The 71,538-nt window shown below is 37.0% G+C and overlaps 8 protein-coding genes and 1 long non-coding RNA gene across 13 annotated transcripts; 3 read left to right on the top strand and 6 right to left on the bottom strand.

The window, feature by feature from the left end:
• Nucleotides 1-623: 623 nt before the first annotated feature.
• On the bottom strand, nt 624-3,062 carry Fis1 (Mitochondrial fission 1 protein). The gene is made up of 4 exons (XM_011633175.2): nt 2,876-3,062; nt 2,181-2,387; nt 1,994-2,099; nt 624-1,298 (listed from the first exon to the last, which is right to left on the bottom strand). The coding sequence occupies exons 1-4, from the start codon at nt 2,918-2,920 to the stop codon at nt 1,207-1,209; spliced, it is 450 nt and encodes a 149-aa protein (XP_011631477.2). The 5' UTR covers nt 2,921-3,062; the 3' UTR covers nt 624-1,206.
• A 1,715-nt stretch (nt 3,063-4,777) lies between these two features.
• On the bottom strand, nt 4,778-6,119 carry LOC105423427 (uncharacterized). Its single transcript, XM_011633174.3, has 4 exons — nt 5,667-6,119; nt 5,293-5,534; nt 5,073-5,219; nt 4,778-5,002 (listed from the first exon to the last, which is right to left on the bottom strand). The coding sequence occupies exons 1-4, from the start codon at nt 5,754-5,756 to the stop codon at nt 4,864-4,866; spliced, it is 618 nt and encodes a 205-aa protein (XP_011631476.2). The 5' UTR covers nt 5,757-6,119; the 3' UTR covers nt 4,778-4,863.
• Nucleotides 6,120-18,933: 12,814 nt separating this feature from the next.
• On the top strand, nt 18,934-28,502 carry CPR14 (cuticular protein 14). 2 transcript variants are annotated; one of them, XM_011633173.3, is made up of 4 exons: nt 18,934-19,093; nt 24,736-24,869; nt 26,097-26,371; nt 28,089-28,502. In XM_011633173.3, the coding sequence occupies exons 1-4, from the start codon at nt 19,079-19,081 to the stop codon at nt 28,091-28,093; spliced, it is 429 nt and encodes a 142-aa protein (XP_011631475.1). In that variant the 5' UTR covers nt 18,934-19,078; the 3' UTR covers nt 28,094-28,502. The 2 variants fall into 2 exon arrangements, with proteins under 2 accessions (XP_011631475.1, XP_088930019.1); XM_089073893.1 differs by lacking the exon at nt 18,934-19,093 and adding an exon at nt 24,514-24,649.
• A 2,295-nt stretch (nt 28,503-30,797) lies between these two features.
• On the top strand, nt 30,798-33,068 carry LOC105423425 (endocuticle structural glycoprotein SgAbd-8). 2 transcript variants are annotated; one of them, XM_011633171.3, is made up of 2 exons: nt 30,798-30,942; nt 31,323-33,068. In XM_011633171.3, the coding sequence occupies exon 2, from the start codon at nt 31,324-31,326 to the stop codon at nt 31,723-31,725; it is 402 nt and encodes a 133-aa protein (XP_011631473.1). In that variant the 5' UTR covers nt 30,798-30,942; nt 31,323; the 3' UTR covers nt 31,726-33,068. The 2 variants fall into 2 exon arrangements, with proteins under 2 accessions (XP_011631473.1, XP_011631474.1); XM_011633172.2 differs by lacking the exon at nt 30,798-30,942 and adding an exon at nt 30,982-31,141.
• A 920-nt stretch (nt 33,069-33,988) lies between these two features.
• On the bottom strand, nt 33,989-35,681 carry LOC105423424 (uncharacterized). 2 transcript variants are annotated; one of them, XR_016138611.1, is made up of 3 exons: nt 34,909-35,681; nt 34,571-34,754; nt 33,989-34,508 (listed from the first exon to the last, which is right to left on the bottom strand). It is a non-coding gene; the product is annotated as an uncharacterized LOC105423424 (long non-coding RNA). The 2 variants fall into 2 exon arrangements; XR_016138610.1 differs by having other exon boundaries at nt 34,571-35,681.
• Nucleotides 35,682-35,958: 277 nt separating this feature from the next.
• On the bottom strand, nt 35,959-39,303 carry LOC105423423 (larval cuticle protein 65Ag1-like). 2 transcript variants are annotated; one of them, XM_011633170.2, is made up of 2 exons: nt 39,130-39,303; nt 35,959-36,752 (listed from the first exon to the last, which is right to left on the bottom strand). In XM_011633170.2, exons 1-2 carry the CDS (start codon nt 39,286-39,288, stop codon nt 36,372-36,374), a joined length of 540 nt encoding a protein of 179 aa, XP_011631472.2. In that variant the 5' UTR covers nt 39,289-39,303; the 3' UTR covers nt 35,959-36,371. The 2 variants fall into 2 exon arrangements, with proteins under 2 accessions (XP_011631472.2, XP_088930017.1); XM_089073891.1 differs by lacking the exon at nt 39,130-39,303 and adding an exon at nt 37,520-37,769.
• Nucleotides 39,304-51,533: 12,230 nt separating this feature from the next.
• On the bottom strand, nt 51,534-52,918 carry CPR21 (cuticular protein 21). Its single transcript, XM_011633169.2, has 2 exons — nt 52,871-52,918; nt 51,534-52,547 (listed from the first exon to the last, which is right to left on the bottom strand). Exons 1-2 carry the CDS (start codon nt 52,880-52,882, stop codon nt 52,146-52,148), a joined length of 414 nt encoding a protein of 137 aa, XP_011631471.2. The 5' UTR covers nt 52,883-52,918; the 3' UTR covers nt 51,534-52,145.
• An 8,745-nt stretch (nt 52,919-61,663) lies between these two features.
• Nucleotides 61,664-63,142, top strand: CPR18 (cuticular protein 18). The gene is made up of 2 exons (XM_011633168.3): nt 61,664-61,808; nt 62,483-63,142. Exons 1-2 carry the CDS (start codon nt 61,728-61,730, stop codon nt 62,864-62,866), a joined length of 465 nt encoding a protein of 154 aa, XP_011631470.2. The 5' UTR covers nt 61,664-61,727; the 3' UTR covers nt 62,867-63,142.
• A 366-nt stretch (nt 63,143-63,508) lies between these two features.
• CPR17 (cuticular protein 17) lies at nt 63,509-68,256 on the bottom strand. The gene is made up of 2 exons (XM_011633167.3): nt 67,772-68,256; nt 63,509-64,652 (listed from the first exon to the last, which is right to left on the bottom strand). Exons 1-2 carry the CDS (start codon nt 67,781-67,783, stop codon nt 64,206-64,208), a joined length of 459 nt encoding a protein of 152 aa, XP_011631469.1. The 5' UTR covers nt 67,784-68,256; the 3' UTR covers nt 63,509-64,205.
• Between the last annotated feature and the right edge of the window lie 3,282 nt (nt 68,257-71,538).

The raw sequence follows: 71,538 nt of genomic DNA, 5'->3' as shown, positions 1-71,538 counted from the left end.
GTCTGGAACTCTGCGGGAAATGCGGTTTTAGATTAACAGAACACGCATCATGCTCATTGATAAGCAGCGAATATTTGTTGCTAGAGTTGCCAGAATCAATGTTCGCGTCTGTGTTTGGCGATGCATTTAACGCTAGATATGATCGTCTATATAATTCTGAGTCTCATATATCTAATATGGAAATCGCATTCAAACGTAAACACGGAGGGACTAAGAGACAGTTACATCTGGCATAATGCGGTTGCATTTGCGTGGTACATAGATCACGATGGATCGTAAACATACAATGCAAATCGGACAGTCAGATCTAACATTAAATACGCTCGTTTAACATACGTAATGATGCTCCATTTCCTCAAGGAAATAAAACGTCTGTTCTCATTAACATTGTACCTCGATAATCAAAATTTCAAGATTTCACGTATAAAATTCATTTAAATGACACGATTTATCACAGATAAAATAATGCTAAATTTTCCGCGCGAATAAATCCGCGTGCAATATAAAAAAGAAACGAGATCCTGCCCCCCACGTTTTGCATAATTTTATTATAGGATCGTCAGGTTCTGGCGCATAGTTGTGTGCGCACGTAGTAATAATTCGCATGGATGAAGCATCCGACATATCTTCAAATACTGACTTTTATTGAAAGAATCCAGTAACATAAGCATATTACATATAATCCTATTATATACAAAAATTATAATTCATCCTGTAACACTTTGGTGTAGTAATTAAAAATCGCATATTCGCGTATAAATAAAATTATAAATATAAAAAAAAATGATGCAACATATATCTATACCCATGTAACATTTGTGACATACATCCCATATATGTAAAAAGTAACCGCACGTATCTCCGGAATGTATAGAAAATTAAATTGATTTGATATTTCGGATGCACAAAAAAAATTACATTTTACACGTGATATATTTGAAACGAACTGAATCATACTATTAGTAACATATATAAATAAAAATCATATTTATTATAAGCCCGTTTTCCTCTGTTCTCCTTTTTGCTATTAATAGAAAAATAATGTTACAAATTATATTTATTGGATTTGGTCAACGTTCTAGTACATTAGAGACTTGTCGATGTCTCAAACGGCGATTACGTGGCAAATTACACACCATTTCGTAAACATGTTACACCACAATTGTAATTGTATAGTCACAGTTCTAATAGTTCTTTTATGGGTAACTAATGTTTTTTTGCCATCGCAATGCCCAGACCCAGAATACTTGCGACACCGATAATAACACCTCCCGCGATAGCCATACCCACAAGGCCCTCTGTAAAAAAATGAAACAAACGAGATTCAATGCCAATTCCAATCACGAAAATTAAGCGGTCTTAATTATCAATTTTAAGGTTAGTCAACGCGGTTAATATCGCGAATGAAATATTATCAATTAGTCTCGATTAATAATAAAAGGAGAATACATGTAACAAACAACATGATGGTATTAAACAGGAATTTTTCATGTCGTCGATATAAATTTTTATTACTTATTGTAGAATATACAGGCGAAATACTAGAGAAATATTAGATGCATTGCAGATTATTAACAAAGCTACAGAATCTATGCTAAAGCTTTTAATCTGTATTAAAGTATGAGAAACTAAATACTCTACCACCACAAAGAATGAAATTAACGAAAGAAAGTTAATTACAAAAGGAAAAAGTTGAAGATTTTTTAGAGGTCATGGAAGAGATTATATTACAGAGATTGCACTGTGGAAAGGTGCATAAGGTTGTCTTTTTCGAAACTGATGAGTTTTGGATTAGCATGAAACGTAAATATGCAAAATCATTAAATGGAATCAATATAAAATTTAGCAATCCAAAATAGCAGAAGTACTACTAGAAGCAACCAGAAATAGTATGAATGTGTAAGGAAATCACAGAAATCCCTTAACGATATTGCTCCTAGACAAATTACAAGCTTTATTCTCTTAAGCCGACAATAAATGATAAAAGGGAAACCTTTTTCCATCTTCTTCCTTATCAACATTTCCACTTCTTGCACTTGCACATTTGCTGGTTCAATTTGAAGAAATGCCCTAATATATGACAGTGCCTTGGAATATTCCTGGAAAAAAAGATCAACGATCAAGAGAATCAAGATCACTCTACAGCAAAAATCTGATACATTATGCTGTACATGTCTTACCTTTAATCTAGCATTTCCAATGGCTAAATAATACAGGCAATCACGCTTTTCTGTATCGAAATTGCTGTAGAGATCCTCCAGCAGCAATATGCCTTTCCTAATATCAGCCGAATATTTACTTCTCACAAGGCACCAGGCATATTCGAATTGTGCTTTTTGTGTAACGTATGATGTATGCAACTGCTCATGGTATATTTTTTCGAATTTCTAAAATAAATTGTTACAACATGATGCAACATTCATTTAGATTACATTTTTCGATTAATGCGTCACTTTGATCAATCCGTCTTTCTTGTTGCAAACATTAAATTGAGATGTTTATGCGCGAAATAAAAACGTACAATGTATATAAAAACATATATTCTTTTATAGAGGAAGTGTCACGTCGTACTACGTCATTATCCACTCCGGTGATTCTCAAACATTCTCGAAAATACACCGCAGAAATTCTGTGAAAAATAAATCACCTTCATAGGTTTTGAATAATATTTGGAAATTAGGAAAACGATCCAATTTGAACAAGATATATCGCGTAAATATTAGTTTTGTGGACGTGACCTAACCTCACTTTTTCCCAATACGCGTCATTATCGGGGCTCCTCGAACAAGGCAAGAAACGAGTTAAAAATACGTCGTCAAGACAAACATAATATCGATAACGCATAGAAAAAATCATCCATCATGAGCGTGTTTACCTTCAAATCTTCAGATGAGACGATATCGGTCAAAACGTCTTCCATTTTTTTCTCTTCCGGATACTTGACACACGTAAGCCAACACTGTGACTTGGGATCCCGCACCACGTTTGTACTTACGAATGACGGTTCCTGACGCGCGACCGCAGGTGTAAGTTCGTTAGACGACTTGACGCATCGCCGAGAGGCGGGATACGCGGGGCTTGCTGACGCGATAGATGGCGCGGTTTATGAATCTTCTGAAAGCGAAAATCTACGGAAACGGTGCTTTCCATTTAGTGACACAAGTAAACACAAATATCTATCTTTCTCGACATTCAATAAATAACAAGGACAAAACGATACTTGTCGATTTCCCCATAAAAATTTTTTCATATAAAAATATATATAAATATATATAATTCTATGTGGAAAATGTCTATATGTGTTCATATCAGTTTCTTTTTTTTTTTGTAAAATTTCTATTTGGTATAAGAAAAAGAATAATAATGATGAGAAGACAAAAAATAATTTTCGTATCTTTTCTTTTACACAAAGTTAAGTTTGAAGATATGAGAAAATAATTGCCTATATGTAATTATATATATTTCTGATTAAAAGCATATAAAAGAAACAATGTGAAAATTATCCTTTTAATTATTTTTTATGTTTTTTTCATTATTGTTATTTTTCCTATATCAAACAGAAATTTTACAAAAGAAACCATGAACATATATGGACAAGTGTAATATATAATAATATATATCTATATTATAATATATAATAATATTTATCTATATTTATATATATTTATATATATATATCCTTACAAGATTTTTTATCGGGTTGCATTTGTGTTGCTAAATGGAAAGCACCCAAAAATAAAATATTTCCAAACGCAATCTTTCGATGTCAAACACGCACTTGTTAGAAAATAAAATCGCTTTAATTATAGACTAATTTTAGTTGCACATATTTAACAAAGCTATGACTAGTTATAACGATGATTGTCAGACAGGAAGTCAGAATATTATAACAGAAAATGCCGACTTGTGCCGAGGAGACTTCATCAGAAATATTCGGAGAAACAAAAGGAGTCAGTAATAATAATGATTAATAAGTACGGGTTGTAGTCATTTTTAATAAAAGTCGTGACAAGATAAATTTATTATCTATCCTTTCTGAGTCCATTGAATTAAATCTCTTAAGACAGAAACCTGAACCTAACTTATTTCATTTTGTTATAAATATAACATTTAATTCTATGGTTTCATTAATTTTTTATATCAGGTTATATCAGTTACTTCAATTTTAAGTCATTTTCGTCACACAAAGATTTTTATTCAAAACTGTTCTCGGCATTTCTTTTATGTTTTCATCTTGCTTAAACAAATTTATCTTCCATACCATCGAGATATAAATTATCGGGAATGTTTGTTACGGCGACTGTTGCAAAATTGAATGTTTCTTATTTGATACAGACAAGATATCTGAGTACTAATATTTTAGATGCAATACTGTCATTCTTTGATCGAATAAATGAAGACTCTCAACGGAATAAAACTTTTTTTTTTAGAACAATGAAGATATAGATTTTTTAAAAATGAAACGTCAAAATGCGACGCCTGCGTACTTCGAGTATCATTTCCCTCACCCCCCTCCCAAGTTTACATGGAAAATCTTGCATTACACATTGTGAATAAAATGGAGAAAGTTATCGCGAATGAATATACGGCCTACGCCAGTTAATTTAATTACGATCCCGACGAGTGATTCGCTTTGTGTCTTTGACAGCGCGCGATACGATCATGAATGTTAATGAGCGCGATATCAATATTAACGCGCGCTTAAATATATGCCCATTACGCCGCAACGTCGGGACTATTAAATACACAAATAGGGGGATTCATAAATTTATGAGACTTTTAGCGTAATAAAATTTATTCACGTAAGCACGACGATACAATGGTTGTGTTTCAGGTACTGACAGGCACAATAGGATATTCCCGCTAAACGTTGGAGAACATTCGGTTCAGTTGTTTAGCCAACGAGTACAGTGGCAGGCCTGTTACGGTATAATAATCCCCATCTATTTTCTCAATTAGGCAAGCCCCTAAGCCCTGTATACCATAGCCTCCTGCTTTATCCCTAAAATAATATTCTGTTTTAGCTAAGAATCAGTTGCAACGATTGTGCAATGCATAATAGCTACACTCACATGGGATCTCCAGTTTTAATGTACTCCCTTATTTGTCTCTCCGATATGTCTCCGAACTTTACTTTGACAGATTCATAAAACTGGATATCAGTTTTTGGTGTTTTCAGACACACACCAGTGTAGACGACATGCTGCTTATTCGCTAGACTAAGAAAGCATTGGATATTACATCTGAGTGTTACGTACAGACTTAATGCTGATCTCAGTGAAAGTTATTTACCTAGACAACATTTGGAATGCTTCCACTTCATTCTTTGGCTTCCCAAAAATGACATCACCCATCGTCACCATGGTGTCCGCGCCTATTATCAAGGATGGCGGTACCGGGTCCGCTTTCAGACGCTCGTATACCTCGAGCACCTTGTACCTGGCGATATCCTGAACGTATTCCCCGTGACCGTCATACTTGGATCTGTCGAGGTTCTCGTCGTAGAGGGACGGCACCACTTCCGCATTAATGCGCTGACGAATGTTATTCGCGTTAAACGATTGTCTACCTGAGAGCGGTCATCGCGCGAGACGTCCGGGTTCTCCGGTCTATATCTATAGGATACTTAAAAAGAAAAAAAGAAAATTCTTCGTACGATTGTTTACCAAGTGCCTGATTATGTCGTGCCGCCTCGGGGAACCGCTGGCCAGGATCGTCCTGCCGTTCGCCAGCGCCTGGATGGTCGACTCCAACATCCTGGAGTGGTTATTGTTGACTCAATGCAAAATTCACGAATCGCAAACACACGCGTCTTGTTACACGTGGTGCGAAAAAACGCGGGAACGTAAACATGTTCATGGCATGGCCGACGCCCGTCGGTAAACCTGAACCATTACATGTGCGTTTTTACATCTTGATGATGTCAGCTGTAATCGCAGAGGACGCTGCAGGCGAGAGAGGCGCGCTTGCTCTTTGATGGTTTGGTCTCTTTCACTTCGTCAATATCACGCAGAATTTTCCTTGCCGGAACTTTGATTAATTTCAAGAGATTTAGATTGTTATTCGTATATTTAAACTTGAGGTATATTTAAGTAATATCTTTATGAAATTGTGTTACAGAAATTTATTGGAGCATTTAAATAAAATTATATATGTATATAAATATATGGAAATTATAAATTTGTTAGGTACATACTGGTACGTAGTACCTATTTAGGCATTCAATGTCATTGTTTCGAAATTAATTATATTATATAATTAATTAGAAACTAATTTTATATTATTTAATATTAAAAATTCAATTATGTTTATAATTTGTATTAATTATAAATAACATTAATTAAAATTTTTTTTACGTTGACGAAATTATTTCTCATTATAATAAAAATGTTAATGCTAATTTCTTGGTAGTTTTAAATAAAAAAAAAGAAAACAACACTAAATTAAAAAATTTATAAATAATATCTACAAGTGATTGTGTATCTATGATTGTGTGTTTTTGATATATTACTGCCAGTATTAAAAATATGTAAAACATTAAGAATGTTTAAAAATAAGTTAAAAAATCTTAGACAAGATATTTTTGATTTTTTGATATTTGTACCTTAATTTAACCTTAATACTTTTTTAAAGCATTGTTCAATAATAAAGATATTATAAAAGATAAATTAATATTTAATTATCAAAAAAGTATGTGTAAACGGTAAATAAGTTTCAATTTAATTTAGTTCTTTAATCACAATGATTATAAGCAAATATAAAAGTTACGGATATAAAAACACGTTATATTTTAGACGTTGTCAAATTAAGTAATTATGAAAGCCGTTAACAATATAAATAATAAACGAAAAGTCAGATAAAATATCGAGAAAGAATATTAAATGTCATTATGGATATAAAAGTAAATGTGTATAAAGAGTGTTATGTATGTTCATGTGTCATATATTACACAACATTCAGTATCCATGTCCATTTCTAAAAAAGGCACATGTTAAGTTAATACTTGAATATATTGAAGTTATTATTGTCGTTTTTCCGCGATGCCAATTGGTTTCTCTTATTGTGCTTACTTCATGAGCGGCTGTCATCGCGATCGTTTTGACAGTTGTGTTAACAAAAGGTTACTAATGTAACAGTATTATATAATGTTTGTTCCTTCTGTTTTAAAAGATAAATAACACGCACAGCGCGCTTAAAGGAATGAAAAAAATTATTAAATAGAAAAATTATTAAATAAAACAGCAGTACCAAGAAATATAAACAAGAATAAACAGAAAGAGAAAATTGAGAAGAACCATAATTGTAAACACTAAACAACTATTTAAAAAATAGAAGAATAATTATTTAAAGTTTTAGTAATATAATTGTAATCAATTATTATGGATGTAATACAATTGTAAAGTATATAAATAAGTTATATAATATAATTATATAAGTGGCGTCATTTTATTACATTTCTTATGTATATTTTCTTGTATAGATTTTGATATTTTTTTATTAATAATTTTTCTTTATATTACAATTTATTATAGACTTTTTTCTTATTTTTTATTATAGATATATGTGCAGGATATCCCATTTTAAATAATGCATTTTAATGTCTCTTGAACGATGCATTAAAAAAGTATTAAGATACAAATGTCAAAAAATCAGTAATTTACGAGATATTTTATATTTTATTCTGGCATATTCAGACATTCTATATATATACATATTATGTTTCATGATAAGAATATATGTATTTAACATAAACATTTGCGAAACGTAAAATGAAAAAGATTCGTCTTTGTCCCATGTCTCTACGTTTATTTTTGAAGAAGTTACAGCCTTTTAAATATTCGCAGGTGCGCCCTATTAAAAAAACCTATAAAAAAACTCCCCTCATATTTGTTTTCTAAATGTTCACACTTTTTTGTTCCCCTAAAAAGGTAGGAAAACACGTGTGCTACAAGCCCTTTGAAATACGCCGACGTGCCGCCGCCGTGAAAACGTATGCGTCGCCATCTATCGGATAGATCTTCGGTCGATATTGCGGTCGATATTATCGATATCTTCTTAGTATAGTGACAGTATATATATTTATATAATTTTTGCTTCTTTTGTTTAAAAAAATAAATATTGTGCACGTAATGCGCGTCTGTGATGTCTACTCTTTAAAGTCTTTAAAAAAAAAAAAAAAAAGAAATGTTCCATGGGACTGAAAATATGCTTAAAGACAAAAAATTTCCACTGAAGAAATTTCTTTTCTTTGTCCACATGAATTTGATAAGAATAATATATAAATAATTTGACTAGTGGAACCAAAAAAACATCAGACGAAAAACGGAAAGAAATTGAATGACAAATCTGATTAGAGCAAATTGCCTTTTAATATTCTCATTATTTTATTAAAATAACGAGCTGAACTTTTTTTTGATAGAAAATATATCGTTTATATCATATATATATTTTACATATAGATTTTCAATACTAGCACTGTACTGGAATACATATGAAGCTTATACAAATAGCAATGTAACATCAGTCCGCTTATTTACTCCATTGTTATCATTGGCGTCTATCTCCCATTCTTTATTCCTTTCTCCAAAGGAAGATTAAAAAGATCGCTTCGTTCGGTCGTCCAAAAATCGCACAAAGAATAATTGCGTCGATTTTTCGTGGGTTTTGATATGCCTCCAATTTATTTATTTATTTATAGACACACTATATACACGCACACACACACACACACACACACACACACACACACACACACACACACACATATATATATATATATATTTATATTTATATAATATATTTAATTCGCTTATTTAACAATTTCGTGAACGCGTGCTGTATGTAATTTGATATACGTTTGGCGTACATTCAAAAAAATATATCGACGTTAGAGGGAGAACTGTTCTCCAGGCGCAACTCAAACAGACTCTAATACATCGTAATTGGTAAATTACGTAAATGCCGCATGCCATGAACGAACCTAAAGGTCAGTCAGTCCGAGGTCTTACATAATCGCAAGGCGAAAGGTTGATCCATCTTTGCGCTGCGCAGGCTTCCAGCTGTACAAAGATTTAGCGGCATTCTTTTTTTTTTCGCTTGTCACTCGAAATCGTGTCTAGCTCCGCCTTTAATCAATTATTCGGTAAGCAATCTAATTGCTTAATTCGCAAAGGGAAAAGTTTCTAAATGATGCCGCGACACTGAACTTTGTTTCAACAGATGCTCTTTTGAGATGAATAGACAAACGGCTATATGTGAGATTTTACTATTTTTATCAGATCGATAATTTGCGATAATATCCGTGGAATACGAACGGCATTCTTCAACGAACGAACAATCGTTTCCTTTCCCATTGCGTCTTTGTTCGGCAATCGTACTACTATGTTAAAAGAGGGAGAAAGAAACGGGAGATTTCGTTGTAATTTTGCTGAAATAGCATCGCATCGAATCCCAACAGATTAATTGCATTTGTTTTCCAAAATTTGGCTTACGCCACTGTGCTAAAATAAATATTTAGCGATTGTATGTCCGCAATTATTCGTTTGGTTGAAAATCAACAAACGCACGCGTCTGTCTGCGGTAAACAATTCGCGTAAACAATTAATCGCTTTAATTTAATGCGGATACGAACGGGTAATAACGGCAGGGTCAAGTTTATTAATGAATACACGTGGCGAATGCCGTGGTGTTATTTATTAGATAATTGCCGCTTAGAGCCGCGAGCATGAAATATCGCCTTGTTATCCCTTTGTAATCGCCGAGTCTTCCAACTTGATCTATAATAATTGACAAACGCGCTTACGTAATCGGCTGCAACGGAGCATATCTGAAAATCTTGAAAATAATAATCGACACGATGATTATAAGCTCGCATAATCGCGCAATGAGTTATAAGCTCGAGCTGGCTGCTAATTATTATTATTGCTATTATTAATTTTTCAAGTCGGCGTATTGTCATATGCAAATCAGGTATACTTACGATTGGTAGATAAAAGAATAAATTATATATCTGAAAATTATGCCGGGTTTAAAGGATGGAAAGAATAATATAAACGAAATCACGCGATGTTTTTAATCTTTTTTCCGTAGATATTGCCTAATTCTTATGAAAATATTATTTTGTGCAAAACAGCGTTTGAGTCTGTCTCTTTACAGTCTCGTGGAGGATTAGAAAGGAGTATGTATCAAAATTATTACTTCGAGATGCAATAATCTTGAAAAGATAAATATTATATTCCTCTTTTATATGCTATCAGTAAAAACGTGTATATAAAAAATAAGATGAATTATAAAATTATGTTCAAGACGTTTATCTATGCGATTGGAAAATCGTGCTTAGTTACCGATGGCCATTTATTCTGCAGCTTTTCAACGTAAATCCGTTTTCCAGATGGACGCTAAACGCTTCATTAATTAAAGTTCGGATAAAAATTTCACCGACTGTGTGAGGAACAGAATGAACGAAAGGAGCAGCGAGTCCAATCGCAGGCGTTAGAAAGGAGAAACACAAAATGCATAATTCGCTTGCATGCAAAGTGCATCGGATATTTATGCCGTGACTGTAAGCCGTGAGCAGGATATCGCAAACCAGTTATTAAAAGCACGTTACACGAAGCACGGTCATATCTCTTTTCGTTTTTCGATCAAGTCGCCTCGCGCGAATAAAGCGATGGCCCCGGCACATGTTTGTTTATTATATCTCGGCAGACATTCGTACGCCTCGTGAAATCCGACCCGGTTCAACCCCCTCGCAGCAGGTGTACGCGACGTACACCGAATATCACCGGGGATTGCATCACCCCGGGGTAACAGACGAAGGATATTTAACGAGTATCCAAGAGCAGTCAAATAAATCGAATAATGTGGGACGAAGTGGTTTATGAAAGCTCGGCGAAACGTTCGCCAATTTTTTACGAATGTAATTCTCTCTTCTGAACCGTCGCGTAACTGATGTACACCTATTTCGATTTGGTTTGCACGAAGAGCTTTTTTCTTAATAATATAAAATGCAAGTAATATAAATTAATATTTTTTAACATTTAATATTCTTTCACAATCTATAAGTTTCAAGATAGGTTTCCAAGAAGAAAGTTTTAAGGATAATAAGTGGCATTACTCGATTGACAGGAGTCTTAGGTGTCTAATAATTTTTTTTATTTATATCTATAAATTCAGGATAACTGCTTATATTCTAAACCACGTACCCTTTTTCTCAGGGACTAACATTTTTATTTAATATTTTTACTCCGTGCCACGTAAGAAGAAATATTTTAATATCTAATTTGAATCGTTTCGTAGCATACATAGCATATTCATAGCATACATAATAATTTTGTCGTTAAATGACATATGTTTGTCGCGTTATTCCCTTCTATGTCTTCAGAAAAGGTACTCAAATAGCACGCAACCAACTATAAATTACCATATGAATTGGTGCATAAATAACTATGGGAGGATGCGCGTGTCTGTCTAAGGTGAAATTAACGAGTTAGCCAACAGGCAAAATTACTGGCGCAGACTTCCACTTTTACGCGCCGACTAAGAAGTGATTTTTGCGTCGTAAAATGTTTTTAGCGATCGAAACTGATGCTGAGTGGTAATTGCGAGGGTATTACACTGAGCCTGAGAATTATGTAACGATATTAGGCGCTTCTCGAAGACGCAGGATATCGACGATTGCAAGATATCGTTTTGATTATTGCGATTATTCTTACACGACTATCAGAGAAAAAAAATATAGAAGACAAATAATCGTAAATGGCGAAAGGAGTAAAAAATCCAAGCGAAAGAAGTAAAAAAAGAAAATGAGAAAGAAATAAAGAAAAAATCTCAGCCTGATTGAGCGCGACGCGGCTTAATTCGAAAAGTTTTGCATGCTCGCGCTCGTGTTTTCGTGTGAATACGTCGGCTGAAATTTATTTGATGTGTTCCGCCGTGAAAATCCGTTAAAGTATCATAAGTGTCCGTGCGAGCATGGCAATCGCGTCGGGACTGACTGTTATTAAATGCGATTGCGCAAGAAGCCGCGCGTAAGAAGCCGCTCCAAAGGACGCGCGCATTATGACACCACGGCATGTAACGCGGGGCCTCTATGGGGTCCCGGCTACGTCACGCCTGCGGAGTGCCTGCGGTTTTGTATTACATGTAATACGCCTGCACACTGATCATCAGGAGCGTACCTCAACAGGGGAACCCGGATTGTTCTCCTCTCGTTGATCCTCTCCGCGCCTCCTTTGATGAGACGTCTCTTCGATTCATGACAATGTAGAATTAGCGGATATGTCGGAAAGTTCCGCGTGTGTCATCCCGTATTGCATTTTCTCGTATCGCAGGCGGGAATTAAATGTGAAATAATTGGGTTCATGGTTTTCGTAAAAATTTTTCGCGTGACAGCAAGCCGAAATTGACACTACGAGCTTAAGCTTTCGCTTCGAAGATCGCAACATTTATTTTTTTTTTTATTTTATTATACTTATTTTATTGTACTTTGTTATATCGTCAAATTTACTTTGGTAAGGATAAAGTGTTTAAATTAACGAAAACACACATCCGCATTATGATGTTGTAGCATTGCTATATGATGAGGCGGCCTATTCGCGCGATTATTAATAACGCAATCCGGTATCGACATCTTTCCATCGACGGAGCAGGAAGCGAGTGTTCATGGCATTCATCTCATAGGCACCTTTGTTTAATTAATTCGATTTTTTTTTTGTCATTACTGTTTTATCGCCTGACATTGCAGGTGGTAATTTAGAAGACGGACTTCCTGCATTCTCGCACGAACGTCTTCTCGCCTGCCGCGTGGAGAACATCTTTACCTCGAATTTTTCTTTATTCATTCGCAATAGGTGTTCGCCTGTCATGATAAAATTAACTGACACGATATTACGTAGTACGTATTACTATTTGTAGCCTATAGCGAAATGCCGACGGTGGCCGTTTATAACATCCTACTTAAGCCAGGCTCGATTGCAAATCAATCGGGAAATCTAACTTTTAAAATAAAGCGAAGACATATCCTTGGCAATATGAATTATCGCCAGGAAGGAACAAGCGGAGAATTTTTATTATATTGCGTATATGTATGTATGTATGTATGTATGTATGTATGTATGTATGTATGAATGACCTACATGTGATAGAAAGAAAGGGACATACACCAGAAAGAGAAAGAGAAAGAAAGATATATCGCTGACATATCACGCGCCTGTTCTTACATCAAATATTGACACGCTACGATCGACGAGCTTAAAGTAAAGAGTTACTCCGCGTAACGATCGGATTCTCATCCGGAGGATCCTCCTCGTGTCGCTCGTTTCTCCGTTCGCCTCTCAATTTTCCGAGATTCAGGCCGCGATGCGCACCGAGATCCGCACGAGTCGAGGCTGTCGCTTCGTTAGCCCGATCCTGCGTACACAGACACGCGTGCACGTGCGTGCGTACCCACACGACATCCCTCGTAAGTAGGTGCACGCGCGTCTTACGTGACCGTCTCATCCTCACAGCTGACTCCTCTCCGATGCGGCACGATGATTTGCTCGCGTGTGCGCGTTACAGTCCCAACCGAGCAATTCCACGGGGGAGACGACGAGGCTACCACCCATCGGAATGCAAATTGTGACTTTAACGTCGCTCGCCGATGGTGCAGAGTCGGCCTGAAATGTTTCAACGGTCGCGCCACGGCTGCACGTTTTTTCACGTTGGATTATGCATCTCGTCTCCTACGAGGCGCATCTCGTCTCCTACGAGGAACGCCTTTCATTTTCCCTCCACTCGACATTCCTTGCCAAAGTTCCCCGACGATCTCGTACTATCTGAAGTTGGATTTTTATGCTGCTGATATCGCGAGCGATAAAGTTAACGTGCGAACTTGTATATATATGTATTAGCGATGTTTTGCATTTTAATCGATGGGTATTATTTATATATTAAATAGTTTTTGTACTTTCTACAAAAGTTGCCTATCTAAAGTCTTAAGAAGAAGAATCATATTTTAATTTTCATAAATTTATAAAACGTGGGATTAAAGAAGAATGTATACGTAGATTTATGAGAGGAATAAAATATTTAAAAATCAAAAATTTAAAAAAAAAAGATATGAGATAAAGATTTGAGTTATAAATAGAAGAGAATATTATTTTGTTTAGCAATAAAAAATTGAAATATTCCATTTTAATTAAATTAATTATTATTTGACTATACATTGATTGAGTTTATAAAATACAATATTATATTTTTACAACTTTATATTTTTAGAAGCATATAAGTATTGAAATATTCTTGGATAAATAAATAGGTTACTCGGCTAACAATGTTTCCGATTTCGGCATGCAAAAACGATTCATCCGACATTTATTGTTGCATAAGAGATTGCTTATGAATTCATGCTGCGTTTTAGACTTTTGGCTGCCAACATTAATATATCTATATATATATATATATATATATATATATATATATATATCTATATATAAGTGTGTATATAAAAAACGAGATTCATGCGAATATCCATTTTGGTGGACTCGATTTGATGGAACTTGATTTATATTCATTTATTAAATAGCAAATAGTCAAGAATGATTCATATATATATATATATATATATATATATATATATATATATATATATATTCTTTCTTTGTTCTTATAGAAATTCAATATTGGAAAATAATTTTATATTATATTATAAAGAATATTATAAAGAACAGTGCTTTTAATATTTTATAATAAAGTGAATATTTATAAAATAAGTGATTTCCAGTATTGTATTGGCCAATAAATTAGATTTCTGTAAGGATGCGAAGTAGGATCTCGATTTATTTCCCGTTTTTTTTATCAACATTATTTCCGAAGGAAGAGGAATGCTTAATTTAAATACTGGGTACAATCTTAATTAGAATTTTTCAACGGGAGGATTTATGTCTCAATCGTCTACATTCCTAGCGTTCCTGCACGATTAAAGTTATTGGTATGGTGAAACCGATTGAGGCCACAGGATAACTGTTTTATTTGTTGGCTCATCGCTATTGGCATCGAATAGATATTCAATGAAACTTCTCTTCACGAAAGCGATATGACATCGATGAAATCCACTTGCTAATCTCGAAGAGTTACGTCATGCACGACTCTTCTTCGAGGGGCGGATAAACCGCAGATCTATTAATCTTCCAATTTTGAGAACCCCGCTCTTCCGACGTGAGCCACTCGTTTTCTCGCTCGTGACATTCTATCCCCCTCGTAGACGAGATCGTCGATGTCGATACGAGCGGGATTGTCTGATAAGAACGAGGCGGGACAATCGCCACGCGCTGCCTCGAGAATAAATGCTTTCATCCTTAAGGGCAGATCGTATCCCACACACGCTCGGACAAATCGCCTTCCGAGAGGGATCGCGCGCATTTTACGACATCCCCGCAATGCCGCGTCAGACGAACGACACGGTGTAAATGTCGGTGTGTGGCCGTGGAGGCTCGCGAGAAAGGTTGCTTACGTTCGACACGAAGATTAATAAAGGGATGGTGGATCGCGTCACGTCATACCAGTCTCCTGATGGAACTCCCTCCCCCCCTTCCCTCTTTCTCTCTCTCTGTTTTCAAGAAATATCCTCTTTCGTGAGGGACGAGGTGAATGACCTCGCCAGGCGCGAAAAATCGAACATAGGCGTTCCATAGGCGTTAATTATTCATACGAGATTAGGAAAAATGATAAGGGTAGTATACCGAGGCTAATACAAAGGCGAAGGCGTTCATTCGGCCACGCGCGGCTCTGAATGAGTGGAAATTACGCAAAGCGCACGCGGTTGCTAAGATGCCTGGCTTCGATGCGCCGCACAATATCTGCGGGCGTGTTTCGACGTTATCCGCCCGTAACGCGTATTCGGTGTAACCGATGGTTCGATGCCACTCGACACACGTGACCGATAACGTCCGTAGCATTCCCTCTAGCGAGGGAGTATTGTTGTAGCACCGAAACTGATTGATCCCCTGCGGTTTTTGAAAATTTCAAGAGAGCCAGTCTGCGCGTGCTCTCCACAGGACCGGACGAGCAAAACTCCGGAGTAATCTAATTTTGATAAGCGCGGAAATAAAACCCGGTATATTTCCCAATAGAATAAGAAACTTCTGGGCAATTACGTTCTCGCACGATCCAGCGATCCAGTGGTCTCGCGGCCACTTTTAAAATTTAACTTCGTTTTCCCGTCACTTTCCGCTCCCGGTCGTCGTCGTTAACGACGCTCCCAGGAAAAAGAACCGGGCCGATCCGGGGGATTTAAGTAGCGCGCGAGAGAAGTCGGATACGATCGGCGAATCGCCCGCATTCTCGGTCCCTCACGTCGTTACGAAAATGTCAAAAGCGAGAGAACGCGAGATCACGAAGTTCCACTCCCAAATTCTCGCTCAGCTGAATGGGCGCAGCTTTCATACGAGCAACGTAACGAGCGTTTAATTAAACAAAAGTCGGGCGGATTGAACATTCAGAAGTTGAATGGCCACCCTCGCCCGCGATCGCGAAACTTCTCGAGATGCAGCTGGCAAGATCTCGAGGAATGCGTCGCGTAACGATCGGCGTAATTTGTTTCAAGGACTGACATGCACACAGGTGCGGTAAGAACAAATCGTGAATAAAACCGACAATTCGCAAAAATTATAAATCACCGGGCTTTCTGGAACGTCAAATGTCAGAGTTGAACGAACGGTTTTTGGGAGTCAACCATTTCGGTCGAGGTTGAGAGACAGACTTATTTTTGTGCATAGAGAAAGAGAGAAAAAAATATTACATCATATCGATATAATTTACAGCGTAGTTACACATGTAAACTTAATTTAAGCAATATTTAATGTATTTGTTGAATTAACAAAATTACCTAATATAAATATTTATATAAAAAGGACAGAATTAATTTTTATATTTTTTATTAAATATTTTCGCATAGCTTGTAATAACACACTTTTTACGCATAAATATTAATATAAGTATTTTTATGACAATAACAATTCCCGGAATGCTTTTAATGTAGAACAAACAAATAACAAGCAGTGCGATAATATAAAGTGTATTATCACGAAATAGTACGATTATAGTCGATTTCGATGAATTATTATGCGAACTGTTAGCGACTCTTTGCGATTTGTCACCTCTCTCTCTTCCTCTCTCTCTCTCTCTCTCTCTCTCTCTCTCTCTCTCTTTCCTCTCTCTGTCATTGTAATTCTCTTAATAATCCACTGGGGTATTTACGATCTGGTGATAATTGTAAAAGTCGAAAGTAGCCGATAGCGATCGCAAAGGTCAACATCGCGACTCAACATTGGACGCGTTTGCATCACAAGAAAGAAACGGAAAATATTATACGCAAGCGACTGTATCCGTACAGCGACTGTATACAACGGCACTATGAAGATTTCGATTTCCAAGAATATTGACACGCGCGCGTTGAAGCGCGACATGCGTACTGCGCAATAATCTTTTGATTTCTGCGATTCCTGAAAACGGCATGCGCTATTGCTGTACTTTCTTTCAACACGATGATGATGTCATAAACGCGACCTCAAAAACTCAATCGTAAGACTCACGAAAAAAATAAAAACGTATCGTGAGAAAGAGATATGGCCGTTTAATAGTTGTTCATCTTTAAGTAAACGTAAAAAAGGTATAATTTACGATAACAGAAATAGGAAAGTATTGTACAAAATAATTAATAAATTTACAAAATAATTAATATATTTATATACAAAATTTTATTAAAATAACTGAAATATAAGAAATGTAAGAATGATATAAAATATAAGAGGTATAAAAATGTACCAAATTACATATTATTAAATTTATACAGAATAACATTTTATTTTAATTATAATTTAAAGTAAAGTTGGATAGACTAAATAGAAGACAAATATGTACATTATTATATCGATTTAGAGACTATTTAGAATTAAAATTCATCTATTAGAATCGGAGAATTTAAGAAACTATTTAGAATTGATTTAGAATCTAATTATGTATGTAGAATCACTGCTAAACAGACGATATGTCGTCGCGAAGAAATATAGGCGCGGACCGTGTTAGAATTATCATTTGTAGGTGGAATTCAACAAGCGGCTTATCAGCGACTAGACACGCGCGCATAAAGTATGCGCTTCCCGCGTGCATGCATTATCCTGACGCGTTATCGCGCTACGTGTCGTGGCGTTATGAATGGTACGAGGAAATCGCTTCCACGACGCGACGCCACGCCGATGTAGCCGTAATCGACCTAGACATTGCGTCCCTACACGTACTTCAAGCGCGATGCACTTTGCTCCACTTCGTGGAATCGCGATCGTATGGCGTATGTTACGCACTGCCAGTCAACGCGGTTTCCACGATTCAGAAGAGATATTAATCCGTGAGTGTATCATTGATAATAATTGCGATTTCGTTGAATGTAAAATATTTTAATCAAAAGTTTAGTTTTTGTTGTGAAAAATTAGACCGAATATTATTTATATAAAATTTAAATAACGTGCGCGTCTCTAATTTATAGATCTTCAACGTTGATATAATTAAAGAAGATATATTTTTATTTTATTTTACGATTGAAGAAATGCATTTTAAATAGATTTTTAAATAAAATTTATCTAACGATATCAATATTTGATAAACTGTTAAATTTTAATTTAGGACAGAATAGAACTGTCCTCTGTCTCCTCATGAACAATACAGATCGGATATCCGATCGAGAAGCGGAATCGATCTCGACGAACTACGTTCACGTGTGCGCGACACACGGAGGAGGAGGCGGGAGGTGGGGGAGACGCGAGCGAGAGAGGAAGGAGGAAGAAGAGGAAGAAAGAAAAGACGAACGGAGTCTCCATTCCTGATTCATCCCAAGCATTTTTCCGAAGATGCACTGGTCAGAAGAAGAAGTGTATTGTGAAGAGAGGGCAGGGATGACCCCTTTCACTGCACCACGTTGGCACCGTCGCGTATATAAAGAGCCGAAGCGTCTGACGAAGAAGCACAAGTATCACCACCAACCCATCTGCATCTCAGGCAAAGCTCCTCTTCATCGTTTTGGTGCCGGTGTGACAGAGAGATTATGTACACTATTAAGGTAGGTACGCATAGACTCGCCAAGTTGCCGCGAGTTGAGTCCCGGTATCTTCTCGATTCTCGAGCGGGCCGTCTTAGAGTGCACACTAGAGAGAGAAATAGATACAGAGAGAGAACGAGGGGTAGGAGGAGGAGGGGGGGGGGAAGAAAGAGAACGAGAGAACATTTATCTCGAAAATTTCGACCCATATGTCTTGCACGAAAACGCGTCCGCGTTTCGAGGCGACGTTAGGTAACGACGAACGTCAGGACGTCCCTCGAGTGAGAAGACGTCCCGCAGTCACGAGATTAGTTTAAGTCGTGACGTCGGACCAGGCCAGACTAGACATCTTCGAACTCACGCGCGATTTGTCGGCAGCGATATGAGATGACATTTTAGCGAGAGACGTTCAAGAGTTGCGCAAGAAGTCTCGTTGCACGTTGTTTGACGTTATGTATTCGTATAATTAACGGCGGTCCGACGAGGCGTCGTTTTGCAACGGGGTTAAGCCTGTCTCGATAAGCTAATCAATCTAACTAATTAGTCGAATGCTTTATATATCGAAATTTAAAAATATGTGCGTCTTACAACTCGTCTCTCGGAAAAAAATTTATAACATCTATCGCTTTCGACGATAAGAGAGGTGAATATTGGTAGTACATTTGGAGTACGAAAATGATATCTCTTATTTTCGTTAAAGTACGATATTTGTACGACGATGTCAAAATGATGCAACATTTAAGAGTAAATGCGTAAAAATTCTAAACGCTTTCTTAGATAGCTTCTCACTTCCCACAAACGTGTTATTTTGCTTAAACATTTTTAAATTGAATCGTAATGCACAGTAATGTAAAGGAAAGATCACTGCGCGTCTCGAGTTATCAGTACAACAAGATTTAATTTCACAAGATTTAATTGCACGCGAATTGCGCGCTTATCGGTTGATGGAGAACGTCGAATTGCTTTTTCAGCAAATTATTATAAGAAATAGACTACTGCGTTCACATTTTTTTTCTCCTCGCATTTTTGCTCGTCTAACCCGGCTTGTCGCTCGAGGGAATAAATTTAAACGATCCTCTTCTCGGCTCGCGCGTCCGATATCAGCGGAATTTTTCAAGAGTCGTTGGCGGAAACGAACCGATAAACTTTGCTCGACTTCGGCAATTTTTCCGGCTCGTGCGTTCTCGTATATATTAGTAAATATGAAATACGCCGTGCGCGCTATCGAGTAAAAGAGCCGAGACGTATCGCGCGTACGATGCATATGTATGCGACGGATCGTGAGTGCCATTGGGAGAAGAAAAATTCCTTAGAATCCCGGGATCGCTGCATCACACCGACATTCGAAAATTCGCCGTGCGTCTTATGGGTCACACATTTCAGAAAACGCGCGCGTGTTCCTTTTCCTCTCTCGCATCACTGGAATATTATTATTATTATCTCTGCAGTTCGAAGATGCGAAAACCTCGTTACGGAGGGAAGCTTCGAAATTCAATATAACGTTTCTGTGCCCCGAGAACGGGAACGGGAGAGTTCAAATACGCTTCGCGAATTCGCGCCAGCTCGATCGAAATACAATAGATACGTATATTTTTATTTTGCATGTGTAACAACTAAATCCGACTCTGTCTGACTTCTAATTCGATGTGCGATTTGTGGAAACCAAAATTAGAATCAGACAGTCGGGTTAGTCGGATGTGATGTAATAACGATGGGTGTCAGTGCTCTCGTCGTAATTTTGCATACGTTTTGCATAGGAACAATCGAATTAAACGTCGCTCGTCGCCGGCAGATTTATTCAAAATAAGAAAATTAGTAAAAATGAGTAAAAAACGTATTTGTCATCGCGATGAGCGATGTATGTCGTCTGCCATTTGTCGCACGTACGCCTCTTTACGATTTCCTCATCCTTTTGCAACGTCGCTTCTTCGTCGCTTAATTCGCGATTCCACGTTACTCCTTAATGATTCTGCCTTACACTAAGACGACTTTAATGTCCCCAATGGCCCTCTCTCTATTGCTTATGAGGGTTGTTCCGTAGTAATAGCGTATCGCTGGGCGAGGTAATAATAATTTCAACAGCCATCTGAGTATCGTTCACGATGCGTGACGTAAGCGGCATGTGGCACACGCGTGCCGAATAAATGCGGAATTGCGAATATAATTGCACTGTAACGAACGGAACACTTGAGTGTTACGTCACACGATGGCTCCTCGGCAACACCTTTTTCCTTACAAATGATAATTGCTCATGCATTCTTAGTGGTTTCGGTACGTACATTAACTCGTCTGTGTCATCAAGAAAAAGAGACGATAGACGAGGCACGATAGTCATCATTTATATGATTGATTATTAGTTAACCATGATTGCTAAATTTGTACAGATATTGCATTAAATATTTAAATGTAAATTCTAGATGTATTCTATATTTGCTTTCTATTGCGGAATTTTACACAATTGCTCGTGGAAAAATTTGCGGACGATTAACATTTATATTTAATTTGAGATACTTAGAGATTTTCAATCGTGTGTAAACATTTTTTGCGTGACGACGTGGAGGTGCAAATTTTTCAAGGTGGATCGGCGTTTAATACGCAGCGGAAACGCATATCCATGTTCCCGCATGGCGTAGAGAGCGTCATTGAAGTCGGAATTCTCAATGTCAATTCATCGAGCGCGTAAAGGTGTATCGGTTTCCGCGGTAATTCTCAATGAAGGCGATTCGCTGCAGAAAAATCTCCATCTCATATCTCGCTAATCATATTTTATTACCGTTCTGTAATGCAATCGGCTTCACCGCGAGATTATTTTCAAATTGCAACGCACGAGCACGTTTACGAAATGCAAATCCTGATTACCATCGTAATCAGTCACGCTGTAAAGATCAACATTGTTAGTAATCTTGAGTATTCTACCCTGAGGGCATACGTGAAATTCATTCTTCGAATAAAATCCAAGCGAACGCATTTATACAAAATTTTTTGCAGAATTTGAAAAGAGTCGCTCTTTAAATCTGTCTATCAAAAGGATTTGAAAACGAGTCCATTTATAGCGTCGGAAAAGATTCTCCTCGAGAGATTTTCATCTTGAATTTACTTCACGCGGTACACGGTATACACTATTTGATAAACGATATCGAAAGAGCCGATAACGATCTTTTCCGTTAACGCTAAAATTGCTGACAAGGTACTCAACATTAAACGCGCGTCGGACGAGCGTGCATTTTCCTGTACGATTTTTAGAAGGCACAAAAAGCGTCTTCTCCTCCTTTTCATAATCCGCCGCGTTATTGCATAGCACCGGTGTGGTTCAACATCGTCGTTGCACGATAATTCTCGCCTCATCTCGCTCACATCCACGGAGATTTTCCGCGCTTCGTCGTTTTCCCAGTCGCTTAATAACGGCATTGTCGATCAATTAGCATTTTAGATAACGATTCGTTCGCCGAGATAACAATTACGTGAGCGCGAGGCGTGAAACAATCCCGCGGCGTTCGCGCAACCGATCGAAAAGAAAAAGAAGATAAAAAAAAGAAGAAGAAGAGATGATCTTGCGCGAGTCTCGCGGCGCCTCGGGACGCGTCGTAACGATCATTAACAACATCGACCTTCTGCCTCCCTCGAAATTACGTGTATTGAGAGGCAATTAGCAGTCTCCGGTTGACCGGTTAACGGGAAAGCAAATGTCGATCCTCGATATAAGCACGTTTGCATAAGTAGTTTTCTCGACGAAAGTTCGTGACCGCAAAAACCAGGACTCGGTTCGCGCGTACTCGTCAAAAGTATCGATCTTCTCTTTTTTTAATCGTGGATGAAGAACGTGGTGAAAAAATTAAGCTCCATTTTTTCACAAAGCTCTCGAGGCTAGCGGCTTTAATTATTTTTCCCGAGATGCTCCGAGAGAAGACCCGAATCTCAAATTCAATCTTGACTTCTTTCGGTGAAAGGAAAAGGATCGGTTGTGAAATTTCGCAGATTTGAATGAATAGCCTTTCGATAAAATATTACGAAAATCGAGGTGATCGGGAAGACTTGATAACTCCCTCCCCCCCCGCTTGCATTATGCTCGCGAATGTACCGGTGATTTTCTATCGCTCGATTAACGCGAGCGATGGCTGCACGAAAATCATGGACTATTGTAAATTGCACGTGACAGCTTCGTTAATCCAACGAGCTTTGCCAGGACGGCTGTTTAATCGCTCGTTGCCGATTAACGGAAAATCAATCGAAACGATCCTCTGATGCGCGTTTCATCGTGTGCCACTCTCGTGTGTTTAAATTGAAATTCAAAAATCCGGCTCGGCTGAAAGCCCCAGAGCCGACTATTATTAATTGGAATTAACTGTGTGAATTTGAAATTAGCAAATCCATTTCAAACGCATAGAAATATATCCTTCGCGTCTAATGCGAGTGAAAATAAATAAAATTTTCTCCATTATAATTTAATCAGAAATAAGTTATTTTTAAAACTTACATATGTAAAACAATGTGAAAATAATAAATAAACGAATTAAACAAAATGAAAGAAGGGATAATATTATTTTATAAGATTTTAGTTGCAACTTTGTCCACTAGTAAGTCCACTTGTAAGTTTCTACTTCTCAAGTTTCAGGACTCTTAAGCAACTTTGGTTAACTGGAACAGCGTAATATGTTTAATTCCACAATTCTGAACTGTGATTTTATGAAACCAAGCAACACGGATCACGTAAAGATCGAAACTGGTTGACATTTCTAACATGATGATTTCTGGTCGCCGTCTCTTCTCTCTCTCCTCCCTTCTCTCCCCCTCGGTTAGATTGAAACCTAATGAAGTTCGTGAATGAAATTACACGTTCACTCCGCGCGTTCATGAGAAAAACGGGCGCATTGCTCGGCACCACTTTCGTCCTGTCATTACATGCCGTATTTCATAATGTCATTTGCAACTGACGTAACCGCGCCGTGCAGTTTCTAAGCATTATCGTCCTCGGTTGCCCTTTGCAACCGTGCCCCGCACACGTATATAACACGTATTGTACGGCCAACCCATTTCGCGTGTACTTTCACGAAATTCTATGAATATTCGAGCAAGCCGAAAGGTTTTGCCGAGACAATCGGGAATGCCATTATCCGCGGATCTTTTCAGTCTATTCTCGAAAATACACCGAAACCTGAATCCTGAACCGTCGCTTCGTCGTCCCCGAGAAATTCGAAAGAGGAGTCTGCGGCTTAATCGCACCAATGGAAATCACACGCTGGACGCGGCCGACAGTCGAACGATTCAACTTCCTTCTTTTTCTTGATTCGTCTTTTTTTTTCTCGCGAAAATCCCACGATTTTCATTGTGATACGCTGTAATCGTGGGACCGCGCGGATTACTCGCGTCCGATAAAACCACGAGTGTTCACGATCCGACCCGCATTGGGACATTAAAGCGACATTACGCGCGCGACTATAACGCGACGTGTGGTAACAGTAAATTTTCCACACTCGAGAAGAGTTCAAATTCCGTGCTCCAGCTGCGACTTTCGACGCAGCGTCACTTTATCTCGTTCACATGCGCCTGCGGACGGTGCGGTCTCTCTCTTCTCTGAAAGTTTGTAAAATATCCCGTATCCTAGAGAATAATTTTTATGAAAGTAATATTGCCGGGTGATCGATATATGGGATAACTGTTGACAGGTGTTGGTGGCGGTCGTACTTTGTACGACAGGCACATTAAGCGCACCCCAAAGACCATCAAGTGGCGCTGATAAGGATGCGGTAATTACATCTCAGCAGCTCGAAGTCAACTTTGACGGCAACTATATTAACAAGTAAGTTACAATACGCTCAAACTTTTCGATATGTATCTTTATATATTTTACGATGGAATTATTCTGGTCGGAAATATCATTTAGAAAAAAAGAATATTCCATTTAATTAAGACGAAGGCAAGATAACGAGAAACGATGTTTTGTTAGCTCGTTAAGATTTTTTTTCCATCTTGAAAAATTGTGTCATCGCCGACGAATCCACCGTCATTAGCGAATCAGCGACTTCGCGAAAATTTCTTTGTAACGTAAACATTCCTCTGGACCCACGCAGATATTCGTATCCTTTTCGGTCGTTTACGAGGAAGACAATCGATACGGAGATGGTCGGCAGGTACCTGCGAATATCAGATACCTGATGACACCAGGCTGCCAATTGTCGCCCACGATATATCTATTCTGCATAACTCCATTATTATGTTCGAGTGGGAGCATTCGCTACTGTGCCGAGGACTTCTCTCCTCCGGCCGTTTCTATTTTCTCTCTTTCCTACCGTCTACGACGACAACCGAGGCCGTGTGATGTCTTTTGAATTCTCATACGACTTGCGGATGCATTCATCGATCGTCAAAGTAATTATCGATGACAGCAGAATTTGGTTTGTTCTCGTCTGTCACTTTGATTGAATTGTCAAGCTGACGGCTTGAATTGTACTCGTGGAGTATTTTGTTTCAGCAGTAATGATCCAGCTGCTGAATAAATTAAAGATATAATTTTTTTCTTAACGTAATTATATATGAAATGGCGAAGAATTTTACATTCTTGTATTTCTATATTCGTTCGCTTTTTGATTTCTTTTTCTTCTCAATTTTTCATGAAAGAAATCGCGTGCAACAGATTTTCTTGATTTTACTATTATCCTGTCATTGATAGTTTATTTTTTTAAATGTAATTATATATGAAATAATTTTACATTCTTGTATTTCTATATTTTGTTCGCTTTTGGTTTTTCTTTTTATTTCTTTACTTCAATTCTCCGCGAAAAGAATGCAACAGATCTTTTTGATCTGGCTATTGTTCTATTACATGATCATTTATTTTTTCTTAATGTAATTACATATGAAATAGTGAAGAATTTTACATACTGATGTTTCTATATCTTTTATAGCTTTTTAAGCTTGATTTTTTTTTTAATTTCTTTATCTCAAAATTCTTTTCCGCAAAAGGAATAACGACCGACAGATTTTCTTGATTTTGCTGTTGTGTTGTCACGTGATCGTTTATTCGTAGCTTCGAAACGAGCAATGGGATCAGCCATCAGGAATCAGGCCAGCCGAAACAAGTGGAACAGGAGACGCCGGTAGTCTCGCAGGGCTCGGACGCGTATGTGGCGCCGGATGGCCAACAGGTCAGCATCACGTGGTTAGCAGATGAGAACGGTTTCCAGGTGCAGGGCTCCCACATCCCCACGCCGCCGCCCATCCCGCCAGAGATACAAAGGGCGCTGGACTGGAACGCCGCTCACCCCGAGGAGGATGACGGCGGTCAGAGACCACCGGGAAGAGGTGAGACTCGCCGTATCAAATAATGAAGAATCTTGAATCCGCGTTCTCTCTCTCGGAATTATACACACCCCTTAGAAAAATTTAATACTGAAAGGTAATGATTTATTTTGAATATGAAAAGCACCGTTCAAAACAAATAATTTCCAAAATTGTATTGGCCACACAAAGTATTAAATTGGATTTTTGTGAAGGAAGATAGTCCGACCTTAATCTTATTCCAAAATAGTCTTCGAAACTTGTGAGTGTTTCTTTTTTTTTAATTTTTTTAAACATGTAATTATAATTTAGTACTCAATGATGCTAATTTTGAAAAACGAGATGTATTTGTTTCGAATGCAAGCGAGAGATATTTTTGTTCAGCGTGAGAAATATATGAGAAATCGTGAAACATGCTCGCGTGAGGTCAACGTACAAAATTTATCGCGGGCTCGGAAACATAATTAGAGGAAATTAATAATCAAGTGTGTAACTTCAAAAGGTACAGTGTTTGAAACAGCGTTTCTACCCCACAAGGGATATCATATGCGTGACCGCATCACACTGCACAGTAGAAATGAAATTTCTTTGTGTCCTTAGCAGAAGTTTAATTAATGTTATAATTAGAAGAAGCGCCTCTGTCCGAAGTGGACGATTAAACCGCGCGATTTTTCTTGTTTTAACCGCTCGCTGAAACTACGCGGCACAATTCCTCCGCGGAACGGAAAACGGTTGACCCAAATAATCGAATTACCGCATGATGAAAGACACACGACTTTCGGGGAATAGGCCAAGCGGTGAAAAAAATCGCAACAGATCCCGCCGCGAAATTGGTTTACATCGGACGATTCCGATCGTCGTTGCTCCGTAAATCCATTTTGATCAAGCAGCCATCTAAATTTCCCTGTGCGTTAAGCGGGCCCGGTCCTCTGTGTTTCCGACAAACAGGGGGGCTGTTTGTGGCGGGAGGGGGTAAATCAGTTTACTCAATCGCAGTTCGACGGGCGGCAGTAGCTCACCGAGACTCGCTGCGGCGTCGTTTAATTCACTTTGGTCCTGAACTCGAAATTGAAATTGGCCCGAATACGGGCGCACCGGTGAACCGAAAATATCTTTGTGGCGACCGCGCGCAACGGGAACGAAAACAATTTCGGCGTACGTTTAACCGCTTTTACGGAGCAAAATCCGGTTACTTCGGCGATACGCGCCATCGACACCGGAAGACTCCCCATATTTTGCCGGTAAATAAAAGTCCCATCGAGAACCGGATTCCGTTCCACGCTTCGCGGACCGGAATCTCTTTAGGCGAACATGCATATTAAGAATCACAATAGAAAACGAGATCTCTGAGAGAGAATCGCCGATCTTTAATGTAAATCTGAATTCCTTTCCAACGCCATAACTGCCCTCATGCTGCCCTATATTCTATCTAAGAAGTCCCGCGAAATTAATTTCTTTTAGAGATACCCCTTTATGCTTTCAATTCAGTTTAGAAATGGAACGTTCTGTTGTACGTATTTTGTTTGTATTGTACACTCGCAGACTTCCGTGTCCACGTGAACACACACACACACACACACACACACACACACACACACACACACACACAACATAGAATACACATAATAAAGCGTCTACTTGTAACTATGTTACCGTACACCGTAAGACTCTGGAGTCCGTCTCCGTTAAATATTTCAAGAGACACCGTCCTCACGCTCACGGTCTCCCTCTTCTGTTGCAGGTTAATCAGCCCAACTTTACCTCAAACGTGACCTGATTCCGAGCCAGCTTGCCATGGACAGAACCGACCCCGAGCTTTCGAAACGCAAACACATAAAAATAAATATAGTGTGGTATATTAATCTAGGATACAAACGTAACACGAAGACAAGGCATGAGACACCGGTATATAATAAGCTATGTACTCCCGAGATGATTCTTTATCTTATCTTGTATAGATGAAAAATAAAGCGCACTGTTCAGCAGTTTCACCGAGGGGAGAGATGCCGTGCCCCGATGCACGCGCGCCACCTCCGCACGCAAGAAACGAGAACGACACGCGCGTGCAAATCGTTTTCGCGTGCGTCGAACGTTAATAGTATACATGTATACTTAACTTGTGATTTTTGTATATAAATAAAAGCGTTTTGCCCAAGTTGGAAATATCTTATTGTAACTTTGCTTCCTTCCATCCTTGTCCCATTCCTCCTGTCAAAAGATAGTTAATTACAAAATTAACTGTGGTAAACTCAAGTGAGTTACTTTTCAAAATGTTTTTTATTATTTTTTATACTAGCAAACTACGATAAAATATGGATTTTATATTACTTTCCGAAACTTTATCTTTGTCTAAAACTTTTGTATTCTTACGGATTTATTCTTTTTACTTCATCGTGCAGTAATGTTGGTAATAAAATAAGAATAAAGTTCGTAAAGAAGAGAGTAAATGACGTAAGAATTCCTCAGAATGGTTTTGTAAGCTGCTTTTGATAGCGCAGGCTATTTTCTGGCTCTTTATTTTTCACGAGATCTCGTGCGTTCTCCAACGCGGACGCGCGTTTCCGAGTCTGTTATTTAGATATCGGGCCTCTAGAATAGCGTGCGCGCGGATAATTTCACGAGAAAGAGTTGGAGAAGAGGTTACTCCCTTTACATGGGCTTTACATTGGTCGTAAAACGATATAAGTATAAGCGAATGCTAAATAATAGTCGTAGCGCGCGCGTTTCACGCCGTAAAAATGTTCCCTCTTCATGCAGTCTCTCGCCGCAGAAAGGTTAAAAACTGCGAGTACGTCTTCGGCTCTGCACCGTTATTACGCAATTTTGTCTCGTGCAGATTTTCAATCTGCCCATCCTTCGGAGTGAATGTTACATCGTTGCGCGCGAGCAAGCGTCTGGCATGCCTAGTAAGCGAGCCCGTTCTAACAATGAGTGTCGAATAAAAAAGCGTGATGACTCTCGCATCACGGTGCTATTATATCAGAGAAGAGTGCCGTGGAAAATCTCTGGCTTCGGTTTTAACAAACCTTTTACGAAATATCGCTATCAAGATGCATATCTCGTTATGGGTATCAGGGTACATTTATGGCAGCTCTGACAAGGTAATTCAATAGTGAGTAATGAAACTGCATTATGCAATCGACTGAAGAAAACCGCTAAAATGATATGTCCAGTAAACATGACATAAGTCTTTCTGTATAATAACACATTGCATTTACCTGCATCATTTCGATAATAAATGACTATTTCGATTGCCTCATTTTCGTCGGGTTCGTATGTTTTCCGTCGTAATTTGAATGCGCCGAGTACATTCATATAATTCATATTTACAAATATACTCTTTTAGGTATCATAATTATGTTATTTTTAATGTACAATGGTATAATGTACATGTTATAGATTGCAATTATTTCAGAAGCTGTGATGTAAATTTTTTTTGTAAGGTTGAGCATATTTAAACAAAAAAAGAATTGTAATAATATTTTTGATATTTATTGCAATATTTTGTTACAATTAATTATTAATTAAAATAAAAAATTAATGTAAACAACTTTAAAGTAGTTTTTCAAATATATTAATATTAACTTGAAAATTAACTGAGACTCAATTTCTGTATTCCTGTTATTTTTAAAAAAAAAAAAAAAAGATAAAGACAAAGAAAAAAAAGAGATAAAAATACGAGTTGAATTTAAATTAACATTTACGAGAAAAGAGTTTAATAATTTTATTAAGCAATAAATAAAATGCTGCGTTTAATAATTTTATTAAGCAATAAATAAATACACAAATGTCTCAACATTAATAAATTTTTAAGAGCACTAAATAGTATATCAATTAATTAAAGCTTAATAAAAGATGCCGTTACAAGAATATAAATGACCGTAAAAAAAAACTGGATATATACGAAAATTGCAATAAAAAGACTCGCATGGGAATAAACATGGTAACAATCCATCGTACGTCGCAGCTGTCGGGCGTTAACGATAAAAAATCATCCGAGTGCAATGCACATCGATCGCGAAAGGAATCTCGAGGAAAAACGAGTGGGTATATAACGTGCGTTTCAAAGGTTAAAACACTACGTGCATTTGCAACGTACTTGAACTATCTATCCGTTTATACATCTTCTTATGAAAACACGTGCAAATAATTGCAACGTGTTGAATTTTTTTAACTTGCCCGGAGATTAAAACTTCAGAAAATTTTTGTGAAAACTTTAAACGCATCCTAATCACACGTAAGATTTTCCCACCCCCCCCTCCCCTTCCATAAGGGGGTGGGAAAATCTCCTTTCTCGCGAATTTGAAAGATATTCGTCGAACATCATATATAAATTAATAGCTACGTGACGAAAGTGCAGCGACAAAAGCGCAGAACTTCCGATTCCAAAACGTGGATACGAAGGCTCGCGGGTACGTTTCTTTTCTGGTATGCATCGGTCTATAATAAAGGTTCGAACCGGTATCATCGAGTGGCATTTGAAGCAATATGCCGACGATAGCACAGAGCACTGCTATCTATAAAAGGAGGACGCGGTGGATAAACGCTCGTCAGTAATACCGTGCACGCAATATCTGGAAAACGAAGCAGTTGAGGTAAGAGCCTCGCATAGTTGCCTGTCAGTCAAATCTCAGACGACGTCGTATCGCAATCGATATTCTTTTGTAATAATTATCCGAGACTCAACAAAAGTGTCGAAACGCACTTCTTTAAAATAACGCTTGCACACACAGCTTTTATCAGGAGGATGTAATATCCATAATCCGCTAGATAAATATTGGATAAACTAAATTTGTAAGTCTTTACAAGTCACAAGTTAGCATTTTTAAATCTCTCATTGCCTAATATAAAAATTCTGTATTTCGGAGAGCGGCGTAAATCAAGCTTTGTAATTTTGATACGATTCACAAATCACGTACGCCGGCGAATGCGCGGCTTAGACGATAATTCCTAATCCATCTTCGGTCCTACCCAGGATGAATCCACATTTAATTATCTTGCTGAGCCTGGCGGCAGTAATATCGGCGGCGAACGAGCCAATAGCCATCGTCAGGCAGGAGCAGGACAACGGCAACCCGGACGGTAGCTACTTCACGAGATGGGAGAGCGCCAACGGAATTACCTTCGAGGAGCAGGGCGTTCAGAAGAATGCCGGCCAGAAAGACAAAGAGGCCGAGGAGGTGCGCGGCTCGGCGTCGTGGACCGCGCCCGACGGGCAGAAAATTAATCTCGGCTGGCTGGCAGACGAGAATGGCGCCATTTTCCAAGGGGCGCATCTGCCGACCCCGCCGCCACTGCCGGAAATTCCGCCCGTCATCCAGCGCGCCCTCGACTGGATAGCCGCCCACCCCTACAAGGAAGAGAGAAACAAAGTGTAGCCGATGCACCCCTCGCATACGAACACGCCGAAAGATCATGCTTCACTCGCGTACGTCTAGCTTGACATCAAATGTAAAAAGACGAGTTTGTATAAAAAGATTTGGTATGCCGAAGGAAGATGCGATTTAATTCCCGACTCCTCGCTCGACCACTCTCGCCGTTTCGTGAAATTATAAATTATCCGTTTCAAGTGTATCCAACGTGCGAGCAATTAGGATAATTGTGATATTGTATTGTGATTGGGGTAAATGCGATATTGAAAGATTTGATTAGAGAGATAGATCCAGTTATAAAATCATTAAAGCGAATAACAGTTTGTTTAATATATGAGATTATTAAGAAATAAACGCTATTAATTATATTATTGGAAAATCTCGCGTATTTTCATGTTTACTTCAGTATCGCAATTATCCCGGTTAGTTATAATATACATTTAAACGATTCAATCAGAGTCTGATTAAACGCGGACAACACATGTGCGGAAAAATTTGTTATTTTAAAAGGAGGATATTTTATACTTTAATAAAAACCTCAGAATATTCATTGCTTGACAATGTATAAATCTGCAAGTCCACGATTATAAATTTGCCGTTAACTGCGAATCCGCGCGAAAATAACAATTACGAAGAAGTTCTAGACTTGCACTCGGACAATTAAAGGGGCGAAAGGACTTTTTAGCGCCATTGCCTCTCGGCGATGGAGGCACTTTCTTAATAGTTAAACAATTGAAGCAAATATTTGTTCTTTTGCTGCCTACAACCGCTTTCTTCGCCTACTTCGTTAGAGAATTTGCAAGAGTATTCCGAGAGAGGCTACTTGACGTAAGATTAGCTGGCAAACTCAGTTAAGTAGAATGTGGACACACGACTATGCGGTAATAGAAAAATCGGGGTCAAAAATAGTCACTGCGACGAAGGAGGAAGACAGATATTTACGTAAGCGAGTGATAGCGAGAGTTTTTGCTGCCGCACTGTCGATTATATCGTCTTCTCGAAAGTGGAGATAACATAACAAGATAATGGAAGTAGCAGAGATAATTACGTCAACAGTGAAATGCGCTTTATGAGTCGAATTAAGCAAATTGAATTAAAATAATTGAATTAAGATTTTGAAAAATATTAAAAATACCTGTGTGATTTGTATAAGATAATTTAATTAATAAAATCTGATAGACTTCTTTGCTAATTGATCCTACAGAATCGAACCTTGTAATAAATATAATGAAACACCGTTTATAATTGTCGAAGTTGTAAATTAAATAAAAAATGTTGTAAATAAAAGTCTATTGCGCTTTTGCTCGCACAAAAGTAATTTTGAAATAAAAGAAATTATAGCAACGTTATCTAAGCGTGGTTTAATAAAACAATTTCCTATTGCAACATCTGATTAATCGAAAAATTTCGACGAAAATACGATCGATTAAAGTAATACGAGATAAGAGTTTACACGAGATATAAATGGTTTATAAAGTTATATTATACATATATGCGTACTGTATTGCGTTTTGTTATTGATATGAATTAAACGGACAAATAGGCTAATCAATCCTCTTTCTCTTCAATTTTCCTGTCATTTTTTATTTCATTATTTATTCTATATTTCTGTTTTAATTTCTATGTTTTTTTTTTGTTTGATGAACGATTATAGTCGTCAAAATGAACACAGGCGTAAACAAGCACGGATTGCTCGTACTGCGGAAATATTCACGTACGCCAATTATTACGTTAAATTGTTTACGAAGGGGCATATATATATATATATATATATACATATATATATATATATATATGTATGTGTTTCGCCTGTGCGCCATCGCGTTTAATTTGATAATTAATACCAAGCGGCCGCTTCATAATTTGGTTATAAATTCCGTGAATCATGTTTCTTGATTGCGGCAGCAATTTCGATTCGACGGCACGATCATAATCGGTATTTGTTGAATCGCGAGCGCAAATAAGACTGCGATAGATGGAATTAATCGAGGCCGGATAATCGAATTTATGGTACTATTAATAAACATTACGAGTCGCCGGTGATATCACGCCAATGTATCGCCGATACACGCATCCTAATGCGCGTTCAGATTAATATTTTGACAAATGCGAAATTATTATAATATTTGTGGATTATAACGGCATCCAGATAGCATGACTCAGGAACGGCATTTGTTTTCTGCTATAAGTGTACTACGTGACACATACAGGAAGAGACATACAGTTTTGGCACACTTTCTCTAACCGCAGGTAATAAAGCATAATCTCGTGTTGTAAGAATGCCGTTGTATTGGATAGTCAATAAATAATATACATCATTTTCTTCATGATTTCTAAATGTAAGAAAATTTTGACTCAAATAATATTTGTATTTGTATTATAAGATATTTATCATTTTTTTATCATAATATACTTCATATATACTTGATATATACTTCAAGATCTCGATATTTGAGGGAAAAAGAGACAAAAATCTCTTAATAATTAACCATTTTAATACTGGAAATGACTTATTTTGAATATTAAAAATATTTGAACAATAATGGTTTTAATAAACACAAAATAAATAGTTAATCATCATTTTCCAGTGTTAAACTTTTATAAGGATAAAACTGGTTTTTTAAATTCTCGAGTGATGTAGATCTGCCAATCAATCATGTAAAAGAAACTATACTTTAGGGAGAAACGGTTTGAAGCTTGCATACAATTTATATTTTCTCTTTGCCTTCCGTTTTCTCTGTGGGAATAAACTTTGAAAGATCATTCAACCCCACGCGTGCGAACTTGCGCTGGAAAGATTTATATAAGTTGCTGTTACGTGATGCTGTAACAAATTTAGAACACGACTCACGTGCTAAACGGCAATACATGACGAATGTCGCGGCGCCTGCGGTGAAAATTCAATGAGAACGCCGCGAGGTATAATCGGTTCCGGTTTCTCCACCCCCGTGGAAGCTGTCGGATGTCAACGTCAATGTGTCGAGAATCGGACCCCTAGACGACCTTTTCGAAAGTTCCCCGGATAGATGGCTGGCCTGCGAAAACGACGTCGTACGAGGATTATCCGCGGTGTCACCGTGACGTGTTAATTCTCGATATCGGGGAAGCGGCGATATCGCTATTCGATCATTAGGCGAGATGAAAGCGGCCGAGAAAAGAAACGCGTTGGCGCCGATTTGTATCTCTCACATCTTAGAAGTGACAGCTTTGGAGATCGAGTCGCTCGCTGTTCCTCCTTAGATAGCAGATCTCTTTGTGCGAATGAAGGCTCGATCGTCAGTAATAGCGTAAATCACTCGGGATGAAGAGAGCGCGTCACGAGGAGAACGCGTCAAAACTAATTTGTATTTGTCATTTACCAGCGTGGAATGACGGCAGCTCGATCGGGAAAGGAACATTTTATTAACTCTCGAGTGCCTCGTGGGATGGTCACGAAATTGACTCGAGTAAAGAGACATTAAAAAGCACATTTAAACCGGTAATATCACACAGATCGCACACATTATAGCACATTTATAAATTATTGTGATTTATCCGATTTTGCTATTCCAGCTTGATTGTGGCAGGCTTATATAGAAAAGAAATTTAATTAGATTACCGAGTGCCTCGAATGTGTGAAACGCATTGTTAACGCGAGAGCGGTTAAGTAAACAAACTTCATCGAGATGTCTAAACTCTGATTGCACCAGACGAACGTAATCAAAGTTATCCGCAGTCTCCATATGACGCGCGCTTACATAAGATGAAGCGTCTTTGTCCACTCTACGTGATTGATTAATGATAGCGAGCAAGGTCCGTTTTAATAAAGACGCGCGCGGCAGCTGTGTTTACAGCGATGTAATATCTTACAGTAATAATCATCGCGCGACTTTCTATCGTAAATCAGTCCGACGTATTCGCGATGGCCGACGTCTACTTATATCCATAGGTCATTGTTAATGCTCGAACAGTGGTTTATTCTTAATTGCGCTATAAATTCCAAAAACAATAGGTTTGAATAGGCGACTTGATGAAAGATTAATCGGATACGTATTAATCTTGTTACGCGTCGAGGAAGCAAACGCGAATTAATTCTTAATTCAAATAACGAAGATAGAGAGAGAGACAGAGAGGAAAAGATAGAGAGAGATCACTAACCAAATTTTCTCCGCATCCTTCCTGGAGCATCCGAGGATCTGCCGCCGAACCTCGCACACATTTCGCAAAGGGGATCAGGCCTATTAATAGAATAGCGACGTCTCTCCTGGGATGCAACGTTTATTCTTAATGTACCGTGACACATATCTAACGTCAGTTACATAATTGTGGTACATATTTGTATATCTCTCTTCAAATATTATATATATATATATATATTTTATATATATATATATATATATTAATTAGAATACAATAGTATTAGAATACAATATAATAAAATACACATATGCAGGTTGTGTGTGTGTGTGGGGTACCGCGTATTACAATAAATATTTACAACAATTTGAACCAGAGCAGTCCGTGTTCGTTTCAGGGGCGAGGACGACGACACGCGGGCGACGTCACCGTGGGTTCATTTATCGTGGATCATCTTCCATTCTCGTGGCGGAAATAACAATTACTCGTCAGAGACCGTGAGATCACATGCTGGACCGCGGTGCCGGTCGCCGGTTTTACACCTGGTTCTCGTCATCCTTGGACGGATGTGCCGCGTTCCACTCGAGGGCTTTCAGAATCAGCGGCGGGATTTCCGGTGTGGTGGGCAGGTGAGCACCCACCGGCTGGAAACCGTTTTTGTCAGCTACGTAGGTCAAGGAGATCGCCTGGCCGTCGTCGCTGGAGTAGCTGAAGCCACCTTCTGCCTTCATCGCCTCGTTCTCGCTACCGGCGTCCTCCAGGTGGCCCTCTTCCTCGGCCTTGATACCGTTTGCAGTCTCGTAACTCCACTTGTACGAGCCATCCGGATTGGGACCGTCCTGACTCTGGCTGACGATCAGTATTGGCTCGTCGGCAGGCGCTGCCACGGCGCAGGCTGCCAATGCGATTAAGGTTACCTGACGTTCACAGAACAAGAAAAAATATAATATTGCAATATAAATAATATGTGCTTAATGGGAAGGATGATATTTGATTGGATTTGTATGATCGCGATGATGTATTTATTTTAATTGAAAATTTTGGCTGAAGATCTACATTTACTCTATTAGATTTTTAACAAGAGACAGATACATATGTTTTTAACTATAAATTTAAATATTAAAATCTGATTGATGTAATTACGCGACTCGTGGCGTAAATATGACATTACACTACTCTTGAACAAAATTAATTGCTTTTGTAAAATTATGAGAACCGATGAGATTGCTATTTATTTAATAGCTATTATTAAATCGTTAAAAATGTTCACTACCGATTTATCATTGGGAAATGCTGCAATGATAGATTTGCTGTCGCGACTATCTTAATTAATCTTTTTTTCCCTTTAAACCATATTATATTCATATATTGACCTCCCACATTTAAAATAAGCGTAACTTTCACAACTTCAGTTAAGACACACACACACACACACACACACACACACACACACACACACACACACACACTTTAAGAGTTAAATACAAATATGAACACAAATGATGGAGATTCTAATATTGATTGATTGAAATCACTTGAACATGACTTATGTTACGAAATACGCGTTGGATATCGGCTGTTGGATCAAAGTGAGTTGAGACTACAAATTGGCAAAAGATTTAATATACACGCCGAGATGAAAGTAAAAGTAATATTCATCCTCGGAAATTAAAGGTATAATAACTGATTTAGTAGAATTATCGAGCGATCCATCGTTCATCGATATTAGATGGGATCTTGATTAAAGCGATGATTGCGCGGACAGAAATGCACCCGCGGCGAATACAATTTAACACTGCCGCGCAACGATAAAGTATCCGGTACACAACGCGATGCAGAGAACCAGGCAACCTCAATTGCCACCAGTTAAGTCTTCAGATACATAATATATCGGATGAATATTGGCCTTCTCGTCAGTTTCCCTGTGTCGTTGCACAAGTGTTTATGCGACACGCGCTAATGGCTATCGTCACTTAGATATTCTTGAAGACGATTTACACGACGTAGCAGAAAATGGTAATTTAATCACGGTGATTACATGGAATAATTAAAAGCCACATTTGCATCCGCGTATCGTCGAAATATCAGATATCAATGTCAAAATGTTTATATTACTTCGAAATATCAGATTTCCAATTTTAGTATATTGTGACGTTCATGTTGCGATACGTATTATTGTCGATTTAATTTCAATGAATATTCGAGATTGTTAGATCGATTGGGCAGCTCTACGAATCGATGGAAACGGGCGTCGCGCATCGCAGTAGTGATACCGTTTTGAGTCAGACACGACGGGGATCGCGGTAGTATCAGCGTTATTAGGTCAGACGCCGCGCCTCGGATAAAATGAATTTCATAATATTAATAATTTCTACGGTATTATTGTATAATATTACAAAGTTCTGAATAATCGAGTAATATGTACAAGACAATATTTTAAGCCGGAAAAAATTTCTATAACAGGGAATTATCGGAAATGTAATTGATTTATTGAAATTATGATAAAACCGAATTTATTTAATATGCAAAATATTCAAAGGCTGTTTCATTAAATAAATTATGTCGAATGTATTACTTAAAAATTGAAATAATCAATTATGTATTATAAATTCTACAAATGCCGTTTTGATAATTCTCCTTTAAGCGTTTTGATATAAGTACTATTCAGTTGCGAAGTACATTTTATCTTTATTAAGATGAAATGCACTTGAAGGTAATTAAAGAACGAAAGGTATCGCTATCTCGTATTTCTTCTTCTATCTTCCGCGATACGAAATACTTTTGCTCCCCCGGAAAAGTTGCTCCCGGTTGAATCGTATCGTTCACGAGGCTATCGTTCATACGGGGAACGTGTAAATAATGCTAAACGTAAATGCTAAACGTTACATACGGGGAAACGTGTTTTACACGCGTTACAGGGCAGATTTTGGATGTATCCCGGCGTCGATCGATATCTTTACACCAAACGATCCTTCGGGACACGCTACTTACCCTCCGGCCCTCCCTCCCGCCTTGTCCGCGTTTCTATCTACCGACATCCGAGTCCCGGAGCTCTCCCGATATACACTATATCGAATATATAATCGGGAAGTGTCACAACAACTTAACTCACGGAGCTTCCGGATACGCGCACAAGGGATCCCGCCGCCGGGGATTGGAAATGCATGTCAAATTCACACGACCCGCGGATTATCTCGCGGCGGAAGTGCCCTCTAGCTCTTCCCCCGGCTTCCCACCCCCGTCCTCTCCCATCGCCCACCCGGGGGTTTTCTTTCCTCTTAATTAAACGCTTACCAATGACGTGTACATGCTGCGGCAGTAATCGCTGATGGGCAAGTGTTTATCAAGCCCCGCAGCGCTCGTCGTATATATACCCCTGGAGGCATCACCAACACCACCGACGGCCCGATGCACCGATGGCCACCACGTTACGGTAATATGTGGGATGCACATGGGGACACGCCGAGGGGCCGCGTGCGGGGACCGACACCGGGGGGGTTTACACGGATCCTCGGTTTAACACCGCGTCGTCTATATGCGTGTGCTGGTGTGCGTCGTAGCCGGTGAGCCGAGAGACAACACACTCCACATCAGCATCGAGGAGAGACCACCTTCCCTGAGATCACCATGTCACACTGCGCTAAATGTCATCGGGTTCCCTATTGGAAGACGCTTGCACAATTGTCACGATTTCTTTAACGACGATCCGCGCGAGGATCCGTTTTTCTTTTCCGCCGATTAGTCGGAAGCTCGGACTCGGTGAGCGACTCGGATTGCCGATGTTCTTTCTGGTAAACTCGGCACGTTCGAATAGGTTTTCTCCAACGTTTCGTCGATCAATTTATTTGGATTTTTGAAATGTGATCTTTTCACGAGGATAAATACATAATGCTTTTACATAATTTCTCTCGTTGGTTCTTTCAAGCTCTTGGTGTTACCCCGCTAATTTTTCTCTTACGGCGAGTTCAGGAAAGTTCAACGACAAGCCTTTGGATACAAGGCGAAGATCTAGAAGATTTAGTGGATAAAAATGACTTTTCTGTCAGTGGCATCTATTATACTTTTTGTCATTCGTATATTCGAGCACCGTTACCGTTAGATTAAAAAAAGATCGAGAGCGAAATCCGAGTACTGCGTGCTCGAGAGACTGTTTTACCGTGCTATTATCGTGCAGATTTATGTTGTAGATTTTTGTAAAAAGCTGTACCCTTCATTTGAACAACGTATGCATGTGACACGTATGGGAACAGCTTAAACTTGTACTTTCCCTCGAAATTTATTAGACAAGCACCGCCATCGTTCTGATGTTTACCTAGCAATATACAAACGCGATGAAATTAAATTCTTTTTCCATTATTTTTCATTTTTTTCTCTTTTTACCCAGTTTTACCGCTCACGCGAATGTTGCGTAACGTTAATCGTTGTTTAACGCACATTTCCCATTTCTAATCAACAAATTGCGTCGTCATTAAACAATCGGCCAGTCAAATGGCTATTTACCTCGGTTTTTTCCTAATTGTCGAGTCGAAATTACTCACGATTTGGTGCAACGAAATCAAACGGAATCCTACAGCCTCCGGCTGACAAACGCACGGCATACGCGGTCGCATTGTCCGCTCTCTAATCAATCGGAAATAATCTGACAATCTCTCATTATCGACCGTTAATTATGTGGAGCGTCGCGCTACATCACGTTTACCTTGTCACGGATGAACTTTCCATATCCGTGAGATTAATGAGCTCGTATTAAACGCGCGTTTACCGCAACTATAGAAATCAAAGAGTTAAATGAAAGAGGAAAAGAAGGATTCAGGGAGTTTCAGACTTCGATATAACCGAATTCTGGGAAAAATAATGACACGCCGAATTTCCTCGCTCAAAAATGCATTACGCGTGAAACATTCCCTTTGCATACGCGTAATACGATTGCTTCTATCTGCAAAGCAAAAAGGTTTTTTATTTCATCTTAAATGCTAGGCATGGCTATGTAATAATATTGGATTTTTTCTTGTTATTTTATTACGTAATGTGTACGACAGTGTACGAGAGTGAAATATAATACGAATGCATGTGGCGGAAGCTACACAGGATTATGCATGCGCCTAACATGCGTATCTAATTAATAATCAATGCCATTCCATTGGGATGTTTGGATTGTCAGTAAATATCGCCGATCAGATATGTTAATGTCGCCGCGTGAGATAGAAGGGGTTATATTTGTCTGGGAAATTCCGTGTGGTACGGCGCGTTCGCGCCGTAAACACGCGTCTCGCGATATTAAGAGAAAGCAACGCGAGATGTTAAATCTCAAGGAATCTTTTTGGGGGACACACAATGGAAACGTGGCGTGGTGAATCGCCGGGACTTTCGGCGCGTTACAGAGATATCGTTAAGATTGATTACGTTAATTAGTAATTTAGCGACGTCGCGCGCCCTCCTCTCCACCCCTCTGAGAAAACTTTGGGGAAGACCGTGCATTTTCCTACGTGCGATTATTGATCGTGGACATTACCGGCGAGGTATTCCGATGTAACATTAGACAGGATCCGACGGGGGAACAGTGAATTATACCTCGATAGGCATTAGTTTTCTTCTTTTACGGGAAATGTAAGGGGCACGTAGCACGACGATAAATTCTCGTGTGTCTCTAGGAATGCCAGCTGCTCGCCGCCGCGAGAGGCCGTGTACTCGCGTGATTCACAAAGTCACGTCATCGATATATCCGAACGATTTTCTCGCGAGAGCGCATTTGCATTTTGCACTCACAAGTCGCTTTAGAATGCATGAAAAGCCGCCGGTTGGCTTGGTTTAAAATAACTAGGAACTAGGAACTTAGAACTAGGAAGGGAATGCGAGGAAAAGGGGAGCTAGGAAGGCGAGCGTCTCTCTTGAAAGTCGAGGACGCTCGACATAATAAATGTTAAAATGCGCCGCGTGATTGTTTATTGAATATTTTAGTATAAAACAGATCATAACGAAACGCTGGCACGGCAAATACTAATCTAACATTGAAATAATTTTGCGCCGAGATAGTATTTATCTAAAATATTACGTAATGACAAGCGCTTTGTCCAATATTTATATTATAATTTATAATCTGGCTTATACACTGAGATAAAAATTAATTAAGTCAATTCTTTTATTTAGATAATTTTAATTTTGTTAAGAGAAATAACAAATTCTTTTAATATTCTTACATTTATTGTTGTATTAAGATTTTTGAAAAATATTTATACAAATATTTAGCGTAATAACAAATGAAGATTTATTAATTAAGTAATTTTTATTTATTTATTACTTATGTACTCATTCTATTTTTAACACACAACAGATTTATTTTAAAAAATATTTTTAAAATCTTTCGATAGGAAGGTTAATTAATTTTGTGTTTGTGTTGTGTTATTCGTGAACACGCAAAGCTCTCTGTGGGACACGCAAGAAACGACCAAAAAACGTTAATTGACGGGCAAGACAACGGGTTGAACGATCTCTATCTGTACGGTCGGGACGATCGTTCGATGAATATAGGGGAAAGTTAGTACGATACGTTTGGGCTTTTAATTAGCCGTATTACGTAACGCGATTGCGGCGCGTAGGTAGGCATAAAGGATGTGCGAATAAATATCAACCGTGAAAGCGGCTGATGGTCCGCTGAGTGCACTTATCTCGCGATTTACGAGCGTACCTTCAAAGGGGGTGCAAAGCGATCGATCGATATTACATGCGATCAAAGTTCTCTGTCGCCTCTGAGCTTTTCTACCGTGCATCATTAATTTCTCCCATCGTTGGATAATATTTTCGCAACTTTAGCTGATCGTTTGTTAACGATCGTTTGTTTCTTTAATAGACTCTCCCGAGGCCGAGTGTCATCGCTTCGGGTGTTACCGCTTTGTAAAAATCGAGGAAATGTTCCGTCTTGCTGCATATTCTTTTTTTTTTTTTTTTTTATTTTCTTCGCTGGACTCGGCGTCTGTTATGAAAACAGCGGTCGTAGAAACTCGCAACCACGCGCGCGTAATGTACTACACGTCCGCGTTATAATGATTTACTTAGACGATAAGCTATCAACTTTCATATTCCGCGAAATGTACTTGCTATTTAAACTCGCTTCTTTATTGGCCATTTTGCATTTTTATACGCATACCTTGTAAGACGTCCCGTTATTCATTGCGTACACCAGCGCGACGCGAGTTAACTTAGGAGGAAGGGCTTAAGGACTACAATCGATAAAATCTGCTGCCGCAACTGTGCGGCTCCGGGCGAAGCGTCGTCTCTCGCTGACCAACATCGCGGACGATGCACCTCATTTTTTATTCACCTGACAGATCGGACACCGTTCCGATACGGGCGTATCGCCGCTGATGCTGCTGCCCACGTCTCTTTCCACCCCGCTTTCTATCGCACCGCATTTACGACACAATCGCCGTGTTTTCCCCGTCGTATACGACTACCGCGATGACGAGAAAGTTGCGGACTGGTGTAATAATGTTTCGGATTACTTTAAGAGATATCGTATGTAATGCCCACATATCTCCGCGTTCTCGATTCTTCTTCTCGGCCACATCATAATCTGCCGTGATTTCGAAATTAATATCCGGGCCATCGCGAGATCTGAATTCATGGATTATAAGGTATGCCATTCCAAACGAACGCCCTCCGCCGAATGCAAATCGATCTACACAAACGCGCAAACGGGTTAATTATCCCGACAATCTATATTTTTCTTGGAAACTGAAAAATAACGAAGATTTAATAAGCGGACAACTTTTGAAATCGTTCCAATTTCCAAAGAAAGTTCTGTAATCTACGTAAATATCTTTTTACGTTTGGAATTGAGAATTTTATATTTATATTTATATTTACATTTTATTGAGAGGAATCATCAGGTAATATTATCTTGCTTGTAGAAAAATATAGTAAGAAAGATTAGAAAGGAAGATAAGACATTATTTATATTTATTTATAAATTTATTCGCTTTCTATGACAAATTGTTTAATGCGTAATCTTCAAATAATTTCTCTATGGCAGAGCTGTAAAGATGGCATTCAATCGTAATCGCAGATCAAAAGCTACGCAATCGAATTTGTTATAACGATAACGGCTGCATCGCTCTCACCGAATATTTTAATTGGTGATTAAGAGAAGTTCGAGCTACACGTGAGTCTCGTTATCGTATACGACACTCTTCTCCTCGTTTCGTCGACAAAAAATCGCCTGAGGATGTACCAAATTAAGCATTGGACATTTTTCAATATTTTATAAAACGCACTTTAACCAAACACGATTTGCATTTTAACTGACTATAATTTTTTCAAGTTGACATATTTGATTATTTTATCCGATTGTGTTTTATTTATTTTATAACTCTATTATTTATTATAAAAACAACCGTTTGACTTCTGTTATTTAAAAATTTAGATAATTTCTGAATATTTTACAATACAAAATCATGTCAATGTACGCTTTATATAAAATAATAATTGATAAATTTGAATAAATACTTACAAAGATAATTCTGATTGTAATGGAAATTTTTTTTTTTTAATGGCAACACTCCATAAAAAATTGCTAAATTTGCCACTGAAATATATATGGATCTTTCACAGAAGCGTTAAGTAACATTATACGGTTTCGTACTCGCGTCAATCATCTAGCATGCAATAACATATTCCGTATGCTAAACTTGCGCAAGGATTTCGCTAAATGATGCCTGAAATATCAAAATCTCGGCTATATGTGTATACATCTGAAAGGTTATATGTACACGCGCATAAGCATATAATACTTCAGCGTACGACGATGGCCACTGATGCAATCGTCCGAGCATTATCTTGTCTCCCGGCGAGAACATAGGCAGGAACGTATAGAATGATCAAATATAATTGCGTCACTATCGACCGTTTTACCATGCGTTTTACTATGTGTACGTGTGTATGTGTGGCACTACGCGATCGGTGAGAATTGCACTAGCCATTTTTCACGATCTTTATGAACAACATAATTAAATTGGCATTAACTGCTTTTTTTTTTCCTAGCCAATCGGGAAACTTAAATTCTCATCGCATGCAACCTACGATCGCGTAATCGGGATTTACAAGGCGATCTACAAATTCCAAGGAAATTCCAGCTGCGTGAATCTGCAAAGCTAGTTTCAAACGTTTTCTTTTTTTTCATCTTTATGTAAACTCAAATAATTTAATGTCGTGCAGCGATATATGGGAAAAAGATTATTTTACGTTTAATTTGTTTCGCGACCAGGTCCGCGAGTTCGCGTTATTAATTGAGTATTAAACCAATGTTGTTTCGTCTGTCGATTTCCGGTGTCGCGTTTCCCGCACGAGCGAGCTCGCTCCGACGGGCTCACGAAATGAACAACAACGGCGCACGAAGTTATTGATCATTAGTCGAAATGTCAACGATAAATGCAGGCACTTCGGCGCCAGGCACTTGGTTACTTCTGCATCAGCGTAGGCGGATAAATCGTATTGCAATTAAACGAATGTCCCTTGCACACCCAAAGAGAAAAGTCTGAAGGCTATTCTAAAAAACCCGATTTCAATCTTACCTAACAACATTAATAATCTAGATATTAATAGGTTAATAAGTGACATTATTCGAGGAACCAAATCTTTGGGTCTAATAATTTTGCTTGTTGTAACCTAGTTATTATTTATATATTATTTTTCTAACATCTAGATTTTATTTCAAATATATTATAATTATAATTATATCTAGAAAATATTTGAAATATCATTTATAATATAATGCCTGCTTGGATAACAACTGATGACTGGATAAGAATCGAGTTTTATTTGCAAAATAGGAGAATCCACGTTTCGTTTTATTCAGACAAAACCGATCGATTACTCACGGCACTTTTCACGCATTTGCCTTATCCATTCACGCAGTCGTTTGGCTGCACACAGTCGCATGCTGCCCTCCCTCGCGCTTCATTCTGTCAATTTCCATCTTTCTCTCTTTCTCGTAGCTGTCTTTCGCAGCCGGCTTTCATTCAAGTGCGCATTCCTCGGGACAGAGGAGCTGGAAGGCGCATCCGCGTGCAACCTTTCCTTTTCGACGCGGCCTTAGGAACAGCCGGCGTGAAGACGTGCCTCTATATTGCGACAACCATCCATCCAGCATCGTACTTATAAGGCCGCGGCTTAGCAACGCGCGTGTCTACCAGATGATATTTCGACTAGTGCCGAGTCTCCCATACGAGATGCATCGCCATGCATCTCTTTATGTTCGAGCGGATCTTTCACCCTTAGTCTACCGACCGCTATCTGGGTCCGTTGACTCAGACGGCAGCCTCGTTTGTTTTTCACAACTCCTCTTCTGTCAAATATATGATGTACATCCAAGTATACAATATAAGATCGAACAAGTCAATCATATTTTAGATGGAAAATCTGCTGTGCTTAAAAAAATATATAGTGAGAGATTCGCCACATCGCTTTTATAATTTTTTAATCAATTGTTTAAATATTCTTTTCAAATAAATATCGGTCTAATGGAGTCAATATAAACAGAGAAAATTTCAGATCTTATAATTTTATATAAAGCTATTTACAATAACTATTGTAAATTTAATTAATTCAGATTTTAATTAAATTAATTAATTAATTTAATTTATTTTATTTTAATTTAATTAAGTTTTAAATTTAATCAATTAATTTTACTATTTAATGTTAAAAAAATTTTTTGTATTGTACCTTTTATTATCTTTTGTTAATAGGATTTTAAAATTGTATACAATAATTGTATAATAAATTCTCTCTCTTTTTTATAATTATATTAATTATTTTTATAATTATAGAACATTTTGTTATCAGAAGAAATAGTAAATATAATAGAGATACAGATATCTATTATGACGTTAATCCAATACTTCATACTAACGACCTATAGCCATTTCTGGAATTTAATTAATTTTTAATTAATTTTTGAAGACAAAATCATTGAATTTTCACAAATGGCTTCCATAAAAATCCACATGTCTTAATTTCTATTTTGGATGGGTCGAGATTATCCACAATATTTTTTAATTTTATTCATAAAATAAAGCAGGTCAGTTATTATTATTACGTATTAGTGTTATCGATTTGTATCTTTTATTACATACCTTTTACATTACCTTTTATCTTTTATATTTATTTTCTGAAGTCTAAATTTTTAAAATTGCTAATAGTTGATAAACCAAATGACACATAAAATACACGTTTATGTTAAATACGCCATAAGTACATTAATGATTATTACATTGTCATACATGATTAATGAACTTTTCTACAACATGATATTTCTATCTATCTAACCCAAGATAAACCGATATTCAAAGATCTTGGCCGTTTTATTTTTTTGTGCTTGCAAACCAATGGCTATTGAAGTTGCAATTTAAAAATGACGGATGATTCATCGCTTGTTTAACATAATTGCGCTGGTAACGATACCTGCAGTGATGAGGTTAGTAATGATAATATATGCGATAATTATTTTGTTACATCAAAATTGCAATTGCAATTTGCCTTTAACGTCCTTCGAGAAATCTGAAATGTACAGGATGTATCTCGTCGCTCTTCGAGATATCCGTGATTTTCGATTCTCAGACTGAGACAATCGCAGGATTTGATATCGAGCACACGGAGCCTCGTTGAGGAGAAACAATTCGTTATTTCGTTTTGCCTCGCCGAGTCGGTTGCCAGGATCAGGAATTCAAAATGCCACGCAGGAGAGCGCGGGAGGACGACCGCGCTCTCGCGTTAATCGGTCAGCTTTAAAAGTCGGTCGCGCGTCGTTTCGCCTCTCACGAATTGTCAAAGTAATTTTCGCAGAATCTCCGTTCCGCTCTCGCGCGGGATGAAAGTAAAATTGAATTCGGTGCGCGCGTTACGACGTCTCCTCCCCCGCGGCCACATTCGCTCTCTTAGAAGTGTTTGCGGCGTGTACTTATATGTCAAGGTCGCCCTCCACATGCACGCCCGCTGTCGATTTATATTTCATTCGCGAATAAGTTCGCACGCTCATTACCTCATTACCGAGGGATTGCTTTTTTTTTGCGAACTATCGACGGCGTATTAACGATCGTTATTAGTCGAACCTACATTCAGAGACTTTATCGTTAAAATTAAGTCTGGAATATTCTGTATGTATTCAAACGCAGCTTTATCATCATCCTTTCGCTAGAAAAATTTTTCCTTTTTTGCAAAAATTGCAGTTTCTTGTCGATTTTCACGACTGGATAATTCATGATCCGTGATCCGCGAGTTGTACCATCTGCGATCTATGATCTATGACATTATGTCGTAAGAGGCGCGCGTCGAAGATTGTCTTGTTTAATCGCGCCGGAGCAAAACTCGAAGCTGTAAAAATTGAATACTCATAGTTCTTTATGGGATGCATTAAGACACGCTTCATCGCGTCTATAACACTTTCAACAAAACGTATAAAAGCTTGCAAAACGGAAAATTTATCAGCGGCATAAAATCCACCAAAATGCCACCGTTAAAGGGTTAACCACACAATTCGAAGTTCTCTCCAAATTATGGCTATAAATTACAAAATGCTATCCGAGAAAAAACCTTTTGCCTACATATTATAACAGCTAAATTGCAAAAGTTATGCCGCGTGTAAAATCAAGAATATTCGAGATATTTATCTTGAGCGTTTTCGAAACTCGACAATTAGCCGTGAAGCTACACATTGGCATCTCATTTGTTCTGCTTATATTATTTGCCATTTCTCAAGCGCGCGAACGTGACTGCGCGATTGCGCAGACCGATATAAGAATCAATCGGATCGTCAAAAAATCTATAACTGGTATCTAAGGAGGCCGATGTCGTGACGAGGAAGACTTTCTCCTCGGCGAGGGCGCGATGCAACGAGATGACGTGCATACCTGGGGAAGAACCGAAAGAATAATCGGATAACCCGCTGGTCTAGTTATAGTTGCATAATCTGCCTGACTCAGCAGATGCTGAGTCTCTAATAAATATCAAAATTCCCTCGAGCATCTGTTATGTTAAACAAACGTAAAGAAGTACGGTTAAAACTCATTTTCCACAGTAGAAGATGACATTTATTTATTAATTATTTTTCCTAGTAAGAAATTATAAAATAATTACTGAGAAAATTAATAAATTAATAAATAAATGTCACAGAAAACTTTATCTTTTTATTACTTATAATAATTAAATATCATTTTATTATAAAGAATATTTTTATATTCACAAGATGATTTTCAGAATCTTGAAGTTCGCTGTTTCAATTTGTTGTTGGACAATAAATGCTAATATTTTTGGAATTCTTCTATTCGTACGCGTTAGGTGTAACGAGAGAAGAAGAAGAAGAAGAAGAAGAAGCCACGTGGGATGCACGGAGGATGATCGGGATCAGATCAGATCCTTCGAGCGTGCAACCAGCTATTATATCGCCTTCCATGGAGACGGATCTTAGATCCGTGTAAAGATATTTCACGCGAAGTGGTTTCGCGCATTTAATTGATGGTGCTCGACGTTCGTCGACAAGGGGATCTTAAAAAATGCAAGATGTAATAGTTGAATGTAACGAGATTTCCACACGAACGACGATTGTTATTTTGTTCTATTGTTTATCATCGTGTTTTATATAAAAGAATAGGATTAAATTTAGTTATTGAAAATTTGTATTTTTAAATATTTGAAATTTAGCATTGTTGTTGTTCTGGAGTGACCATTTCATAGCGAAATATTCTTATTTGTCTTTGTGAAGGGAATTATCTTGTATCGAGAACCATCCAGGATTGTAAACGTAATGGAATTTTTGAGGTAACCGCACGGTGTCCGAGGCATCACTCTTGCCTAGCGTATCTAGAAATATCAATCACAGTAATTCGGGGACGGGACGTGATCTCGTGACGGTAACGCGGGAGATCTACGATGATCGAGTAAGCGATTGGATATTTCGAGGTGCATCCAATCGTTGCATCCGCTGATTGCGAGACTCGTATGCAGATTCCGGCGCAAGTACTACGAGGTACGAGCTTGTAGAGATGTAGAGGAGTTTGATTGGCCAGCATACACAAGGCGACGGATATGAGGCAAGATAGAGGAATTTAACGAGGTTCAAAACAACCAATAATTACAATGATGTTCTACTAAATAAACGTTGATTATATAAGAGTATATATAACTAAAAATTACGGAGCCAAAAATAACATCTTGCTTTGTAAGTTTATATTTACTAAAATTAATAAATATAAGATTTTGGTAAATACAAAAAGTAGTGATAAAATTCTAGTTGCTCTTTTTATTATTTTTTTTTTTGTGTTTCTGTTGTTATTTAAAAATCATTCAATTGACGGGCAATGTAACACAGACGCAATTTAGATAAAGAAATACTTGTTATAAAGTAGGCGTGAGAGAAAAACTGATCGGAGGAAATATCGCTTTTCCTCATTCAACGTAAATTTCCTAAAGATACGTTCTCGGGGTAGAGTGATTTACGGGAGAAAAGATGCCACTCGGAGATTGAAGAAACTTGTCTTGTAGCAAAAAATATTTTCAATTTAACGTAAGAGAGACAGAGATGAGACGCGAAAACGTTTCTTCGCCGCGCAATTTCGTACCATTATCCACGGAATTCCTTGGAAGCGCGGCATCAACGACGAACTAGTGATTTAATCGTTTCGACCACAGGCATACGCGTTGAGTATGGAAAATACCTTAGGAATAAATTAATTTCAAGGATCGCCTCCTCCCGAGCAGCTCGTAACCGCGCGACATCGTTCGTTCAGTCAACGCGTCGTCGTATTTTACGTTTCTATTAATGGATAAATGCGTAAAAAGGATTCACGTGAGGGATTGACGGCGTAGATACGTATAGTATTTCGTTCCGCAAGTATTACGTTCGTTAATCCACATAGGCGTTTTTTCTCTTCCGGACGTTGCGCAGCAACGTCCACGAATAGAACGGGGCTCCTGAACGTAACGGACGTCGGGCAACGGCTAATGCGATGTCGTAATTCTCGTTTTTATACCCGCGGCACGTTCCGCCGTAAGACGCGAGCATTTATCTTATTTAAATCGCACGCTTTTGTGTATCCGCGAGGATACGTGCCGCGCGAGGATCGTGTCGCTCGTTTTGGATTAGCGCGCGCGCTCCACTCCCGGGAGATTGCTCGCCCAAAGCGCTATTTCTCAGCCGGAATTGCGAAAATCCACCATCGAGGATATTCCCGGACAGAGCATTGTAACTCACATGGCGACTGTTTGAGAATGCGCCGCGATAAACTTTGACACGATACTCTCATCGCGCGATTCTCCTCAGCCGATTGTTCCTCGATGGCATCGGAGATAATAATTACAAAAATGAAAAAAAAAAAAAAAAAAAAATTACAAAACTACAACTTTATGTAAAATTTATGTAAAATTTTATAAATATACATACATTTAATAGCATTGCCAATTGTGCCAATGTCTCTCGGTATTTCGTCACATGCGACGATCGCTGTTGCGTCATCTACTCGTGCGGCTCATTAAATATCGCTTGGTATTTATTCATGTAATTGCAAACTAGCCAGTCGAGCTTATTTGTGATCACCGATGTATTCAAATCACGGTCGGATCTGATACTGATTTTAATGAGCGGATTAAATCATGATGTGTTTAATGCTCGGCGGTTAGATAAATTTCAGTCAAGGAAAGAAAGCGTGACCGAGTCGAGGTTCAAGCACGTTTATTTTGTCGTTACAAGTAACGTTTAATATAAACATTACGGTCACGGTGGTTCTATGTATACAGTGCGCGCGCTACGTGATTCCATAATTAACGCAGTAGGTGCTAATTGACTGCATTAATTCGATGCTGGGAGGACGCTCTTGCAAAAGGAAATTTGCTAAATCATGCGAATATGTTAGATTTGCAAATGGAGCTAGAAATATGAAGTCCAAATATCGCAATAGACATAATTTCGATATATTAAATTTCCAAAGTTATGGATTCTCTTTAACTCATTATAATTATATCTGCTTTAATGTATATAATTTAATATTACTCGAGTACTATAGATTGGATTATAATATAAATTCACGTAAACATGAAAAATCTGTCGTTAAATTCTATATCGACAATTTGTCTCTTTCTGTTTCAAATTTTGAACTTTTCTGAATAAATATTCTGAACTTTCACTGCACTATACATACTTTTTAAATTAATGAAGATATAATTTCGCGCGCAAACTATTGGCACTAATTATTTACATGATATCGTAGGATTGCAAGCTCAACAGTCGAGATTTCAATTTAAATAATTTGAATGTTACTGTAGCGTTTTTAGAGATTGTCCTCTTCGGGATGCTGGGCGATGTAATCGAGGCCTCTCAGGATTTCGAGAGGAATAGGAGGCGCGGTCGGCAGATGCTCGCCCTGAGGCCGAAAACCGTTCTCGTCGGCGATGTAACTTAGGGCGAAAGGATTGCCATTGTTGTCGGTATAGCTGAAAGCTCCCTGGACTTGAATAGCGTCCTCTTCTTTGGAGATCTTGGCGAGGTGACCCTGTTCCTGTGCCTGAATGCCATTTGCGGTCTCATAATTGAAGCTATACGAACCGTCCGGATTCGGTCCGTCCAGGTTTGAAGCCACGATAGGAATAAAGTTATTTGTTGTATATTGTATTCGATGACGCAATGGTGGTGCAGCACGTGCAACCACTAGTACACAGAGAAGTGCGATAATCTGAAAGAATTTTTTTTACTCTTCAGTCATTAATTTTTCAGGACAAAATATTTAAAAAATATAGAATTATTTTATCTGTTATTTATAATTCGTCAGAATATTTAATTTAGAAAAAAATCTATTCTGAACAAAATTTGATATCTTTCTAATCGAAAATTATGACATAAAACGTAAAAAATAAATAATAATTGCATAGCATAAAAAATAAACTATATATGTAAGTGTTAGTATGTAAATGTTGAATGTAAATATAGTATGAAAATAATCAATAGAGTTAGTTAATTTTTTCTTTGTTAATTTGTTTTATTGCTAAGTAAACTTACCGAAGCCTTCATGATGCTAAGTGTGACTGTGTCCGTTTCGTTATAAAATTGAATTTCAGGAGACGCCTTTTATATAGTATGGTGACACCTTGTTCGCGCAGAATCTCTCTCTTATTGATAGAATTTTGATCAACATGTTGACACACATTACGACATCGTCGAAGAAATTGATAGTGAGGCAAGATGACCAGATGTAAAAATGGCCACATAATGATTCCTGAATGCTATTTCTGCCTGAATGATATTTCTGTGTCCGTTCATTTTACGTAAAAGCCGAAATATATAGCGAAACCAAATTACGTCGTAAACCAGATTCGTAAATACTTTCATCTCCAATTTTTCCAGGCTATCTCTGCCTAGATCTTCATCATCATCGCTCGCGCAAGAGATTTTTTCATTTATTATATAACAATTAATAATAATAAATATATATCTAATAAAAATTTTCCACACTTTGTGTTTGCGAAAGCAAATTCATGTATATCCTTAGCGAGTCTGCTTTCGGGAATTACAAAGTAAGCACGTGTGGCATGCGTTTACCCAAGGCTGTCAAAACCCGAGATCAGCTTAGCCAAGATAGCTGCGTGTTTGACAAGTTAAATAGTCTATTTTTGAAAATTAATTGGAGATTATTCAAAAAGGAGAGATAAATTCCTTTAGTTCACAACAAAATTCACAACAAAGTTCAAAATCCGATACTCGCGCGCGTTTGGAGGAGTAACTTCATCGCATAAACATCACGTTGTAAAATATTAAAGTCGACAAGGTAAATCTCTCTCGTAAAGCAAACACGTTACCAACAAAGGATTATTCTTTGTATGTGCGCCGGGAGAAAGATAAAATTTCCCTTCGCTAAGTCGATCATAAATTTTTCTCTCAATGTCGGTGGAAGAACGCGGGACTACCTAATACGACGAGTGTTTTCGCCGCATTCTGTTGACCCGGTGATCTCGTTGTGTGAATTTTCGTTACTTCTCCGTTGTATATTCAGCCAACGTGTAGCAAATCCGTAAATCCTTGACGGGCGCAACGTAAGCCGAATACGCAAGTTCATTTATCGTTTATCATAATCACAGAATAATCGCGCACCTTGGTTATTTCCTCCAATTAAATAAAGGTCATTGAAATTGTCGTGATAATAAAGAGCAATTTTACTTCTGAATAATTTTTCAAAAAAGAACTTTAACGAACAAACTTTAAAAAATATCTTCGATGAATAAAGATATTATTATTTCACAAAATTTCTCCAAAGAAATATTTACCATCTTATTTCATTTTACGATGCACGTGACAAAAAAAAGTTTTTTTTCTCAATTCAATTTTTTTTCTCATTGCGCAAATTTTGCCTTACACTCGATTTTGTTAAATGAAAATACCATTTTTATTCTATCTCTACATTTTGTTTATCGAAACCAGATATTTCTGTTTTATGAAAAACATTTTCTAACAGAAACAATTTAAATTTTACAATAAACAGTATAATATAATATAAACATTAATTAACCGAGATATCGCTTACAATTAGAAAATGATAAACGCGCGCGATTCGGCTCATTAATCACGTCTCTCTCGTTTCGATGGCTACAAATGTCTAGTATGTATTTATGATTGTGGCGCGTTATTAATATATTGGAGAGGTAAAAAGGTCGTAAGTCGAAGGACTTGTGACACGAACGTATCCTTTCGAACAGTAGCTATCTGGATCCTTTCTCCAGGAATATAAATGGATATATCCTCGCGAAAAGGAAAGTCTTCGATAAAATCGAGTTGCACATATGCGCACATGAAACGACCGGGAGAGACAAATTCGGTAATGGAGGTCAGGTGCCTGATCCTCGAGATGTAGCATGCAGTTGTTTGTTATAATGATACACTTGTTGTTGCTCACAAAGAAACATTATAAATCGTCTGGCTGTAAGAAAACATGAGCGACAGTAAGAATATATTTTTTAAACGAGGCAGTGTTTCTTCGAGGGAGTGCTCGTGGGATCTTTAAACTTAAACGAATAATCGTAATTTTTTTGCAATATTCGACGTCCCAGCATCAGATTATCTTGCTAGTTACGTTTCAATCGTCAAATTTTTGCGAAATAAATAGAATCTAATTAAAATGAACAGGAAGATATACCGTTCCGTTTATTTCTGTATCCTTGAAATTTAATTTATGAGTATTTCAAGGTTTTTAATAGCTTGCGATTCAAGAATTATTGGCATCGATCAATTATCTATGCAGAAGAAAGTTATGAATTGATCAAATAATTTGCGAGAATCAAAATTCATGCTGAAAATCCTTGTTGAAAGTTTTCTGTACGATGCATTAATTTGAGAACAATTAAATTTGAAAAATCAAATCTTATGTAATTTATCGCATCTTAGAACGATTTTTACAATGCGTCTTTGCGAGACTGTTTCGTCATTCGCAAATAGATACATTAGTGGACTTGCCTATCATCATTAAAACGATCTTTGCAAAGGATATAAAACAGATCTGCTCTATTCGCGTGTCAAATATTTTCGCGACTCAAGCTAATTCTAATTTAGAAAGAATTTGCATATTAATTATATTTGTCATCTTAGCTTCGCAGAAGAAAGCGAGAACGTCACTTTGAGTCCTCTAGCTGACTTCTTGCAGGATTCTTTGCCGATTTCCGCCGATAAAGCAGAATTAGGATTTAAATGATTTTTTTTATAGGGTCCCACATTTCGAATAAAAAACAATTATATCGGAAATAAATGCAATCAAAAATATTATTTTGTCGATAGAAATTATGAGTCTCTCCTTTCTCTTTAGAAATGGAACATTAATAATAAGTATTAACAGCATGCATAATCATATTGAGATCGTCATTTCTGCCGTTCGACTGGATGTTAACGATCATAAGAAGCCAGAGAGTGAGTGAAGGATACCATAGATCGCGCCACGAATAAAAGACGCAACTAATTTACATTTGTAATAATAATTTCACATATATAGCTGAAAATATAATTGATAACACTTACAGTTACCTAAAGCATACATCCAAAAGATATTTAAACGATCTCACTTAAGCGAGATGAGAAACAATTAATGCGCCAAAGTATTTTCTAATAATAGACCATTCTCTCTCCGCTCTTTAAGAGCTCTTAGAATTTAAAGAACTTGGAAATAGAATTACCGAGAAAATTTACTCAAATTAAGAAAATTGTTTCTTTTTTGCCGTTTTGGCAAATTCAAGGATAGATTTCTGGCTGCATTCTCTCGCTGCTTCTTTTCAAATCGTACGAATTCTTTTTTGTTCGTCAGTTCGCGTTTGGTGGTACATTCGATGTGATTTCACAAGGGTTTACGCCGGATCAAGATTATGACGGGATTTGAATAACGGGGGATTCTCTTGCGTCGCGGCGGATTGGCCCGCGGCATCGCGTGAACGAGTCTTACATCTCGCGTATCGCTAATTTCACGAGGTGTCATTTTTCATCGCGGTCCTTCGAACACGGCACGCCGGACACGTCTATCCGTCGCGAGGTATCAGGTGATGAATTGTCACGGGCCTGTCGTTCGCGAGACTCCTTAATCACCGGACTGCGTAACAGCTCCGTTGAAGTAACTCAAATGAGTTTGGCTCATCTGCCGTTGTGTGAAAGTAAAAATGCCGTGTGCGGTATTTGGGTTAGCGGAATGGCCCCCGCGGTACCAAATAATGGCGTGTCTTATTCCATTACGAGGAGCAGGCGAAACGAGATCTCCGAGCATCTTGTAATGGTAAATTACGATTAATTGGTCGCATTTTTTTTTTGCAATTATCACGAGAGCAATGACTGTTAATTATTGCTAACATATTCCAAGTCAATATATCTTGTTATATTAAAAACTGTAATATGTATTATTATTACTTCGTATGTTGCGAGATATTATATTAATTTTTATAAGATAAATATCATAAATATCAATTTTGCGATCAGTTGCTCTGCAGAAATAACTCCGTTACTTTTAAGTTATTTCTCTCGCAATTAAAAATCTTGAATGATTTTATATGTTTGCACATATATCATTCATTTGTTACAATGACATGAAAATTGTCATTTACAAGTAATTTGGAAAAAGAAGAATGGATCGTTAGAGTTTTTATTATCGATAAAACGACGTAATTGAGTTTCTAAAATTTTTAATTAAAAAGAGAATTTTGCATCAAGCTATAAATCCAAGAGAATTATTTTTTATAATAGGTGAAGATTCAATACATTAAATAAAGAACTAATACTATCATTCCTCTACAATTAGTTAGTACACCAAAATTGCATTTAAAAATGCAATATAAAATTTTAATTTTAATGACTGAGGATATTCAAGCTCATTTTTTGGGAAACTTTGTTTTTTGAATTATGTCGTTGTAACAAACGAGCAATGTCCGTCTATATGTTTATATGATGATCTTGAAATTCAGTGAGCAATCAATGTCGAGACATATTAAGATAGTTACGCATCTCGTCGTTCATTTGCGTTACAATCTGCGCCGCGCTGCCGAGACAATTACAAACGCGATGGATTAATTTAACGAGCGTACATATCCGCATCGTGAAATTCAGCAAAGAGAAGACTAACGAGGATGCAAAGACGGATTCTGGCGCGCAATTAATTTGAAAATTAGAGACTCGTGTACGCACGTTCAATTTCATTGCGAAATATGTTGCGCGGTAGAAGAAGAAGAAGAAAAAAAAGGTGAAGAACACCTATTGAGATTCTATTATGACGTCTAACATGACTCGTAGATCCTGACCTTCAGCCATTCGGCAAGATTGATAGGCTTTGTGCGTCTCAGATTTACTTGAAAATCTTATAATAACGATATATTATATAGTCTCTCGAAACATAAATGAGATGACAAGAATGTGTCGGTGCGAGGACCTCGGCATTAAATAACAAAGATAAATTAAATAAAAATAAAAATAAAAATATAATTAAATATAATTAAAATATAATTAAATAAAAATAAATCAAATAACAAAGATAAATTAAATAAATTTGTTACGGCAAAGCCTCCATTGTTTTAATTCTGTTATCTTTCCTTGTCTTTTTTTGGTAACTTTTCATGCTCGCGATTCTATCGAATAAGATTATTCGAGACTTTGATTGATCATCTCTTTCTGTTTCATGAAACATATAGTTTGGTTGACTGAATCAAATTCTGATCAGATATGAACGATTCAGAAATTCAAGTTGAAGTTATCATAATTTAAATTATCAAAATTTCTGGTTGACTTAAATAGATCTAGTAAATTTTAATCGAAGACTTTCTGAGTCGCTCATATTTCACTAGAATTTGATTCAACCAATCAAACTATATTTTTCATATTATCTAATATATACGGACAGAACAATTTTTGTTAGTAAATTTAAAACTTGACCAGACATAGATCTGAAAATAATATTGTTAAGTCTTTAAAATTATTACGACGTTCAAATTGTTTGCTAGAAGATCAAAAATTTTTACAGTGTTATCACCATATTTTAACATTTTATATAATAATTTCGATAATCCAACAAAATTATTTTCAAATCTGCAATTGGTCAAATTTGTAAAAATTTTAAAAATTTACCAGTAAAAGTGTCCTTTTCGCCTTTCTTGAAATAAGGAAATTGCTTTTCTGAATATCAAGATGCATATGTTTCATGTAATATATGCGAAGTCTCGATAATAATGATACTGCTCAATAATTTTTTACGAGAACACGTGTGTTCACACGTGTTCGAAGGCCGCACAGCAGCCCGCGGGCGGTGTTACTCAAAAGTCACCGAAAGTTATCTCGCTAAATAATATTAAGTTTACGATATCATCAACTCACGCGTTATAAGTCTTTCGAGATGAGTATGTGATGTACACAGGTAATTTAGATACTTCTTCCCGAATAATTTCTCTTAGACAATTATTGCGCGAATGCTCAATACGAGAAACGTTTTCCATCTCGTCGTTATTTTATCTCCTTCCTTATTCCTTTTCTTTAATTTTTCCATCTTCGTATATCTTACGTTGATTTTCTCATATTTGCATAGCGCAAAAAATATAGTAATTTATAAGACTATTCTTTGTTTTTTTTTTGTTTGTTTGTAAGATCCTAGTTGCGAATAAATTTGTATTTGTATTTCTTTGCAAAACAAGAGATGTATTGTTTTATATTACATTTATACGTAATGTCTGAATAAGAAGACTATGAGCGAGTGAGCACTGGGCTATCAACAAACGTTTATTACAATTTAAATAATTATTTTTTATACAATTAAAAGTCGCTTTAAATAAAATATAACAATTAAAAGTTTAGAGTATGCAAAATGTATATTTGACTTTTTATATTCTTCTTTTAATACAAAAAAATTGTAGTTAACAGATTTAAATAACAACTAGGACATTAAGATCTTAAGTTATTTTAATATTAATATGTAAAATAAAACTTTATAAAAACTTATAAAAAGTTATATTTATGAAATTTATTAACTAGTTTTATTATTTTTTATGCTTATGATTGTACAATAAATAATTTTTTAAATGATTATTTGATGCATATGTTACTAAAAAGAAATTAATTTGGACAATTTGATAGAAGACATTGATAAAGCATTATATAATATTTTAAAATATTGATCTTTAAAAATTGATCTTTAAAAAAAAATTGTTAGACACAAATATGAATATGAATATATTCTTTTGCATTACTGGATTATATAACATTTTAAGCAAAATAAAATATATGAATATAATACATACATACACATATACATACACAAATATACGTCATTTGCATTGGATAGGCCACTTCTCGCTTACCGACTAACTTATTTTGCGAGCCACTCGGCCATGAATTCAGCCATCGGAATAAACGGGTGGAATAATGCCATTCGGTTGCACAAGCAATCTGTAAACAATGACCAGGCAAGTTCGTGATGTTGCGAACGATTATAACGGTGGTTTGATAAACTTGAGGATTATTCTTTCACTTGTGCCATCCATAGGCTAATACGTATTTGTTTCGTGCGAGAAAATTAATGGCACTTACGTGCATATTCACGACGAGTGAAAGAGAAGCGAACAGAATTCGCGAAACATTCGCTAGAAAGTATTTTCGAAATTCTCGACTTAGTACGGATACATGCGAAACAGTAGTATTTATTAAGTATGTAATATCTCGGAAAGAATATCGTTAAGATAGAAGAATATAAATACATCGAATAGTTAAATTCGATTACAATGATTTATATTTTGCGATCGAAATCTTACCACGTTGTTGTTAACATATCATGAATATATGGATTCCTCATTGGTCACGAGTTGTCCTTTAGCACAGGCGTATCAGTCTTTTTTATACTCCAATGACGCGTTTATCATCGTCGATTGCATCTTTTTGGAGGAAAAAATTTCCAATATGACTTCATCTGCTTTTAGCGGCAATTATGATGTCTACTTTCCTCCCGCATTTTTGTAGACTTTTTATACAATTTGAAAGATAAATTTTTATAGACCATTTTCAGAAATATCTGAACTACATTTTTTAGTTATGATTGAAATGCAACGGTTATAACAATCACATCAAAATTTCTTTGAAACATGTTGTTATAAATAAGTATGTTAAATATATATATATATATATATATATATATATATATATATATATATATATAAAAGTATATATTCTCTGTATGTTACTATTTAAAAAAAAAGTGCAAAATTCTATTCCGACATTATTTTAAAAGTAAGCTCTAAATAATTCGTTTTAAATATTTTTTTTCAATAATTTATTTTGGATATTAAGTCTTAGCTAAAACATTAAATTTTTAAAATAAATAGAATAAATAAAATATAATAAATAAAAAAAGTTTGATATTAGTTTTAGTAATTTTTATTAATTCGTTGAAATATTCTTTTTCAAAATAATTAAAATTTGAAAATAGACAACTTATACGATAATCAAAATAAATTCTGTATTAGATTAGCGTTGATAGGTCACAGATAAAAATGTAAAAATGTCAATTTAAAAATTAGTAGAGATACATTTCTGGCTGGAAAATGAGGTAGTATTCATTAACAGAAATGATAAAAAACTTTTGAATATTACAAATTCTTCTAAAAATAATTACCTTTAACAAGTAACAATAAATTATTTTATAGATACATATAAAAGTTTAAAAAAAAAATATGTTTGTAAATAAGTGTATATAAAAATATATTCATTTTTAAAGAGTATCTATAAAGAGTTATTCAGTATATGCAAATGGTTTTAAAAAAAATCTGACATGATAAAACCTGTCAAATGAGATTGTTGCTTGGTTTTTGTAGGACAATATCTTTATCAAACATTTTTTTTTATCGACAGTTCATTCTCTTATCTTCTGCAATTAATATATTTTGTGATGTTTTTAGAAATCCGCATTGATATCACATTTTTTATTTTTATTACGTTTGATACATTCTTATTGGCTGAAGCTTATAATTGGCTTAGCGACACAGTCGACACGATTCTCGACTGCAATTTTAGAAGTGCTAAATTGTACGATATTTTTTATCATGGTGACAGGATTATTTAGGACAGGATTATTTCCTGTCGGATAAGCGTGTGAGTTTATCTCTTTGCTATATTGAGATGTCGACCTTTTGTGATTTTAGGCATATGTATGACCTCAGGTTTGAAGTCCTGCCGAGAAGATCAGGCCTTCTATACGTGTGCGCACGTATGCGTTTGACTCATCTGCAAAATTCGGATATATGCTACGAGTCATTCGAGTGGGGGAACGAATAAGTAAATTCGGGGGATGGAGGGGGCCTAAATAAGGTATTACCAGAAGGTCCACGAATGTCCAGATGGAGGATATATAAAGCGGAAGACGTGCATGTTAAGTCAGTGTACGAGAAGCTTCCGAGTGACAGCTAGGAAAAATAAAATATATCTTTTTTTCGACATGAATCCATTGGTGAGTTCGAGTTTTTGTACAAATACAAGACAGGTAACACAGTGAATAAAATATAAAATATTCATAGATGTGGTACTGAATTTACGATATTTTTCTAATTCAAGTGCTTTTGTAAATCGATCAAATCAGTTCGTCTCGGTCACACGATTGTAGTGAAAATTCTTTTTAACTTTAAAATATAACCAAGAATCTTTCTTACGTATCTTTGTTATTCACAAACTATACAATTTAAAAATTTTAAATAATTAATAAGAAAAAGATTAGAGTGTATAATTGATATAGTTGATATAATAAATAACTCATATAATTTGTTTGTTTCTTATTGTTCTTATGTTTACTAAATATATTAACTGTTTTTTTAATAATATAGGAATATTTAAATCTTTAATTAAGATCTTCAAATTTTATATAGACTGTTCAATAAATTTTACAATATAATTATTAATAGCATTTAGATACAAAAATATAAAATATTTTATTAAATCATAAATATAGAATTGATTTCAATTTTTTTTATATCGGCAAAAAAATGTAATTTTATTTACTAATCCATTTTTACTTATTCATCCATTCTTCGATAGAATTTTTTAGAAAAAAGTCTTTCTTATTGTAATACAAAGATAAAGCCAAGATTTTCAAGACACGACATAAAGGATTATTCTTTACCTTTCCAGATAATCGCTTTATGCGCCCTCGTGGCAACGACAGTAGCCGCCCCCCTTGACGACACCACTCCAATCCCCATCCTCAAGCAAGCCTTGGACGGGCCCAACCCCGACGGCTCTTATAACTACAGCTACGAGACCGGTAATGGCATTCAGGCTCAGGAAGAGGGTCATCTCAACAATGTCGGTACCGACAGCGAAGCCCTGGAGGCACGAGGCAGCTTCAGCTTCACTGACGCCAACGGCCAGACCTATCAAATCTTATACGTGGCGAACGAGAACGGATTCCAGCCGGAGGGTGCTCATTTGCCCACCGCGCCGCCGGTACCAGCTCATATCCTAAAGGCCCTTCAGTACATCGCCGAACATCCCGAGGAGAACGAAAAGCATTAAAGGACACCGGAGAAGATCCCGTGATGGAAGAAGGATAGAACTGGCGAGTCAAAGATGCGAATCTTCAGGATGTAAGACGGATGTAGGACAAGGTGGATCTGATCGTTATATCGAGAATTGATGGGTCCTCGATTCCTGTATAAGGCGGCCCTTTGTGTCGTCATTTTTGTATTTATGCGCGCCTCTACATGAATTTTTTTAATATTCTTTTGTACAATATCTGTATACAAATAGAATCTGAATAATATATTATAAATAAACTTCATCGATGTGCAAGTCTTGTTGGATTGGAGTTTATGGTTGGTGAGATGAATACACGGAGGGTAGTGTCTGTATTATACATTAATGATATTTTTAACAAGGGAAGCGTTAACAAGGCATTGAGATGCTCTTGAAGTTGGGAAAAGTTCGAAGTGCGGTATGAAAACTTCTTCGTGCAAGAGCGTTATTTTTTTCAAGAACTTCTTTATGACTCATTGTTTTGTGGAGATAAATATTATGCAACAATGATATCTTGATGATAAATAGTGATACTAATTAGCATCTTGATTTCGAATATTAATCGCATTCTTTGACATTTCAAAATTCGAATTTTTTTTATTAACAAATAAATTCAATTCTATAGATAAGATACCAAGTTAATTTGCAAGGAATATGCCATATTATTATTTAAATATATAAATATATATATAAAGAATAAGATTTACATAACTGGATTATGATAATGCGCGTATAAAAAATAAATAAATGCAGTCTATTTATTGTAGTGATTAGCTTAAGAATAACATTGTATCTGTATAATTTGGTAAATTTGCCCAAATTTATTTAACAAAACTTATATATAGAAGAAGCAAATAGAAAAAACGTATTTATCAAATAATAATCTAAATGTATATCTACTTATTTATGTCAATGTGTACATACATGTATGTAATGTGTTGTGTTTGAATCTCAGATGTAGATTATTTATCTTAATTTTAGATGATAATGATAAAAAAGTGACAAAGGACAAATGTGCCTATATATATAAAAAAAAGGATTTGTCTTTTTACATTTCAACATGTTTCTGCATTTGATTATGAGATCATAGCGTAAACTACAAGAAAGCTACTAGAAAAATAGAATAAGTCGTTGTTATTTGTAGAATCACCCTTTCAGTGCGGAAATGTTATAAAAGAGATGCAACTTTTGCCAAGATTTATCTATCTTAAGATTGCACTTTCGAGATCTTTTATAAAAATATAAATTTTTTATTGAAAACATCGTTTTATATAAAGTGGCAGGAAAAATAGGCAGTGATGTTGAACAGATTTAAGATTACTTTGCCAAACGCACGCGTTCAGTTTCGCTTATTCGAGGATATTCTGTATTGGCGATTGTCGCGGGGAACCGCGTTTTGTGTGGGGTTGTCCTTCTCGATCGGTTCGGGGGTGCTCGGTTGATTGGCGATCCACTCAAGAGCACGCTGGATCGCCGGAGGGATCGGCGGTGGCGTGGGAATGTGGGTGCCGGACACTTGGGTGCCAAACTCATCGGCGGTCCAGCTCATAGCGATGGGGGTGCCATCCGGAGCGTTATATTGCACCGAACCCTGAATGAGCTGCGTCTCGTCAGAGGTGCCTGCATATTTGCGGCTGCCACTTTCCCGTTGGAGTATGCCACCCTCGGTCTCATAAGAAAAGGAGTAGTGACCGCGGGTGTCGCCAAGATCACGCGAGTAGCTTACGATCTTCTCTGGCTCTTGGAAATATTGACCGTGAACGAGCCCGAAAAGAGCCGCTAATAACTGAAAAAAAGAAAAATCAATGAAATTAATATCTTTTTCTTTTATATTCGATATTAAAAAGATAATTTGTATTTTTGCAAGTTTTAAAGTGGATAGCAATATCAGATACTTTTATTTTGTTAAATCTTATAATATTAAAAATTATAAGTTTTACATAATGTAATATAATATAATATTTAAATATTAAATTATAATATTTAAAAGCTGGATTTATACAATCTGCGAAATAAAAAATTAATCTGTAAATTACGCGTTTTTTTCCTAATGGTCTCTGGTACGATGATTTGATCGATAAATTTTTTGCCTTGATATAATTTTCATAAGTTTTTAAAAATTTTATTTTATCAATTTGTATCCGTTCTATTAAATGTTTGAAAACTGGGACTGACGCATTTCAATTTAAGCAGCTTATCCGCGAAAATGATAATCCGAGGATTTGATTAATGATTCTTCGGACGTTATTACCAAGTTAATTACATCATCGTCATAAACGAATAACAGACACGATGCTGTTTTCAGACGATACCGGACGTCCTTCTCTACGGACTTGCTCATCGTTTCGAGTAATAAATACACAGAGGCCCGCGTGGTGAACATTTACAATCACACTAAATTCGCTTTCATAGACTTCTCGGAGGCGTAAAAGCCGCATAAAATGACCGAGGAAAATGATTGAGTTATCTCGCGAATATCTTAATGGGTGGATTCGTATGTGGTAATCGATGTTTCTCTTCAAGTAGGGGAAAATATTAGCGCAGTCGAGACACGTTGTCTCTAGCAGATGCTAGCGGAGTCGATGATGGTCGCACCGTCGAAGCGTGGAGAACCGGCGTCTACACACCAGGTGCTTTAATCCTCATTATGTTTGTCCCATAAAGCCGCCGCAGACACCTTTCCTCGCGAAAGGTCAGGACAAGATGAATGTATGAATGTGTTGGTAGGTAGGTCACGATTGCGATCGGTAAGGGGGATATCTCGCGCTAATGACGCCGTATTACGTTACTCACGATCGTACGTGACTTTTTCCCATAGTCTTTGATTAGCATCCGGTGACCGAAACCGATTCGATTTTGTGCCGGCTTAGTCGGAGCATTACCATCACCATTCTCTATGCAGCGCGGATTAATCGCGTTTAATATAAATGAACGCATTTCTTCGACGAATCTCATAATATTAATATTATTCATTGGAGATTAATAACCGTAATTTAAGTTTAATTGAAAATCAGCAATAAAAATGATTATAGATACAAAAATAAGATATTGTTTTCAACCTCTCAAAAAATTATTTAAATATTCCATAATTTATTTATTTATTCATATTTGTTTTTAATTATATTTTGTGTTTTCAACAATCTAATACGATTTTCATCCGCTCTTTTAATACGTGATGTGTGAATGACTTACATGGAAAATTGACAGGTTTCATAATAAATATTGTTATGCATATACACACACATACACACACACACACACACACACACACACACACACACACACACACACACACACACACACGCACGCACGCACGCACGCACGCACGCACGTACAATAATGCTAGAAGATATCAAACAGATGCCTCGAACTGACTTGTACTTTCTACGAGAAAGTAGACAATTAGAAAATATGTACGTATATGCAAATTAACTATTCAGCTCGTTCATCATGGTCGATGTTGGTCATCATCGGTGCAAAACACGCGCGACAATATCGCCATTATGCGAGCTTTACAAATTTAATAAGTTATGTAATTTAAATAGATTACGTAACGTTGTAATGGCTGTTTTGCGCCAACGTAACTTTCGTACGATGATGAATAACCCTACTATACGCATACATAACGTTAAACCGCACGTTTATGAATATATATATATATATATATATATATAGACGACCAGCTCCGACTCCGCGATTTAGAGAAATCAATGATCGGACGTGTTTATTGTTATGGAAATAAATGCATGGAGTGTGACTAATGTGAAAATATATGCAAAAATTGAATGTGTTCTCTATTTTTGACTGTTGCAAGGAGAAATTATTGCCAGTATTTTTATCGACGTTTTTCAACGAAGGGATTTATCGTAGCTGTACGGTAAAATAACAAAAAAGTAGACCGACATGAATGAACGGCTTTTAAACAATAAAATACAATATTGTTTAATAATATCGATATGAGATGCGTAAATTAATGATGGCAAAATGATACGAGGTAATCTATTCTACTCACATTGTCAAAGTTTAATATAACGCTTTAACATTATAAGTAAAGAATCCAATATAAAATATTGCAAATATTTTATACCCGTATGTGTTATTTATGTGTATTTTCCCGTGACCTAGATACGTGAAGCTCGTAAAGTTACAAAAATGCGGTGGCACATCATATTTTATCTGCGTTATACATAAAAGCTTTCCTCTCTCAAAATAATTCCAGTAAAATTATACAACTTATTTTTAAGAATATATTACATGAAAGTACATTATCCTTATGCACTAGTCAGATAAAAACATTATTACATTTAAAATACATTCAGCTTTTTAACACCTTAAAAAATCAAGAAAGAAAGGAATCTGCAATAACTTTGTTCAATCTGATTTTATTTTAATTCTCTTCAATTACCGATATAAACAAATTGTATCATATCATATCTGGCATAGATGAAAAAGAAACGTTATTAATTCTTTTATTTATTTCTCGCTCTTTTAGATTATTCATGCCACATTCCTTGCAAATTGAATGAATTATATTATAATTTAGTAATCTAGAATTAAAACATTTTTTAATTTTCAATTTTACTTAAAATTTTTATTATCTTGATAAAAAATTGACTTCTTTTGATATTATTTAAATTTCGCTATTTAAAATGTTATTGCAAATAGTTATTGCAAAAATGTAACTTTTAAACTTTAAAGTAAGAAATTATTTATTTAAATCTCTCAGTCTATATAAAATAAATATTTTTTTACAATCCTCTAGAAAATTTATAAACTTTAAAATTAAGATTAAAAATAGTATTAAAATTTTGGATTAATTGATTCATCGGAGATGCAAGAAGATTAAACATCACCAGTGAGTCTCATGTAGAATTCGAGAAAGCCTTCGAAGAGGAGCAAACTTACCAAGATACGCATGCTGCCGGCTCGACGATGGTCGCGCGTTTGTGCAATTGCGGTTCGCGGCGCCCTGGAGGAAAACGAGGCGTTTTGTGTCGAGTGGATGCAGTGGGTTTAAAGCGGAATAGACAACGTTAGGCGTAAAAAGGTAGGCGGCCAATCGAGCACCACGAGCAGCAGCCACATGTAGAGTTCTCCTCTCGCGATGATTGCCGGCGTGAAGTTCGCGAGCAACTCTTGGACCGTTGGGGGCAGAGCCGACCTTTATACCGGCGCAGTCCATGGATGCGGAGACGCCACACATACAGCTTTTACATAACCCGGGAAAGTTTATTTCGGTGCGGTCGTCTGCGTTGCTCCCTCTAAGAGCTCTAGAATCGAGAGCAGGTCTCCACGCCGAGCCTAAGCGGCCCGACACCCCTGCTTAGGTGCACAGTTGCCACAGGAGGCACGACGTGCCGTTCTCCACCTGCGCCCGCCGGAAATCTCCTGGAGGGGACCATCCGCGGGCACCGGCGTATCGCGCGTTCGACCACCGGAGATTTTCCTTCTCGGTCGCAATAATGACTGTCCGGCGACAATCCGCGCGGCTTGCAGTTTTCGCCCTTACGTAATGACACACGAGGCGCTCACCTTGTGCAACTTTCGGTCGCCGCAGCGGTTCGGCGCGATGCGATGTCGCGACCGAGATTGTCGTCGCTTGGATGCGTCGAGAAAGAAAAGGATAGAAGGAAAATAAGCGAACAAGTCAAAAAAAAGAGGGAGAGAGGGAGAGAGAAAATGATCGATTTTTCTTCTCAGAAGAAAAGATTTGACTCGAGTCTTCGATTGTCTAATGTTGCGCTTCTTTTGAGATATCGGAGATTTAATCTAATTCACCTGTGAGTTGAAGATTAAATGATGCAAACACGCATTTCGCAACTGGCGAGAAGATTAATTAATGTCCGTCTGACCACTGACGTGCGCGCTGAAACGTGACCACGACTTGTATGGATCAAGGAATGATTTAGCGAACAACGATTTCATTACTGTTTTACGATCTTGTTAGATCCGAGATAGCCGTATAACATCCGATCCTAGCAGATAGAGATACTTACGGGATATAAGTTGCTCGTATCGATCGGTTTTTGCTCCGCAGATTCCACTGGTAAGACTCTCTACGGAGCAATTGGAAATCATGTCACGTTTATACGAAAAAGAGACTGAAAAACTCGGCAAGAGTTAGAGTCTTTTTTTATTCCACATGACGTAAACGTTGCGGTTCACGGAAATGTCGAGGCAACCTTTATTATCATACAAATTTTGAACGATCGGTCTCTCGGAATAGAAATCTCTACTTTTCGATAAAATACCGGCGTCACAAAGATGGGCGCGTTTACAAGACAATGATTGCGGATATTCGACGGGAAATTGTAGAAATATTTCACGTGGGCTGTAATGTCAGATGCAAATGAACGGTGTCCCATTGTGAAAGGTACGGGAGCTCCTCGATGTGACTCGAGAATTCGAATTGATCTCCGGATTCTGAATACACGCGAGTTGAGCAACAGGCACTTCTAATGTGAGCGACCCTGATGTGAGCGACCACCGCGATCTCATCCTAGTCTTGCTTTTACGTCACCGCCTGATTTAAATGAACGTTTATAAAACTTCTAACGCGCGCGATGCAAATTTTGCGAGAGCGGAATCGATTTCGCAGACTGATGCAAATTCGAACGTAGATTTGAAATTCCAATCCGCGCGATTCGAGCACGCGGATCTTTTTTCTGGGCGCACGAGGGAGGCAAAGGTTACGCTCGATTGTACCTGTCACTTACCATGGGGTAATGACACCGGCATCTTAAACACCCGTTATCCGGTCTTCCGTGGGAATTGAACCCGCAGACAGCCGCCAGGCTGATCCTTGGCCCAATGATCCTATCAGACGTATTACGTACGCTCGCGGTCGTAAGTGTACATGTAGATAGGGTATTACGCGATAATCAATGTTTATTGTGTAAAAGGAATCGCGGTGAAAGGAAACGGACCTTCCTTAAACGGGGCGTGAGCTTGCCGAATGGGAAAAGCACCTAGAAATAGGTAGAAACATCCGATATTCCGTTACTTGTTTTCTTTAATATCTATCTTTACGACTCAATATTTTTTCTGAGGTCTCGATAGATGTTTGCATAAAAATCATACAATGTTGTTTACGCTATATATGTTAATAATATACAATTATTATAAATAAATCAGTTTTAGATCAGATTCGGTTTTAGATTGTATTTACGATATTACAATTATTATAAAATACAATTATAATACAATTATTATATACAATTAATATAAATACAATATTACAATTATTATATATACAGATAAAATTATTATAAATAAATTAGGTTTAGATCCAGTTTTAGATTGTACTTACGATACTTACATTTTATGCGAGATTTTTAATTTGTTGTATCAAAGCAAAAGCAAAATTTATAATGTTTTAATTTTGCATTAATCTTAATAAAATAAGCGCAAATTTAAGTATTGATTTTGTTTTGGTTCAGCAAATTAAAAATATTAAGTCTCGCTTAAAGCCAAAATAACTAAACTTATAAAATAAATAAATTGTTGCACAAAAAGATTTCTAGCTTCCTTACATATTTTATTTCAATTAAAAATATCGTATTTTTTTTTTTTTTGGCAAAGTTTAAAATGTATATTGTAACTTTAAAATGTATATTGTAACTTTGTTTTATTTCAATATTTTCTTATTTTCTTAACATGGAAAATATCGTATTTAGAAAATAAATCAATAACTTGTTTTAATCTAATAACTCTTGCATTCATGTTTTTATCATTGGGCCAAAAACGTTTTTTTTTATTAAAATTGTTAATATAAAATGAAAAAAATATTTGTTTACAAAATAAAAAAGTAATTAAGAAATATAAACAGAATTTCGAAGCTTATATTATTACACTGTCTTATTATTCAGCCAAATAGAACTTGATGACTGTTACGGACTTGAAATCACTGCAGTAGATATGGTTGCTACTAAACAGGCGAAAGTCAGCGCTGCGTTTGTCATCTACATCTAAGATAAAGAATCGTACATTCCAAAGTTAGAGCCTATCGTAGTTTACAGCATCATAAAACATAAACGAATTGATAATTTGGGAGAAGTTCTACCCATAATAATCAAGCTATCATGTAGCCGATAGTAACATTTATTGCCTAATGCATGTCCATAAAAATTCTATATGTAAGATCTCTTTCGTTTATATTTTCTCTCAGATTCATAGGAAGATAAGCAAATACCGATACTGCTTTAGATAACTGGATAGACAACTGTTTCGGAATGGACTTGAGAAAGCGACCTTCTGTCGAGAAGAAAATAAGGCTACCAGTCGCCTACATAAAAAGTTGATCGCTTTTATTGATACAGTGATACGATATCGTTTTCAAATACATATATAAAAAGAGTTGCAGAATTCCTGATATTACAAGTATCCACAATTTTATTTGTAACGTGAAAGACATGTAACATGAAATCACAAATCAATCAATTGCTGCTTACGCAAGAATAGAAAGTGAAGGTTTCTTCATGATAATTATTTAGACTCAGTGTTTAACGTCGATGACAACGAGCGTTTACACCGTCCGATTTGTCACTCTCAACCTCAAACCAAGATATTCACTTTCTTCTCCTTCCTCGGTATCGTATCGTATCTCTCATTTCGTTATATGCAACATTTGGTGTTTCCAATACTTGGTCCCAGACTTGGAGGCATGCGTCTTC

The sequence above is a fragment of the Pogonomyrmex barbatus genome, unplaced genomic scaffold (genome assembly GCF_055798465.1).
Source record: "Pogonomyrmex barbatus isolate J1 unplaced genomic scaffold, ASM5579846v1 scaffold16, whole genome shotgun sequence".
NCBI classification, from domain to species: Eukaryota; Metazoa; Arthropoda; class Insecta; order Hymenoptera; family Formicidae; genus Pogonomyrmex; species Pogonomyrmex barbatus.
This window is presented reverse-complemented; position numbering and strand designations above follow the sequence as displayed.

What these genes read in the sequence shown, in the direction of transcription:
- LOC105423423 (XM_011633170.2), bottom strand. Translation starts at nt 39,288, where the DNA reads ATGTGCATCCCACATATTACCGTAACGTGGTGGCCATCGGTGCATCGG. An exon ending in GCAGCATGTACACGTCATTG is followed by an intron (nt 36,753 to 39,129) that starts GTAAGCGTTTAA and finishes TGTGAACGTCAG; the next exon opens with GTAACCTTAATCGCATTGGC.
- Fis1 (XM_011633175.2), bottom strand. Translation starts at nt 2,920, where the DNA reads ATGGAAGACGTTTTGACCGATATCGTCTCATCTGAAGATTTGAAG. An exon ending in TCTCATCTGAAGATTTGAAG is followed by an intron (nt 2,388 to 2,875) that starts GTAAACACGCTC and finishes AATTTATTTTAG; the next exon opens with AAATTCGAAAAAATATACCA. An exon ending in TTGGAAATGCTAGATTAAAG is followed by an intron (nt 2,100 to 2,180) that starts GTAAGACATGTA and finishes CTTTTTTTCCAG; the next exon opens with GAATATTCCAAGGCACTGTC.
- LOC105423425 (XM_011633171.3), top strand. Translation starts at nt 31,324, where the DNA reads ATGAATCCACATTTAATTATCTTGCTGAGCCTGGCGGCAGTAATATCG.
- LOC105423427 (XM_011633174.3), bottom strand. Translation starts at nt 5,756, where the DNA reads ATGTTGGAGTCGACCATCCAGGCGCTGGCGAACGGCAGGACGATCCTG. An exon ending in ACGACATAATCAGGCACTTG is followed by an intron (nt 5,535 to 5,666) that starts GTAAACAATCGT and finishes AACATTCGTCAG; the next exon opens with CGCATTAATGCGGAAGTGGT. An exon ending in GCATTCCAAATGTTGTCTAG is followed by an intron (nt 5,220 to 5,292) that starts GTAAATAACTTT and finishes ATGCTTTCTTAG; the next exon opens with TCTAGCGAATAAGCAGCATG.
- CPR14 (XM_089073893.1), top strand. Translation starts at nt 24,611, where the DNA reads ATGCGCCTGCGGACGGTGCGGTCTCTCTCTTCTCTGAAA. An exon ending in GGTCTCTCTCTTCTCTGAAA is followed by an intron (nt 24,650 to 24,735) that starts GTTTGTAAAATA and finishes AACTGTTGACAG; the next exon opens with GTGTTGGTGGCGGTCGTACT. An exon ending in GACGGCAACTATATTAACAA is followed by an intron (nt 24,870 to 26,096) that starts GTAAGTTACAAT and finishes GTTTATTCGTAG; the next exon opens with CTTCGAAACGAGCAATGGGA.
- CPR18 (XM_011633168.3), top strand. Translation starts at nt 61,728, where the DNA reads ATGTTAAGTCAGTGTACGAGAAGCTTCCGAGTGACAGCTAGGAAAAAT. An exon ending in TTTTCGACATGAATCCATTG is followed by an intron (nt 61,809 to 62,482) that starts GTGAGTTCGAGT and finishes TTACCTTTCCAG; the next exon opens with ATAATCGCTTTATGCGCCCT.